General features: G+C 35.7%; 2 protein-coding genes and 1 long non-coding RNA gene across 3 annotated transcripts; 1 reads left to right on the top strand and 2 right to left on the bottom strand.

The window, feature by feature from the left end:
- Window positions 1-33789: 33789 nt before the first annotated feature.
- LOC141712769 (uncharacterized) lies at window positions 33790-37433 on the top strand. Its single transcript, XR_012571704.1, has 2 exons — window positions 33790-35504; window positions 36572-37433. It is a non-coding gene; the product is annotated as an uncharacterized LOC141712769 (long non-coding RNA).
- A 10804-nt stretch (window positions 37434-48237) lies between these two features.
- LOC141712768 (FCS-Like Zinc finger 7) lies at window positions 48238-49559 on the bottom strand. Its single transcript, XM_074515840.1, has 2 exons — window positions 49153-49559; window positions 48238-48584 (listed from the first exon to the last, which is right to left on the bottom strand). The coding sequence occupies exons 1-2, from the start codon at window positions 49443-49445 to the stop codon at window positions 48371-48373; spliced, it is 507 nt and encodes a 168-aa protein (XP_074371941.1). The 5' UTR covers window positions 49446-49559; the 3' UTR covers window positions 48238-48370.
- A 17037-nt stretch (window positions 49560-66596) lies between these two features.
- On the bottom strand, window positions 66597-67298 carry LOC141714592 (uncharacterized). Its single transcript, XM_074518105.1, has one exon. The coding sequence runs from the start codon at window positions 67296-67298 to the stop codon at window positions 66597-66599; it is 702 nt and encodes a 233-aa protein (XP_074374206.1).
- Between the last annotated feature and the right edge of the window lie 4791 nt (window positions 67299-72089).

The raw sequence follows: 72089 nt of genomic DNA, 5'->3' as shown, positions 1-72089 counted from the left end.
TCAAAAGATGCCAGTTGTAAAATCCACCAAACCAAAAGAGGGGAGTGTGAAGGTGGGTAAGAAAGGTGAGGGACAGGTGAACATCAAAGAAACCCTAAGGATAAGGTTGGAGAGGTGAGTGTTTCCCAGCCTAGGCACGCTGCAGTTTCCCAACAAACTGCAGTGCTTAATAAGGATATAAGCTCATTGCTAGTTGCATCCTCCCAAAAGGATGTGACTATTGAACAAAGCTCTCAACCAAGATCACATGCCAAAAGGGTAAGGGACACAAGCTCACCCCAAGCCTATACTAGTGTTAGGTCCCAATTTGTTTGTAGAAGGGGGGGTTGAATGCAAACAATACCGTTTAAGCGAATAAAATGCGGAATAAAAAAAGTGAAACAAAATTCAAGTTAAATAAAACTTTTATTAAACTTGAAAGGTGTTACAACTACGGTATCGGTTACAAGGGATTAATCTCAAATCAATTATTACAAATCTAGAATAAATTTGACATGAACTTTTTCTATTTTTGCAATTAAAAGATCAAATGCTAAATACGATTTGAGATTAAGTTCTAGGGATTTTAATTCGCTAGATTGATACACAAGAACAAGATAAAGATTTCTAGTTGATTGGATTTAACTTTACAATCTAGAAATTTAATCTTGAAGAAAAGCAGATGAAAAATAAAATGTTTTGCCTTTGTTTTCTGCTTCTTTTTCTCTTGTGTGTTCTGTTGAATTATTGCATTGTAGTCTTCTGCTGTGTTTTGTTGTTTAAGTAAACAAAACCATCTAGTTTACTCAGCAAGACTTTTGGCAAGACAATCAAATGAACTGGTATGACAATCCATTTGAACTGGTAGGACTTTCGGTGAGACTATCCTTTTGAACTAGCAAGACAATCCCAATAGCTAGCAAGACAATCAGAATGAACTAGCAAGACTTTCGGTATGACTATCAATTGTCATACCGATTGTCATAGTAGTTCAAATCAAATTGTCTTACTGAATTATTAATAGATTTTAATCTAATAATAATTCTGAAAATCCTTAATATTAATTCTGAATTAATTAATCAATCAATTCAATTAATCAATAAATTAATCTTTGCAGATATAATTTATTTTCTTAATTAAATTATATGACTTAATTAATTAATAGAGAATTAATATTAATCTTGAGCAGCAACCATTCTTCTGAAAATCTTCTGAAAATTACTGTCAAGTATGAATCAATTCCACCACTTCAATGTTGACACTCGATGTACTGTCTGGTTCATGAGTGACTAACTTCCGTGACGTTTCTTCAAGTCTTGACCTTGATACTCTTGATTTTCTTCAGACTAAATCCTTGTAATTAATTGATACCCTGACGAGATCTCTGTCACTTGATTAAATCCACAATCCTGATTTATATCACTGAGGCTTGATCAATTTCTTGAGCTTCTTCCAGTGAATTAAGTCTTCAAGTCTGTAGATGAATAATATTTCTTAACCCTTTGACAGATGTTACTATATGAGATCTCTCTGACGATAGATCCACTATTTACTTATTACATTCTTATTTGAGTTGAGTTAAATCCTCGAATATACAAATAGGCTATGACATATGCCTTACAATCTCCCCCTATTTGTTTGTTAGACAGTAACACACAAATACCTAGAGGATAACTCAACTAACAAATAAGAAAAAGATATAAACAAAAATGCAAAGTAAATAGCAGAAAAGTTCTGAACTAGATTTAACATTTTCCAGATTCCAAATAGATGTTCCTCTAGACTGAACATATCTTCAAGTAGTTTCATCTTCTTTTGTACAACCACATTTCCTGTTGAGAAGCCCATATCTCTCTTGCTTCTCCCCCTATGAGAATCAACTGATTAAAGAAAATCACCTTTGTTTACCACCTCTCCCGTACAATAGGATCCGCAGATAAAAACCAATGGTACTCCCCTTTTGAAAACAGCTTCTTCCCTTACTAGAAAATCACCTTGTGTTTACCACCTCTCCCGTACAATAGGATCCGCAGTTACGAACAACAATGGTGTGGTGTAGTGTACATGTTCTTTACCTTTTTCTTCGTCCCTGCAATTTCTCCCCCTTAGTTGAGGAATCCTCCAAACTATTACTTAAGCTTTTATCTCCCCCTTAGTGAAAGAATGTATGCCGTCGTCTGAAGGAGTTCTCATATTCCACTTGGTTGGAAAATAAATAACAAGTAGTTTCTCTTTCTTCCTCACTGTGAGTGTGTGATTCTGTTTAGTGTACCTCACATGTGTTTCACTCTTCTCTCCACTCGTGTTTACACTTATTCTCACAAGTGTATCACTCCTCTCATAGCTCCAAAAATCAGCTGTACCTGCAAGGAAAATCACCTTAGCCATCCTTAAGGAGGTCACAGGTGGTGCAATGGGAGTTCACAAATCCCCATCCTTGTTAAACTCGTCAGATAAATCTGAGTCATAATCTACAAGTTGCTAGTTTCCCTTTTAGGGTTCCAGATTTGAATTCTGGGAAGGTAAACAATGATCCAAAGAATTTATCATAAAGATCAAAGTTCCCTTCTAATGTCTTTGAAGACATTTCCTTGTGACTCATCAGGTAATATCTGAATCATTGTTAACAAGTTGCCGATCTGTACCTATGTCAGATCCACTATCCGCAGATGCATCCAGGGGATTTAAGCCTGGGGAGGTAGACACTGACCACTGACATATGGCTTTTGGATCAGTATCCTCTCCTAACACCTGTAAAGGCAATTGGTCCATTAACGAACCTTGAACAATCGAATCTGACCTTAAAATGGTCGAAACTCTTGTTTCCGTCAACTCATCCTTTGTGTGTGTAACCTTTCCTTGTGCATCAAGAATTGTTTATGTTTGAAGTGGTGTACATTGGATACCTTGGCCGACAGGCAAATTTCAATAGAAATCTAGTAACTGTTTTTGTGCCTTTTCAGCCATTACATCTTTTTGAGAAGATGTATGGGGGCTAGCAGTTGTCTCGGTTTAAATACTACTCATCTATGTAGGAGACAGAGCTACTGGGTTGACTTCAGAACCTTCCTTATGTGGTGCACTAAGGCACTATCTCCCTCACGCTCATTCATACTACATTTAGTGGTAAGAGAGTGTTGGTTGGTTCTGTTTTTGTGTTTGTCTTTACAGTCTGGGATAGATGTTGTGGGTTTTCAACCTCATGATTGTCAATGAAAGAAAGTCATTGGAGACTGAACCTGTAACACAGAACATATGGTAATAGAGAGAAAATGATTTACAATAGTGATTTCAAAAGATTTTACATGACATAAGAAATCACTAATGTAGAAAGAAGTTTGAGTTCAATGTTAGCATTATCAATATATCACTGCACATATAAAACAATATGTTTGTGCCTAGTTATAAGAGAGTTATTAATATGACGACTCTACTTATTTATATAAAATCGTAACTGCAGTTAGAGTGCCATACCATGTCCTTGACAATTGCTTGAGCAGTATACTAGTTCATACCAACCTGAAGTGAGATTGTGAAGAAGAGATTGCATAGTCCAATAGATCTGCAACTGCAAAGTCCATGAACTGTGGTGCACTGACTTCCTCTTTTAACTCACCAACCAGGAGTACACTTGTACACATCTTACTAGAGTACAATTCCAAGTGTAATGTGCAGCAGGTGCCTGATATGTCGTAATATTCTCAAGTCTCGTCACTGGTGCTATATGTTAGATACTGCTTCCTGATAATAACCTAGCACAATATACAAAATTTCACTGATAACATATCCAGCTTGCAAACAGCCATATCCCTCAGATAAACCTTTGCTGTTATCTCCAAAGGTAACCATGGGGCCAGCTTTCTCAACCATATTTGATAGCAGGGCTCTATCTCCGGTCATATGTCTTGATGATCCACTGTCAAGAATCCACACTACCGGTTATACCTGTTTAATGCCCTGCACTACAAATGGATTAGACCTTCTTCGGAACCCAAACTTGGTTGGGCCCGGCATACTTGTAGAATTGTCCTTTGTCAGGCAAAACAACATTTTTAATTTTAATTGTCTCAACTTTCTCAATGACTGAACATTTGACCTTGTAAACAGCCTTAACAAATTTCTGTTTAAGCTTAGGCACAAATGTCTCCTTTCTAGCCTTAGAAGGACTGGCAGTCTTAGACCTATCATGCTTCTTGTTATTCACATGCTGACGATGAGTAGTCTTATCATTAGAAACATGCTTACCATTAAAATAAGCATACATCATATTAAAGGCACAAGACATACAATTAGAAACACCACATGCTTTATGAGAGTGATTAACAGCAGGCAATTTATGCATGGTAGACATGGCATTTTTGTTATCCAACTCATGTGTGTCTAAGTTAGTCTCAGTTGCTTTCACAACTTTGACTGGAACTTTCGACACACTTGACTTGGAAACAACCTTCTCATTAGAAAGATCTTCAGCACGTATTTCTTCTTGAATAACAGAAGAGGTCGCATCAAATGGTTCAGCAATTGATGGTTTATAGAGGGGTTCGTCAACACCCTTAAGCACATGTGGTACTTCCCTCCCTTTAGCACAGACACGAGGATGGGAGTTTATGCCTAATTCTCCAATAGCAACATTGTAATCATAACCTGTTCCAGATGTTTGCTTAACAGATTACTTACTGTAGAACTCTTTAGCCTTCGAACAAGAATTGAAGTAGGCTCTAACCTTAGTCTCAAGACCAGTGATCTTGTCTTTGAGAATAGTTTTGAGTTTTCTATAACAGTCAACTCTATTCTCTAGAAAAGATACTTGTTCTTTTAATTTGTCTTGATTAATGTGCACAAATTTTAATTCATTGACCTCTTTCTCAAGGTCTGTGATCTGTAAACTTAACAGTTCATTATCACGACGTGCACAATCTAAGTTACCTCTTAGATGATAAACCATTTCAGCATCAGAAATTTTTACCTCTATTCTTGACGATGAAGCTTTTCCATCAATAGCCATAAGAGCAAGATTTCCTTCATCTTTATCTTCACTGTCAGTATCATCCCAACTTCTTCCCTTTGCCAGATAAGCCCTTTCAGAGTTCTTTCTTACTTGCTTTGGCTTCCTACATTCTGTGGCAAAGTGTCCCAACTCATTGCAGTTATAGCATCTAATGGTGCTCCGATCAACCATCCCTGTTTTGTATCCACCACTGCTGGTGTTAGAGGATGAAGATCCACCTTTCTGGAATTTGTTGTAGTTGGACTTGTACTTAAGCTTGGGATTCCTCTTGAATCTGACATGGGAGAATCTCTTAACAATTTGGGCCATTGACTCGTCTTCCAATTGCTCCAGCTCTTCCCAGGAATAAAAATCATCACTTGATTGATTTGTAGTAGGAGGATCATATTCTGCTACTAACATATTTTCCTCAGCCTTGGAACACTGTAATATTCTCTCCAATTGTTGAGATTGTTGTTGTTGTTGACCTTCAGCTACAAGTGCAGTAGATGTGCTGACCATTCTATCTTTCCCGTAGACTTTCTTTTGCTGAATCTGCTCCAACTCATAGGTTTTCAACACACCATAGAGTCTATCCAAAGAAATCTCACTCAGATCTCTAGCTTCTCTAATGGCAGTGATTCTATGTTCAAGATGAGTTGGCAGTGTTAAAAGAAACTTTTTGTTGACTTCCCTGATTGAATAATATTTCCCATTTATGTTCAGGTTGTTGATCAACGCATTGTACCTCTTAAACACTTCAGTAATTCCTTCTCCTGGATTTGATTTAAAATATTCATACTCAGAGGTTAGGATCTCCAACTTGTTCTCCCTAACTTCCTTTGTGCCTTCATTAATCACCTCAATAGTTTCCCACATGTGTTTGGAATTTTTACAGTTCATCACATGTCTGTTCATCAAGGGATCAAGGGAATCAATTAATATTAATTGAAGGCTGGCATCCAAGGAGGCTTCATCTTTTTCAGCAGGAGAAAAATCCTCAGGATCTTTAGGATAGGTTCTGGCTATGGTGATCACAACATCATCTACTATCACCTTCGGTTCAATAACCATCGGAGTTCTTATCCCCTTCTATAACAAGTTTGAATATTTGGGATTTGCCACTTGTAAAAATAAGAGCATCTTCTTCTTCCACATAATATAATTCTCTTTATCAAATTGTGGAATTTTAACGGTTCCAACTTTTTGTGAAGTCATTATGAATTTTTGAATGAATAAAAATTCAAGGAGTTGAAAAATCACAAAAGTCTAGGATCTTGATTTGTTCGTTAATCAGAAGGCTCTGCTACCAATTGTTAGGTCCCAATTTGTTTGTAGAAGGGGGGGTTGAATGCAAACAATACCGTTTAAGCGAATAAAATGCGGAATAAAAAAAGTAAAACAAAATTCAAGTTAAATAAAACTTTTATTAAACTTGAAAGGTGTTACAACTACGGTATCGGTTACAAGGGATTAATCTCAAATCAATTATTACAAATCTAGAATAAATTCGACATGAACTTTTTCTATTTTTGCAATTAAAAGATCAAATGCTAAATGCGATTTGAGATTAAGTTCTAGGGATTTTAATCCGCTAGATTGATACACAAGAACAAGATAAAGATTTCTAGTTGATTGGATTTAACTTTACAATCTAGAAATTTAATCTTGAAGAAAAGCAGATGAAAAATAAAATATTGTGCCTTTATTTTCTGCTTCTTTTTCTCTTGTGTGTTCTGTTGAATTATTGCATTGTAGTCTTCTGCTGTGTTTTGTTGTTTAAGTAAACAAAACCATCTAGTTTACTCAGCTAGACTTTCGGCAAGACAATCAAATGAACTGGTATGACAATCCATTTGAACTGGTAGGACTTTCGGTGAGACTATCCTTTTGAACTAGCAAGACAATCCCAATAGCTAGCAAGACAATCAGAATGAACTAGCAAGACTTTCGGTATGACTATCAATTGTCATACCGATTGTCATAGTAGTTCAAATCAAATTGTCTTACTGAATTATTAATAGATTTTAATCTAATAATAATTCTGAAAATCCTTAATATTAATTCTGAATTAATTAATCAATTAATTCAATTAATCAATAAATTAATCTTTGCAGATATAATTTATTTTCTTAATTAAATTATATGACTTAATTAATTAATAGAGAATTAATATTAATCTTGAGCAGCAACCATTCTTCTGAAAATTACTGTCAAGTATGAATCAATTCCACCACTTCAATGTTGACACTCGATGTACTGTCTGGTTCATGAGTGACTAACTTCCGTGACGTTTCTTCAAGTCTTGACCTTGATACTCTTGATTTTCTTCAGACTAAATCCTTGTAATTAATTGATACCCTGACGAGATCTCTGTCACTTGATTAAATCCACAATCCTGATTTATATCACTGAGGCTTGATCAATTTTTTGAGCTTCTTCCAGTGAATTAAGTCTTCAAGTCTGTAGATGAATAATGTTTCTTAACCCTTTGACAGATGTTACTATATGAGATCTCTCTGACGATAGATCCACTATTTACTTATTACATTCTTATTTGAGTTGAGTTAAATCCTCGAATATACAAATAGGCTATGACATATGCCTTACAACTAGAAAGAAGAAACCAAATATTCTTGGGGATACACAGGGTTCACACACTGTGCAAACTGGTGCTAAAGACACAGTCACTGCACCTTCTCAAAGTCAGTTTGATGTGGCTCCAACAAATGTGGAGTCACAGCCAAAATCTCTAACAATTGAAGCCCCTAAAACACCAAACTATCCCACACACTCCTTGGATGTTGACATGATAAATACATCACTTCCGAATTCTCCATCTTTAACTCTCTTGGAGAAGCCAAAAATCCAAGCAAGTGAGCATTATCTTTTAGATGATTTGTTGGCTCACTTGCCATTTCTTTCTGAGAGTGTTGAGACATCTGTGCCAAAATTTTCATCGGTCTACACAGAGTCTACAATAGTCTCCACTCCAAACTTATTTATTTCTACTCTCTCGATGGATATTGTTCATCCGTCGAGTAGTGATTGTATCCCGATGGATAAGCTTAACAGCAGTCATCCGTCGGATAGTCAAACTGCTAACCCGACGGATATCCCTTATCCGTCGAGTGTCTCTGCACAACTTCAAATTTCATCAATTATCACAATTGTAGAAGACTTAGTGGTAGTGCAATCACTCCTAGGATTGAGGGAAGGGAGTGAAATGAGTAAGAGTCTGGGTTGCTCCCAGGAAAAAGGAGAGGAAAAGAGTGAGCAAATGCAATCCATTTCTTCAGGATTGGAAAAAGTGAGTGTGAGGAGTCCCGCCTTAGATGGTGAAGGCGAGGGTGTGAGGGTGGGGAGCCAAGGTGAGACCTTGATGCAACAAAAGAGAGATCAAGAGAGAAATGCAGGTACAGGAGTGATACGGATAGTCAAACTACTAACCCGACGGATATCCCTATCCGTCGAGTGTCTCTGCACAGCTTCAAATTTCATCAATTATCACAAGTGCAGAAGACTTAGTGGTAGTGCAATCACTCCTAGGATTGAGGGAAGGGAGTGAAATGAGTGAGAGTTTGGGTTGCTCCCTGGAAAAAGGAGAGGAAAAGAGTGAACAAATGCAATCCATTTCTTCAGGATTGGAAAAAGTGAGTGTGAGGAGTCCCACCTTAGATGGTGAAGGTGAGGGTGTGAGGGTGGGGAGCCAAGGTGAGACCTTGATGCAACAGAAGAGAGATCAAGAGAGAAATGCAGGTACAGGAGTGATAAGGATGGAAACCATTGCAAGTGAGTCAATGAGTGTCAATGATGCAGAAAGGGAAAAGCTATTTCGGCAAGAATATCAAGCTGTTATAGATTTCATTTCCCTGGATCCTGAGGCATTTACTCACATTGTGACAGCTTACCAAACTCTAGCTGAACGGGGCAATAAGGAGGCTGAAAGATTTCTAAACTTGGTGCATACAACACAATCTTTACAAAGAGCAAAGGATGCAATCACTGCTATGCCTTCCAACTTTGGCAGTGATTTGGAACTGGATGAGACTTTTTCTGGGGATGATGGTGGTGATGGTGAGGAAGATAGCATGGACATAGGGGGAGATGCAGATATTCCTTCTTGGATGCTCACAAAAGAATGCTCCTACTCACATCTCCAATCAACACTTTTCAAGCTGATTCATGACACCCAAGCAGCCATTCAGGCATCTTCCAATGCTAGCACAAAGCAACTACTCAAAGCACATCTTGAAGCACTCCAGCTGCATAAGATTCATGCCCTCCAACACAGTTAGAGTGTGGATGCCATCAAGCAGGAAATTTTTGAAGTCAAGCAGGATGTTATAGAAAGGATGGATGCTAGACTCCCTGCAACCACCATGACTGAAATTGCTAACAAACTAAGGAATGAGGCTAATCTAAACAGGAAAGTTGAGGCCATGGACTCAAGACTATCTGCTGTAGAGAAGTCAATGGCCAAGATACTAAACAATCAAGAAGCTCAGACTGCATTACTCCAATAATTGGTGGCAGCTCAACTCCCTCCCACACAACTTGATGATAACAAAAAGGGGGAGAAAGGATCAAGTGAGGGGGAGAAATAGCTTAACATTTAAGTCAGTAAAGTAATTGTGCCTACAATTACTTTCACCAAGCCACCAATAACAAACAATATTGATCTAATAAATAAAGCAGCAACCATATTGAGAGCATCTGAGAAGAAGCAGTTTAGTCCAATCAACTAGGAGAAAATTGATGAGGATATGCAAAAGAGATTTGGGTTAGTAAAGAAGCCAGAAAAATCAACCATTCATCACTCCCAAGTTAGGCAAATATCTTTGAATGAAATGAGAATGAAGAATCTGGAAAGAGGACAACCATCCTGCATCAAATCTCCAAAGGTTAAGCTAATTTTGAAGCCAAGGGTGAACTATCCAAAATCTTCACTAAAGAACCCCTTGGACACAGTGTATGAGACACCAAAGCCTGATGAAAAGAAGCTGTTGGCCAAGTCTATAGCATTCTACAAGGATCCAGCTGATTCAGCATAGAAAAGAAGAATTGTTAAAGTTTTCAGGAACGGTAAGGAAATTTGTGTGGTGGTTGGACACCCTCAATTTGCTGAAGCAAAGAGAGAAGAAAAGGCAAGATTGAAGCAAGAAAAGAAGCAAGCTGCTCTAGATGCTAAAATGGTCAAACAAAAGAAGGAGCAAGCTGCTATCTTGGCCAAGCTACAAGCTATGAAACCTAAACAACAAGTTTCTGCACAACCATCTGAAACAGTTGAATCTCAAGATCAAGAAATGCAAAATGCACCTCCACAGACAAAGAAACCAAGTTACAAGCAAAGAATCAAGAGAAAATTGGACTTCAGTGATGAGGAGATGGAAGGGTACTTTCCCAAAGAGTCTACATCTGCAACAACTCAAATATCCATGCCCTCTGTGGCACATGGAGAATTCAAGATAGATCCATCCAAGAACTTTCATGGTGAACCTATCATTCCAAAGGATGAGCCAATAGACTGGGATAATCTACCAATACCTGAACTCAATCTACCTCAATTCATGAAGCCAAAGAAGACAAAGACCAGAGCAGTCAAGAAAGTGAAGCCCTCAACTCTTAGATCCAAATCCCTAACCAAAGCCCAAACCAAAGTCAACAAGGGAGACATAATGTACATATGGGACATCAAGGAATTCTTAGATTTAAACCTCTATCTAGATGAACTGGAAGAAGTTAGAGGGATTGATGCTTACAAGAATCTACCTGAAAGGTTAGTATTCAAGTACAAGGGAGGAAAAGAGATACAGTGGCCACTTCACAGGATCCTTCAAGAAAGCCAATATGTGTTGATAAAGGTTTATTCATCCTTCAAGAAGAACTTTGGATTCAATGTGACAGCTAGAAGACTTGTTCTAAAGAAGATTGAAGAACTGAGGAGTATTAGAGCCAAAGATGCACTCCCAAAGACTCTAACTATTCCTTACACAGGGAGTAGAGTGCATCTAAGGCCCTACTGGCTGATGGAATTCATGGATGATAAAGGAGTTAGAAGATTCTTCAGATTAGAAGACCAATTGAGCATCTCTAGCAATGAGACTCTTTTGGAAATGCAAGAAATGCTAAATCTCTCAGAATCTGATGAACTGGACTTCCACAGACAGCTCCAAAATTAGATAGAAGAAAACAACAGAAAGCTTGGAAAGAGATCCAGATCTTCAAGGAAATAGGTTAATCTGCTCAGGCTAGAGGAGCACCTTGAAAATGACTGTGAGCAAATCTTTACACATTTTGATAATTGAAGCACTTTACAGTTTTATCTTCTTCCATTTAAATTAGTATTCTTAGGGTGTTTTGTTATCATCAAGTTTCTTCTAATTTATGGCTACAATTCTAGTAGACATAAATTGGGGGAGATTGTTGTGAATATGTTGTGGACTTGATGATTTCATTAACAAAACACCTTAGTAGATTTAACTTAGTGAAAAATGTAGCACTCGACGGATAAGGAATATAGTCCCAATAGATGACTCAATATAGTCCCGACAGATAATGATTTATTATCCATCGAGTGGGTAGCTTATGTAACAATAAGTCATGTAGCACATTTCTGCAAACACCTTTGCTTAGATTCTGTAGTAGCATATAAGTCATGTTGACTTTAATTAGATATGCAGAATAGGTTGATTAATTTTACATAGATGATGTCTTGTAATTCTGCATAAATGAAATGAAGTCAAGTGCCAGATAGCTACTCGACGGATGATCAACAAGGCTACTCGACGGATGATCAACAAGGTAACCCGACGGATGATCATGTACCCGACGGATAATCAATTCAAACATCTGTTGACAGTGACAACACAGTCACATGCGTCGAGTATATTCAAAAGGAATGTGAAAGCCTATTCAACTGGGGTTTTGAGAACAAAGAAGCATTACCATTTCCATGCTATTTTGAAGATATTCAAAGATGCTGGAATAGAGTAATGAAGCAGCATAGTATTAGACTTGATAGGTTTTGTTTTATTATCTTGTCTTATTACTGTGTAATCTTAGTGATATATAAACCAAGGGTAGCAATTAGAACAACAAGAAGACTAAGCGAGAAAATTCTCAGAGAAACATTTGTAAGCTGTATCCTTAGCATTTCTCTGTAAGTTTAGTTGTTCTCATTTGTAAGCAGCTGTGGGCTATTCAAGCTTCACAGGGTTCTCTCGATATATTTATATATCTCTGGTGGATACTTTCTAATCCACCAGAAAGTTTTAAAGACTTGTGTTTTTATTACTTTGTGTTTAGATTCATATTTAACTTGTCATTCCGCACTTTGCCAATCAAAACACTGTTATAAATATATATCATAAGTTAGAACATTTTATAATTCAGAAAAAGTTTCAAGAATTCCATTTAACCCCCCTTCTGTAATTCTTGTTGCATTGTTAGGGACTAACAATAGGGGCCCGAAAAAGTCATTTTTCACGAAACAAGAACTTTTTTAAATGAACTGGATGTTCAGAATATCGATATGGTATACGTCATATTAGGAAAAATAAGGCCAATTATTTTATATGAAATAACAGCTATTAAAACAAAGTCTGGGCCGTATAACTTTTGATATAAAAGCATTTAACCAGCAATAAAATACCCGAAAAATACCCTGAACCACACGGAACACATACAACACATAACAACTAATATTTTATGACTATCATACTTAATGATATTATAAAATACATAATATACCTTTATTATGATATTAAACAGTCGTAATTTCTCAGTCGTTACAGGTTGAGATTGGTTGAGTTTCAACATTTATTTCTCCAACTTGAGTAATATCAATGGTTGTAGTGATCTCAAGTTTTTCAGCCCAATCGGATCCTGAAATTACCTTTCTTTTCTTGTGAACTTGATAGGCTTCTTCTTCAAGTACATTTTCTTCATCAGCATCATCATGAACTTGGCTTACTGAATAGAATGGATCTATCAATGTTTGAGTTTTAGTAGATACTGATTTTGGCTTTGACTTTGGCTTTGACTTTTCACCAACCTTTTCTTTCCCCTTATAACTCCAATCATCTTTTAAAATGGCTTGGGACCTTAGAACAGGTCTTTCAGCTTCATTTGGATTTCTTTCTTTGATCAACACTCCTTTAGTTGGTCTTTGTCCAGGAACAACATATGGTGAGACAGTATCAATATTTACAGGTCTCAATGATTTGAATTCTTCCTCCATTAACCTCAATTGTTCAAGATCAACTTCAAGATTTTCTTTTTCAAAAATCCTTCTGCTCACCTCAGAATTAAGAGTTGTAATTTTGGGATCCTTGTAGAATAGAGTAATCTTTATTTATTTTACCTTCAATGTTTGTATAAATTGACAAGCTTCAACACAAGCTTCCAAAACCCTTTCAGCCTGGTCATCATCAGCATTTGTGACTATCGGTATTTGTCTTTCAGTTGTTGTCACAGTAGTTAATTCATAATTGAAGATTTAATGTTGACCGAAATGTTCTTTAGTTTTTTGGCTTGTTTAGCTTGTATTGATGATCGTTCGTTGATTGGAATCGTATTTGTTGATTATGAGATGAGGGACATGTTCTGGATGGATTGCAAACTGAAATATACTTAAATTCGTGCCTTTTTGATCCCCGAAGCCTTGCAAAAACTTGACTAGAACGGTTGAAAGTCACCGGTTGGTTCTAGGTTTTTCCTATAAATGAGATATAACTTATTTGCCCCTCTGCAAAAGTAACAACATTAGGAGGATTTTACGGAATTACATGATTTGCAAAAAAAGAAGAAGAGTAGAAGTACACAAAGTAAAAGTTTTTAAATTTTAGTATCCCAAATAATCTGACACACATAGTTTACGTACACAAAATGCACTTTATTCTTATTTTTGGACAAGAATTCAGTTATTTCAAAGAAACAGTTCTAGAAGAGTCCATATTGAGTTCAAGATGTCAAAAATAATTTTTTACATGGAATAAAAGTGAATTACAACCGTTGTTATTCAGTATTACGTATTCTATCTTAGTTATCATTATATTTCATATTTTACATATATGCAGACATGAGTTAGGAGTCTTTCAGAAAACAAAATCTTGATTCTCTTGGACGAGGATACGGCTGTGTAACATAAGACCATGCACAAACCCTCCATTATATGGAATACAATAGATGGTTTGATTTGAATTTTTATTAATTTAGTTATACATATATAAGAGAATATTGTTTGTAGGAGGGACTGCCCTTTTTACCCACTGAATATGCATTACCATCATGCGTATTCTGTTTTTTAAAAAATTTACAAAGAATACGCATGTCTGACATGCGTATTGACTGTTTTTTGTAGAAGTGAATACGCATGTCAGACATGCGTATTCTTTGTAAATTTTTTAAAAAACAGAATACGCATCTGTAAAATGCGCATTTCGTCGGTATTTTGGGCAGTTTTCCAACCGGTGGGTATTCTGGGAACTTAAAGCTGGAAAATGGTATATTTTGGACATTCTTTCATCTTTATTCTTCATATATAATTATATAATTATCGTATGATAAAATATATTTTAAAATGAAGCAAGTGTCTCATCACACGTTTTGACGCTAGTTATTGCATTAAAATGACAAATATTATTATCAATGATCGAACAATAAAATTTTTTAGACATAAATTAAAGGATAAAAACTATTATTGCTCTGCAGTACCAAACGTATTGCATTAGATCATTGGGCTCGTCCCGGTCCAATTAACCACGGGCCAAACTGGTTTGGTTACTGTACCCGGCCCGGGTAAAATTCAACTGGGAAACTCTGATTGTAAATTCAAATGCATATACAAGAATCTATCTATTATATATCTAATACAGCAACAGGGGGGTTCGCTGAGCAAATTTAATCATAAATACAATAATTTATATCCATACAATATTTGTTTTAACCATTAATGTTCATTCATTACTTAATCATAAATACAGTAATTAATGAGCAAATTTAATCATAAATACAATAGTTAATATCCATAAAATATTTGTTTTAACCATTAATACTCGTTCATTATTTAATCATAAATACAGTAATTAATATCCATACATTATTTGTTTTAATCATTAATGCTCATTCATTATTATATAATTAATACATATTCATTCATGTAATTTTTATTACCTCAATTAAAACATCATTAATATGCAAGTCATTAAAAATAATTTCTTCATAAAATTTACATACTCTATTAAAAAAAATTGTATCAAAAATTTAAATGATAACCATTGCATAAGAATTCATATAATACATAAGTTATCACATCATTAACTTATTAATATCGATTAGTTGTTGCATACTTAATATATATATTTATTTATAACTAATTATTATAAAGATACATGCATGCATCATATAATACATAAGCTATCCCATAATTGACTTACTAATATAGATTAATAATTGCATACTTAATATATATATTCATTTATAACTAATTATTATAGAAATACATGCATGCATGTATACATACATACATCCAAACATATGTACGTATGTACTGTTAGATATATTTGATAATGTCGTGACTAATATGATTTGTGTTTAGTTTTCAGATCTTACTTAACAGGACAAATCAGTACTTAACTGGAAATCAGCATTTATACTGAAGTCAGAACTTAAGTTGTCAGAACTTAAGTTATCAGGAGATATTTATCAGAAGATAATATCAGGACTTAAGGAGACTTTCAGTTAAGAAAGGCGGCTGATTGAAAGGAAAGAAGATCAAGACAAATGCAAGAAAAGATATGCATGAAGAAGGAATTCTATGAAGAATAGAATACTTGGAAGAAAAGATAACTAGTTGATATATTTTAGGATACAGAATCATATTCAATATCAATTAGCGATTATCTTGTAACTGTGTAGTATATAAACACAGACATAGGGTTTACACTATATGTGTTATCATAATCAAAGTAATTTGTTCATCACTGAGAGAGGACAGTTCCATATTGTAACAGAGTTTAATAAAGCTTGTTTTCTGTTACTTGTGTTCTTTAATTCGAATTAATTGTGATAAACACTGTATTCAACCCCCTTCTACAGTGTGTGTGACCTAACAAGTGGTATCATAGAAAATCTGTTAACACACAAACAGTTTAAGATCCGAAAACAATCATGTCTGAAGAAGAACACTCCAACCAAGCCCACCAAAACTGAAAAACCTCCAAAGACTCAAATCCATAGTCGAGATGAGACTATTAGAGTTCCCATACTGAAACCATCTGAATATTCCATATGAAAGGTGAGGATGTCTATGTTTCTGGAAGCTACTGATCCAGAATACCTTGACAGAATCAATGAATAACCACACAAGCCAACCAAACTCTCTGTTGTACTTGTAGGTGAACCAGCAAAGTTTGTACCAAAGGAGAAGAGTGATTACACTGCTGAAGATATCTCATCAATTGCTAAGGATGCTAAGGTACGACATTTGCTGCATAATGCCATTGATAATGTAATGTCAAACAGGGTAATCAACTGCAAGACTGCAAAGGAGATATAGGATGCTTTGGAGACAAGATGCCAGGGAACTGATTCAATTAAGAAGAACAGCAAGACTATACTCACTCAAGAGTATGAGCACTTTGACTCAAAGCCTGATGAGTCATTAACTGGTTTATATGACAGATTTGTCAAACTCTTGAATGATTTATCACTAGTTGACAAGGAATATGATCTTGAGGATTCAAATCTTAAATTCCTATTAGCTCATCCTGAAAGTTGGGATTTGAAGGCCACCACTATAAGAGACAACTATAATCTTGAAGCAACAACTCTTGATGAAATTTAAGGGATGCTCAAGACTCATGAACTTGAGATGGAACAAAGAAACAAGAGAAAAGGAAGAAAGTCAAGGACAGTCGCTCTTAAGGCTGAGGAGGAATTCCCCAAAGCAGCTGCCTCAAGGAAAAGCAAGGGAAAAGCTCTCATCACAAAGTCTGATACTGAATCATCAAGTTCTGATACTGATGATGACTCTGAAACTGAAAGCTTACTTGAGATGGATCCTGATGAAGAGATGATGAAGCTGTGTGCTCTTATGGTGAAAGGAATCACAAGGATCGCATACAGGAAATTCAGAAAGGGAAAGAAGTTTTCTAGGAAAGGTGCAAGTTCTGATAAGAAGAGTTTCAGAAAATCTGAAGGCAAAGGAGGAAAGTCTGACAGAGGAGATTACACAAATGTCAAATTTTACAATTGTGGTGAGAAAGGCCACATATCTCCTGATTGCAAGAAAGTGAAGAGTGACAAAGGCAAGGCTCTTGTCACAAAGAAGAAAAGCTGGACAGACACTTCAAATACTGAGAGTGAAGTGAACTATGCCTTGATGGCAAATGCTGATAGCAGTTCTGATGCTGCTGAGTTAAAGGTATCTCAAACTACTTATGCCTTTCATACTGATGATATTAATGAGTTAAGAAGATATCTTAAAACCATGTTCATTAGTTATAGAGATCAAACTTTAACATTTGAAAGATTAACTTCTGAAAATCTTGCTTATAAGAAGAGGAATGATTATTTAGAAAAAGAGTTGGTCATGTTCCATCAAACTCAGAAAGATAGAGATGATGCCTTTTATGTTAGGGATGAAATACTTAAAATAAATGAATCTCTAAAAACTGAGTTAGAAAAGGAAAAAGAGATTATCAGGACTTGGACTAACTCTGGCAGAACAACTCAGAATTTGTTAAGTAGTGGAAACTGGAAAGAAGGCTTAGGTTATGAAGATGATAAGAATGATAAGGGAACTTTAGAAATTGAGTGTAATATCCGGGATATATCGTGTAATTATTTTTGCTAATAAATAATTATTATATATGTTCAGTATCTATTCTGTGAATTATTTGTTAAGTATTAAATGTGTTTGGATGTTTAAAAATAATGTTAATTGAGTATTTTAATTTTTATATGTCCAAAATAAAATATAGATAATTGTCATATCTTCCTAATTATTTTTATGATGATTTATGATTTTATAGGAATTATATGGATTTTATAAAATCTTTTTTCGAGTATTTAAAAACTATTTTATACAAACGGGAACCAACCGACTTCATCCGTTGTTACGTTTTTATAACCCGAAACTCTTTCGAGAACTCCTTCCTAACCTAATTGCAATATTCCGAGCATTTCCCATGTTTTGACTTTTTCGATCTGGCGTACGGTTTGTCCTGCGCGGGTCCCGTCGCAACATTTTCGATACATTATTTGTTTCGGTAAATCGATAAAACTCATATTTTCGATAAACGAGATCTTTTTATTAAACTATCACAATTATCACCTCGTAGTACGTGTAACCAGGCGCTGAGACCAAGACCGCAGTACAAATTGTACTGATTTGGATAATTATCCCGAAAACCGGTACCGTTTGGATCAGTTTTTATAAATAAACGTACCATTTTATACCCGGAATGATCCAACGGGATACTAATTTTCCGTAATTATAAATAGCCTTTTACCGTATTTTATTCCGTATCAAAATCATTTGCAGTCAGTTAAATATATAATTTTCCAGAGAAAAAACCTAAATTTATAAAACCTTCTGAGAATCAAACTACAATTTCAAGGTGTTATTGAAATCAGTTGGGAAAGTTGGAGTAACCAAATCGAAGGTCTCGAGGAGTACTATTAGATTCTGTGTTCCATATCACTGCAGAAATCAAGGTTTATTTTCTGAAAATTTATTTATTTTTGAATTATTTTTATTAAAAATATGAATTTTGTTCGGATGATTGTTTGAATGATTTGATGATTGCATGTTGTAGAGCTTATTTTCCTGATGATTTTCATATGTCATACGTCTGATTTGGAGTTCAATAACATGTTCAAAATTGAGTTTAATATTCGAATTTTGAAATTAGGGTTTATAACCCGTATGAATGTTTTCAATTGAAATTTGGGGCTTTTTGATTTAGGGGTTATTAGTTGTTGATTTATAGTGGGTTGTGTTCCTTATGAAATTTGCAATCGATTGGTATATAGCTCATTAACAGAGGATGTCTGAATCGAAGGGAGTTGTGTTTTGAAGTTTTCGATGTTTCGCCGGAAACCAGCGATGTTCTTGGCCATTTTCCGGCCAGGACAGGGATGATTGATGTGTTTTGATTGCATGTACAAGTTGATGGTAGCCTCTAGTTTAATTATGGATAGTTTGGTGGCCTGAGGTGGCCGGAATCGTGTTCTCTGGCCACACTCCGGCGAGTCGACGATGAGGGTTTGCAAAATTGCAAATAGGCCCCTGGACTTTTGGGGAAGAAACAGTTTAGTCCCCCAGATTTCCAGAGTTTGCATATTTTGGATTCCTGTTTATAAATTATTTAAAAATCATATTTTCTATTTATTTTAATTATAAAAATTCATTTTTAATTTCTGAAAATTCCAAAAATTATTATTTTAATTTCAAAAATTATTTTTAAATCAAAAATAAATCTGAATTAATTAGTGAATTAATTTCAGTTAATATCTAATTGATTAATTGGACAATTAATTTGAAAATTAATTGATTAATTGATTTAATTAATTATTAATTGATTTTAATTAATTATTTAATTAGATTTAATTGTTTAAAAATGATTTAAAAATTCCGAAAAATAGTTTCAAGCTTTAAAATATTATTTTAAATTGTTTTCAAGGCTCAATAATTATTATAAAATTGTTTTGAAGCCATATTTGGCCAACCGAACCCTGTTTATTACTCCGAAATTGATCCAACGACCCGTTTTAATTCCGAAAAATGTTTTAAAAATCATTTTAAATACTCGAAAGCCTGTTTATGACCCGAGACTTCTTTATAAATGATATATCATTGATTATTTGACGTGTTATGTGCTATGTGTGACTTGTTGGTTAACTGTCGGTCTATATATTCGATGTTTACTTGTTTATAGTATAACTTTCAATCCGTTAATCAGATTTGGGTGAAACGAAGGGTAGATAGAAGTATATGTCGAATAGAATCGTATGAGTTGAATATTGATAGATGCTTATGATATGTGAGCAGAAGAGGAAAGGCGTAGGAAAGGGAAACAGATAGTCGAGGAGTAGACGGTTGTGGTTGAAAGTTAGAAAAGTATAGCAAGCTAATACCAGGCAAGTGTTCTGAACTTTCTCAAGATGTATTATAGTGGATTGATAGTCCTGTTTTATATTGCAAGTGCTTTGAAGCACTGAACCCAAAACCCTGATTCCAGTTATTGATCTTGAGCAGTAAACCTTATTCTTTCTAAACCATTGATTGTTGTACAGCCAAATACGAACCACAGATATACGATACTACTACACAAATACATACAAACTAAATACCAAACACTGAATCGAATTACTGATATACTCAAACCATTGTTCCTTATGATTTGAAAGACCAATTCCTGGTAACCCTGAAATATTGATTCCTTTGTTATCCAATTCTTTCATTACCTAACATCCAAGCTTTGAAAATGCCATATTGATCCTTATACAGATTGAAACCATTCCATTTTGAACGTCCAATATTGTTAATGATTCTGTTTATTGCTTATTACTGTTTATTCTGTTGTTATGTTAGAATTAGATTGTTTTTATAAAATTGTAGACCAGATTCGTGGTCAGACCATATAATGGTCAAGTTAGGCCAATGTGTGCCTTGGATCCAGTAGTTAGAGCAGTGTTGTGTGCTTTGCTCGGGGTTAGTGCGTGACTGATCAGCAGCCTAACCTTGGTTTTTAAAATAAAAATATAATATCCAATTCTAAATCATAAATTATTGTTCACTTGATATCATAACCCTTTTCACTTGATGATCATTATTCTCAGTTTTGTCATTGTGACTTGCTGAGCTAGTTAGCTCATTTATGTGATGTTGTTTATGTTCTTTTCCAGTTAAGAAGGAACCAGTTGGTAGCGCAGATCCCCAGTCCAGCGCGAGAGCTAGGGATTCAGGTTGATCGAGTTAAGCTAGTAGGTTTCTTTTGGGATAATTTGAGTTTGTAAAAGTTTGTAATAATGTTTAATACTCAGTTTTGAGATTGAATAGTTGGGATTTGAATGGTTTGTAATATAAGTGTGTGTTTGGCTTGTGTGCATACTTTAACCTGTTGTGGTCCGTGGTAGTTGGTAAGTAGGGTCGCTGCAAATTATTATTATCTTTATTATTGTTATAAGCAGGTTAAAAATAAGGTGTGTGTGTGTGGACCCCAAACTTCTGACCCGGGTTTGGAGGGCGCCACATTGAGCCTGTAGTTGTTAAACAAAAGCCTAAGGTAAATCTTGTTAAGTTTGTAGCTGTAAAGTCTGATATTGATAAATCAGAAGTTAAAGAGAAATTAACTTCTGACAAACCAAAACAGGATAAGCTAACTGAAGTTAACATAGGCTTAATGACAAAGAAGCAGCTTAAGCATAAGCTGAAAGATATAAGAATGTAAACAAGGTTAAGCCACCTAGGAAAAATAGGAATGGAAAGGAAGGTCTGAATAAAAGTAATGATTATAAGCCTGTTCCTAATGCTCCTAGAAAGAAATGTTATAACTGTGGAATTTCTAACCATCTGGCTTCTTTTTGCAGGAAAAATATGAACATAAATTCCTTACCTTCAAAGTCAGGAGTTAAGAGTCAGTCTGTTAGATATAGACCACAAAATCCCTTTTTTTCATTGTGGTAGTTTATGGCATTCCATTTATACTTGTAAGGAATATCATAGTTTGTACTATGATTATTATCAAATAAAACCTTCTTTAAAGAAAGTTAGCATTGTTCCTTCTAGTGTAAGTTCTGATGCAAAGTCTGATAGTGTAAATGCTAATAAGAAAAAAGTTAACATAAACTCTGATGCTAAATCCGCTGTAAATGTTAACAAACTTAATAAGACCAAAGGATCCAAGCAAGTCTGGGTCCTTAAAACTAATCATTAGTGGTCTTTGTGATTGCAGGGCAACAGGAAAAACATCCTAGTTCTGGACAGTGGATGTTCGTGACATATGACTGGAAATAAAGCCCTGCTATCAGACTTTGTGGAGAAAGCTGGCCCAAGTGTTTTTTATGGAGATGGCAACGTGGGAAAAACTTCGGGATATGGCAATATCAATCTGGGGAATATCATCATTGAAAAAGTAGCACTGGTCTCAAGACTTAAACACAATCTGCTCAGTATTAGTCAAATCTGTGATAAAGGTTATCATGTGGATTTCTTTGAAGAACACTGTGAAGTTGTAAGCAAATCTACAGACAAAGTTGTTCACGGGCATGGTAACATTTATGAAGCCAAACTTTTAACAAGTACTGATGGTTCTGCAATTTGTCTGTTAAATAGAGTATCAATTGAAGAAAGCTGGAATTAGCACAAGAAACTCTCTCATTTAAATTTCAACAATATAAATGAACTTGTCAAGAAAGATCTTGTGAGAGGTTTGCCAAAATCAGTATTTGCTCCTGATGGTCTTTGTGATTCCTGTCAAAAGGCAAAACAAAGAAAATCTTCATTCAAGAGCAAGACCGAATCTTCAATTCTTGAGCCTTATCACCTACTACATGTCGATCTATTTGGTCCAGTGAATGTCATGTCTATTGCAAAGAAGAAATATGCTATGGTCATAGTGGATGAGTTCACCAGATACACATGGGTGTATTTCTTACACACAAAAAGTGAAACTGCATCTATTTTGATTGATCATGTCAAACAACTGGATAAATTGGTCAAAGATTCTATGAAGATCATAAGAAGTGATAATGGCACTGAGTTCAAGAATTTGATCATGGAAGAGTTCTGCAAAGACCATGGAATAAAGCAGGAATTTTCTGCTCCTGGAACTCTACAGCAAAATGGAGTTGTTGAAAGAAAGAATAGAACTCTTATTGAAGCTGCACGAACTATGCTTGATGAAGCAAAGTTGCCAACCTACTTTTGGGCTGAAGCTGTGCAGACTGCTTGTTTTACTCAGAATACAACACTCGTTAACAAGCATGGCAAAACACCATATGAGATGGTGAAGAAAAAGAAGCCAAATCTGAAGTATTTTCATGTATTTGGATGCAAGTGTTTTGTTCTTAAGACTCGTCCTGAATAGCTATCCAAATTTGATCTAAAAGCTGATGAAGGAATTTTTTTGGATATCCACTTTCCACAAAAGCATTCAGAGTCTACAATTTAAGAACAAGGGTTGTCATGGAATCTATCAATGTCTCTTTTGATGATAAGAAGATTACAGGACTTGAAGATTTCAATGATCATGATCAGCTGAGATTTGAGAATGAAGTTTTAAATTCTGATACTGTAAATCTTGACAGTCTAAATCCTGATACTGCAAACTATGATGAATTAAACTCTGATGTTATTGAAACTGTGGTGACTACGCCAAAGGAAGATGCACATGTGCAGGGGGAGCATACTGAAGATACAACCATATTTCAAGAAGCATCAGAACCTACAACAGGCTCTTCAAGTTCTGATTCATCAAGTTTTGATGGGCCAAGTTCTGATAATTCTGGAAACTCAAGTGCTGATATTTCTGGAAACTCAAATTCTGAAGGATTCAACACAGAGAGCATAATTTCAGGGGGAGAATCAGAAAATGTTGATGAAGACAGCATGGATCATGGGGGAGCATCCAGTTCTAGAGAAAATCTTCCATCTGCAAGGAAGTGGACTAAAGCACATACACCTGACTTAATTATTGGAAATCCTGATGCAGGTGTCAGAACTAGAATAGCTACATCAAATGAATGTCTTTATCACTCTTTTATATCTCAGACTGAACCAAAGAAAGTGGAAGAAGCTCTTCAAGATGTTGATTGGGTGCAAGCAATGCTGGAAGAGTTAAATGAATTTGAAAGAAACAAAGTCTGGACCCTAGTGCCAAGACCAAAGAATAGATTTGTTGTTGGTACAAAGTGGGTGTTCAGAAACAAAACTGATAGTGATGGCATAATTACAAGGAATAAAGTAAGGCTGGTTGCAAAAGGATATTCTCAACAGGAGGGAATTGATTATGATGAAACATTTACACCCGTTGCTAGATTGGAAGTCATAAGGATATTTTTGGCTTATGCTGCTCACAAAAAGTTACAATCTTTCAAATGGATGTGAAAAGTGCTTTTCTCAATGGAGAATTGGAAGAGGAAGTATATGTTGAACAACCTCCAGGTTTTGTAGATTCAAAATTTCCTAATCATGTCTACAGACTTAACAAAGCACTTTATGGCCTTAAGCAAGCTCCGAGAGCATGATATGAGACACTAGCTCAGTTTCTTCTGGAAAGTGGATTTAACAGAGGGACTATTGACAAAACATTGTTTTATCTCAACCATGGAAAGGACTTACTTTTGGTGCAGATATATGTTGATGATATCATTTTTGGTTCTATAAATGATAGACTTTGTAAAAAGTTTGCCAAGCTGATGCAGTCAAGATATCAAATGAGTATGATGGGGGAACTTAGCTATTTTCTGGGCCTTCAAGTCAAGCAGAATGAAGAAGGCACTTTTATTTGTCAATCCAAGTACACCAGAAATTTGCTGAAGAAATTTGGAATGCAAGATTGTTCAAGTGCATCCACTCCCATGGCCACTGCAACAAAATTGGATAAGGATACTGGTACATCAGTAGATATTACTGATTATAGAGGTATGATTGGCTCATTACTCTATCTAACTGCAAGTAGACCTAATATCATGTATGCTACCTGTCTTTGTGCAAGATTTCAAGCAGATCCAAGAGAACCTCACTTAACAGCTGTGAAAAGAATTTTCAAGTACCTTAAGGGTACAGCTGATCTGGGATTGTGGTATCCTAGAGAATCAGACTTTAAGCTAATAGGTTACTCAGATGCAGATTTTGCAGGATGGAAAATTGACAGGAAAAGCACAAGTGGAAGCTGCCAATTTCTAGGAGGCAGATTAGTTTCTTGGTTTAGCAAGAAACAGAAGTCAATTTCCACATCAACTGCAGAAGCAAAATACATTGCTGCAGGAAGCTGTTGTGCACAGATTCTTTGGATGAAGAATCAGTTACTGGATTATGGGTTAGAATTTTCTAAAATTCTTATTTACTGTGATAATCAAAGTGCTATTGCTATGACAGGTAATCCAGTTCAACACTCAATGACAAAGCACATCAGCATTAGGTACCACTTCATAAGGGAACATGTGGATGAAGGTACAGTGGAATTGCATTTTGTTCCAACAGACCAATAACTAGCAAATATCTTCACAAAACCACTGTGTGAAGCTACTTTTACAAGATTGGTAAATGAACTTGGAATGGTTTCAGGTTCTTTCTCTAAATCGGCTTAGTTTACGTTCTGATACATCAGATTTTATGATCAGTATTTACAGATATTACTATCTTTGTGTATTTTGTGCTTAAATTGAAAAATTGCTAAAGTGCTGATTGTTGTCTGATGTAAATTTCTAAACTCTGATAGTGATATGAATGTTTCTGTGACTATTCAATCCAATGAGGATAACTGTGCTAGATACTGACCTAGTAATCTTTAATATACTAAAGATCCCATGTATGAAGTAATTGTTTGTGTGGAAATCTTTTAACACAAGCAAATTCTGATATTGGGCTTAGTTAAAGTTTACTTTGTGTATCTTGTTACTAAGTCAAAAAAACTAGAATAATGCTTCTTATCTGTTAAGTTCTGATGTTGGTAAATCTGATGGATGTACTAAGTGTTGATAAGCCTCACTTATCAAAAGAAAAAAAAGAAAAAAAAATCAGGCACTCCTTTGAGATCTAGAGTAAAAATATGGAAGAGATGACCCAAGTGCATTGTTGGTATTAAGTTATATGCATTAGAAAAGCAAAATAAATATTTTCTTGGTGACTTTTCATACTCTATGATTACTGGAGAAATACTCTGATAATAGCATAAATTCTGATAAGCAGTCGTGACTCACTTACACTGAGAAGCCACTGATGGAATTTCAAAAGATGCATAAAATAAGCACAAAACAGTTGAGGTGGACTCATGCATGAACTCATTCTATAGTAGACTTCAGAATAATGACAGATTTTGAGCAAAATTCTTAGTTATGCCTTATTTCTAAGATGTACTGAAGTGAATCAGACTTTAATCTTTATTTGATATTTAGCTTACTGCAAACACATACACTCCATATGAATGATGAAAATTACTGTGGTGATAAATGTTATTTTAGATGAACAGGTTAAGTGTCAGTTGCATAAATTCTGAGGACAAGTTATGATGGAAATTCTGATGATTAAGTTCTGAAGAAACGAAATCAGTATTTGTGTGAAGAATTACAGAAATAGACATTCACTTTTCGAGTTAAGGAGCCATGTTCTGATGACTGTTAAGTTCTTAAAGTCTAAGTTCTAATATTAAATCCTGATTCTTTACTTGACTTATTTGTGGTTAAATCTGAAACAGTCATATTTAAAATCAGAATATGTTTGGGTGAGATATAAACAGTCAACATAATTTGGGTTAGTGGTACTCGTGAATGCATAGTAATTTTTACTTGTTTTGTGTGCTCATTAACTCCTGTTTTAAGCTTCCAATGACTGTCATTATTACTCATCGGTCTAGGGAGACGAGGCTTTACTTCTTTTCGTTTCACATTCCATGCATCCCTTGGTCTTCCCTTGTCTATATAACTGACCAATAATCCTTCAGTAAAAATCAATTCTTTCTTCTCTCAAACAATGACTCAGTTTGGTTGGTTTTACTGCTATGGCTCAGACAAGGTGACTATCTGGAACAATGGAGTTCAAACTCGTTATCCTATAAACAACATTCCTTCTAATCTCTGGATTCAATTTCCAGAAATCATTAAAAATGATTTGTTGACTGTCCAAAGAAATCTTCATCTCCGTTCTCTTCGTCAGCAGGAGAGAATCATTCGTCTTGCTATTCTTTTTATTGAAGATAGGAAGAAGAATTAATTGCAAGCATCATGTTTCTCTTCACTGTCAGCTTTGTCAGTCTTTTAGACTAGGACTAAGGTTGTTGATGTTAGAGATTTTAGACTAGGGCAATCTTGTAATTTTCTGCATATAATTTAAGTTTCATGAAATGTATTCATTTGATATATTAATGAAATTTTACTTTATTTCAAGATTTTGTCGCTGAGTCGTTTCATATTCTGATGACCTTTTAAATTCTGATAATAATCAAGTTCTGATGCTGACGTGGCAGTATTTATTTACTTGGTTTATTTTTGGTCATTACCTCAACAGTCATATTTTTCAGAATATTGGTTTATGAGAGATAAAGCAGTAATATTCATTTATTTAATGGGATTACTTGGTTAGTGGGACAGTTTTTCTCCTTGAAAAACTGCATGTGATAAGTAATAATTGCTTATTTACCGTGCCCATTAATTTTTGCCTTAACTACTGCATGTCTGACAGGTGTAAAGGTCTGTTCCACTACATATTAACTGATGTCACGTGGGGTGTCTAAGTAAAAGAGATAAAAGACTTTTAAATCTGTTATTTTCATTCTTATTCTACTCTTTCTCTTTTCTTATTCTCTCTCACATTTTCTGACGGTTTCTTTACAGACATTTTATCAAACACCTTACAGGAAATTTTATTTCTCACTTATTTCTCATGGCACCCAAGGATTTAATTATTGATGGAGCCAAGTTTGTACCAAACAACTATGCTGCAATCTTGAACAAGGCTAAAGCTCCATCAGATTTGCACTTTGTGCAAGATTTCTTAGAAAATAGTGAGATTGGGCATGTTTTGACCCAACCTCAAGCCATTTCAAGCCAACAAGTACTGACGTTTTGGCGAATTGGGATTTTTGATGATGGTGGTGCTACTGGTACTCCAAGCATCGTATTTGAAGTCAATGATGTTGAATATGTGGTCACTGCTGGAGCCGTTCGTAAAGCTCTTCACTTACTAGAAGGCTGTATATTCTCAACAGTGGAGAACCCTGTTCTTCAGCAGCTCATGGCTAGTTTGAGCTATGAGAGCAGTTTAGGAGAGCTTGGACAATTGAAAAGAGCAAATAAGCTTTTTCTTCGATTGTATCACTAAGGCATTCGCCAATAAGTGCTCCAACTTTGATGCCATTCCAATCATGAGTCAACAAATCGGGTATGCTCTTATTCATCAAACTCACTTTGATTTTGCAAGTGTTGTGTTAGGTTTCATAGGGGATAGGATGACAGAGGATAGGAATGTAGTATACTTTGCTAGATTCTGTCAGCTTATATATTCTTTTTGTTGTGCTGACGAGCCCCAATCTACCACTGATTTAATTCCACCCTTTAAGCTTGCAAAAAGGGCTTTTAATGACTTGCTAAATGCTGATATAAAGAAACAAGTTGTTAGACAATTACAGATACCTCGTTTAGTAAAACAGATACTGGTAAATGCTGATCCTCAAACCTACATATCTGTTTACCCTGATGTTCAACCCACCAACACATCCCAGCCATCACAACAACCATCAGACCATACCACATTTACCCAAACACCTCAACCTTCTCAACCTCAACCTACTCAACCCTCAATCAGGACATATTTCAAACCATCACATTCATTTCAACCTCAATCTTCAGCACATCCTGTGCAGCCTTCTTCTACTAGAGCAACAACATCAAGATCTAAGAAAGTTTCACAGCAGAAAAGAAGGAGGATCATCTTGAGAGATGAATCAGATGATGAGGCACAGGTTCAACCTACAGAACCTGTTATTTCTGCAGCTGAGAAAGTCTCTTCTCAGAAAGATACAGAGACTGGGAGTTCTAAGTCCCTGAAAAGGCCTAGAACAATTAATTCTGATGATGCAGCTCCTACAGTCTCGTCAAAAGCTAAAAGATTTAAAACATTAGCAAAAAGGCCTGCAGATTCTGGTAAAGGAATGGAAGCAGCAGCTAAGGAAGGGGGTCAGGAATCTCTAATCTCACAAGACCCTGTTGAAGCTCACAATTCTCCAAGTGTTGATCTAGACCTTCATGTAACTCATCACTCTCCACTTTATGAGCCAGAAACAACTCATATTCCCACACCTCCAGTATCTCCAGTACATGCTGATAACCAGGGGCCAAGTGATGAAATTGACATTCATAACTTGGAAGTACCTCAGGTTTTGTATCTAAAAGCTCCACCAACTCAAATTACTCCACCAACAACACCAATTCTAGATGCTGATTTTAATGAAGATATTCCTTCTACACCAATTCTGAATCTGGATGATGAAAATCAGAATTTAGGTGGGCATCAAGGTTTGGATGTTGATCAGAACTTAGTTGGAGATCAGCACTTAGAGGATGATGTTGAAGTCTCAATAGCCTCTCATACTATTCTTTTATCAAAGGATGGTGATGATGCTGATTTTATAAGTTCCGATGCTGCTAATATTGAACTTACTGGTGAAGCTGCTGTCAATGTAGATGCTAATGCAGCTGGTCCATCAGGACATGCACCTCCACAAGCTCCTTCAAAAGCTGATCTTGTTAAAAAGTTTGTTAGAGGAGATGCACCAGTACCTTAGAGTGAAATTCCTAGAGGAAGGGAGTGGACCAAGGAATGCAATAAAGTTGATTTCATTCCTACTTCAAACATACTTGCTGAGCACTTGGCAAAGGCTGATGAGATGCTAGTCAATGATGATTTCAAGACACAGCTTAGGGTTACTACACTCAGTACAAGACACCTTCAAAGTCAACAATCTGTAACTCAGGTCAAGGTAGACAAGATTCAAGAATCCTTAAATCAACAAGATATGGTTTCCAAGCTGAACAAGAAAAGGTTTTTCAAACCTACCTTTGACAGAATTGAGTACATTGAGAAAACTCAGGAGAAGCAACAGGCTCAGATTGATGACATTTTGAAGAATCAAGCTTCTCATCAAAATCAACTCAATGAGATTCAATCCTCAGTGGAATTGTTTCTCTCTCTTCTTTTACCTGCGGATGCCAAAAAGGGGGAGAAAGTAATTAAGTCCAAATGCAAAATTGTTAAGTCACTGAAGGGAAAGGATGATGAAAAAGATGACCTGGGAAACTCTGGAATGGGTGGAGGTCAGTGGAGGTCATGGTCAAAGTAAAGGTTTTTCATCAAGCAAAGCTGGAACTACAAGTCAAAGAATAAGTTCTGATACTGGTAAAAGGATAAGCTCTGATGAACATTTGGAATTTGATGAGGAAATTTCAAGACAGTTATTCCTGAAAGAAAATCCAGGAATGGACTTTGAGAGTCTAAAGGAAGAAGAAGCTAGACTTAAGTTAGAAAAAGTCAACTCCAAATCTAAAGCTTTTGTTGGTGAAAAGAAACTTCCTAAGGTTAAAGGCATTGTGATAAAAGAAAGGACAAATCCTGAGGCAACGAAGGCCTAATCACAAATGGAGATAGATCCAAGGTCCAAGGGCAAGGAAAAAGTTGATGAACCTGTAAAGGTTTATGTACCATTTATGGATGAAGAAATATCTAATGAAGATGATAGTCTTACTCTGATACAAAGGAAGATTTCTCAAACAACCTCTGACATGACTCAAGTTGTTCAGAGTCAAGATATAGTAAGTTCTGATATGACAATGAAGCAAGCAACCTCTGACATAGCTCAAGTTTGCTTGATATCAGAAGATAAGGAAAAGGAAACCTCTAACATTGCTCATGTTAAACCTTCAAAGTTACTCCTACCAGGATTCACCAAAACTAAACAGGCTCAACCTTTGAAGACTACAACAAGTGGTTTTGAAGCAAGAGTGGTCACAGGAAAAAGAAGCAAGAGATAAATCTGGATTGGGTAGTGATGATGAAAGAAGAATACAGAACACAACCAATGATCCAACTTCTTTAAGTGAACCAGGTGTTGGAGCAACTCCTGAAAGATTGAATCGGCTTGAATCTGTACAGATGGTTTACCATACCTTCTTGAAAGAACACATCTTATTATATTTTATGACAGATGGAAGGGTATACCATATTAGGCAGAATACTATACCACTGAAGTATTATGAGGAACTAGAACATGTTCTATTCTTACTTCAAGTGAAGAACAGATTAACAGATGATGCTGCAAATAATTTGAAGACTCAAATTCAGAGACAGAAGAAGCTTTATTCTGTAAAGTCTGACAGCACATACTGTCCCAAGTACAGAGATCACAAGGGTGATATTGTCGAGATGAAGCCTAACTCTGCTAAGATGATAACTACCTTTTGGGTTATAAAGCTGTGGAATTCAATCTTGAGTCTGACAAGGCATATTTGATCAGACTAGATCAGGACATAAGAAAAGCTAGAATAAATGATCTCAGGGCTGCTATCTTTCAAATTGGTGAAGATACAGTTGAATTGAAGAATGCTAAAAGGAGGATGGTTAATGAACTTGAATATGCTGAGAGATGTTTGTTAAAGAATTATCTCAGAACAACTCCTGATATCAAAGAGATCAGTAATTGAAGCCAAGTCAAAGATCTACAACTGATTAAATTCTGATGTGTATACAGACTGAAGCTGTTATCAGAAGTTAAAGATGGTAAAGCTACAAGGACTGTAAGTTGTAGTTATCTAGTCAAATTCTCATGCATTTGTACTTAATATTTTTGACATCATCAAATATCTGTTAAACTTGTATATTATGCTAATTTACAAGTTGGGGGAGATTGTTAGATATATTTGATAATGTCATGACTAATATGATTTGTGTTTAGTTTTCAGATCTTACTTAACAGGACAAATCAGTACTTAACTGGAAATCAGCATTTATACTGAAGTCAGAACTTAAGTTGTCGGAACTTAAGTTATCAGGAGATATTTATCAGAAGATAATATCCGGACTAAAGGAGACTTTCAGTTAAGGAAGACGGCTGATTGACAGGAAAGAAGATCAAGACAAACGCAAGAAGAGATATGCATGAAGAAGGAATTCTATGAAGAATAGAATACTTGGAAGAAAAGATAACTAGTTGATATATTTTAGGATACAAAATCATATTCAATATCAATTAGCGATTATCTTGTAACTGTGTAGTATATAAACACAAACATAGGGTTTACACTATATGTGTTATCATAATCGAAGTTATTATTTAATATAACCCTAGCAGCTCTCGTGATAATTTGTTCATCACTGAGAGAGTACAGTTTCATATTGTAACAGAGTTTAATAAAACTTGTTTTCTGTTACTTGTGTTCTTTAATTCGATTTGATTGTGATAAACACTGTATTCAACCCCCTCTACAGTGTGTGTGACCTAACATGTATGTATATATGTATATATATAATAATTTAGTTAGAGATGTTATATTTTCAGAGCAGGTTCTTAATTATCAGAGCAAGACAATAAAAATATTATATTACCCTCAGTTTATTTTTCTATTTGGCATGGCGTAGTATTGTCTTATCCTTTTTATTTGCTCCGAAAATTAAAAACCTGATCTTCGAATGAAATTTCCATTAAATTTCCCTTTTAGTTAATGATTCAAATTTTTTTGTCTACAAAAATTGTCCTTATTTTTAAAGTAAGTTAAATTCTAAAAACGAGAATACATACATTATTAATTATCAAATTAATAATATAAATAAGAGTATTTTAAATATAAAGTAAAAATAAATATTAATATTAATAGTAATAATTTTAAATTTCATTAAAAAGAAAAAATATTTCATTTTAATAGCAGGTCTATAAAACATATATATTAAAAATTCTAATAATAATAATTATTATTATTTATATTATAGTAATAATAATTATAATATTATTATTATTATTATAACAAAATAAACAATATTAATACATGAGAAACTTGAGTACAAAATCATGTTATTTATAAAAAGTGGTAGTACATTTAAATTATAATAAATTTTATTTTTAGAAAATATTATTGTTCGTCATTAATTTTAATGATATTATCACAGCCTACCACTAACCTTTAATAACACAGTTGACTGGCATATACCATATTTATCACATTAACACTAATATTTAGATCTACTATAAACATTTGCGAATTAAATATTACAAACAAATGAACTAGATAAACTTATATATTAAATATGATTATGTGCATCACAACCATTTATACCTCAAACTGAATATATATTTATATCTAACCATGTCATACTTTAAGTATTATATTTTTGTATTTACACAAAAATAAATAAATTAAGGGCTTTCATATATATATATACATATATATATAAATACACACATATATATATGTATATATAATATATATACACACATATATATATGTATATGTATGTGTGAATTTATGTAAAAAAAACCTTTAACTTATGGTCTTCATAATTCATAAAATATATGATAATGTTGATTTATATTGGTATTTTACTGCGTCATTATGACATGAACGGATAATATTAGCTGAAATAAATAATCTTGGTAAAGTTTACATATGAAATACAACCAAGAGATGTGAATTTATTAATATTTTTTGAGAGAGGGAAAAGAGTTACTGAGGTCGGAAATTAAAATTGAAGAATACTAAAATTCAAATAACAATTATAAAACAAAATCTTATGTAAAAAAAAATATATTATGTAAAATTACTAAAAAATCTAAAAAACTTCCGTGGATCGTTCTTAACGGTAAAAAACAAGAAATGTCACTACAAGTCTCTACGTAAATTGTAGATAAACACTATTGCACCAATATCATCACAATAAAAATCTACTCATATACACAAATAAATCCATCATCATTAGGAGGGGGACAACATGAAATATTATCAACAAGAATAAGTAAAATAATATCGATTCGCCCAATTTAGAGCGGGGGCTATAAAGCCAGTTAGAATTAGTGAAGCAACACTGACTATGTGATTCTTGTTGATTTCATGAATGATTGAAATTATACATATTAGATATTCGGATTTGTGTTTGTGTTTAATTGAATGTGCGATTGGTAGTGTTAATTATAATTTATGAGTGATGATATATGCATAATCAAGTTGTCTGATTGAGTTGATGTTCTAGTTACATTTTCTACGAAACTAGCTGCTTAATTGGTTGTGATGGGAAGGGCTTATAACTAGCTTATCTGCTGAAAAATGTATGTAATTAGGCTTAATGACCTTTTGACCAAGTATGGAGTGTTGAACCCATAACCCCCTTGAATTCCAAAAGCTTTCCTTTTCGACCCGGTGTATGTGATCGTGTACCTATCAACCCTTTTTCGTATTTATCTTCCAATAATATCCTTGCCCGATATATACCTTTTTGCCCTTGAAACATTAAGTTGTATAACTTATGTCGTTTTCCAGATGAATTAAAGCTGAGGGTTCTGGTTTTCGACATTGATCATCCCGAGCCAGAATTTCGCAAGGCAGCCTCTCTTAATGCTCATAAGGAGACCCCTTGCGTGTTCTCTGCTGGCAATCTCGCATTTACGCGCTTGGATCCCTGGAGTGAGTGTGCAACTGTTGTCAAGGATAGGTGCGTTTACTTGGAAAATAATTATCAGGGATTGTGTCTTGTTTTCGACCCAATTGGATAATGGATATGGTAACCTTAATTAATTTGATGATAATGAGGTCAGGCTTGTAAGAAGAAGTCCTCTTTTTCATCTAGACGATGATCCCTCTGGGTTGCTTAAGAACAATTGTTTGAAGCCCGGAAATGAACAGGTCATGTCTACATTTACGGAACTGGAACACGACACCTGGTTCAGTAGAAGGAATTTCAGTCAGTGGAGAGATATTTTCCACTTGGGCAACCGCTTCTTCTGCAATGTCTCCACTGACCACTGAGCAACCTCATTTCCGGATTTTAGCTTCTTTCGCCTACAGAGTTCGCACCCTTCCGCAATACTACCTCTTGCATATGCTGCTCTGCCTTGGCTCCGTTCCTGAATGTATGGCCTCAGTCTCACCCATTTCCCTCTTTTGTTCTCCTTAATTTTCTGTTTGTCTGGATGTGTTGTTTCCGGTTTTAATTTGCTTGTCGATGCTTACTCGGTTACCTGATAATGGTTGCATTGTTCTCATTTATTCAGATAACAGCAACCTTTTAGGATAAGTATGACCAGACCTTCTCGTGACTTGTTACTGCAGTAAAGTTATTGTAACTTGGTCTACAACTATTTAACAATAGCCACTGTACACACTTAGAATTTGGCTAGGATTTGGTCCAAGGCCCAGCTAGTAGCTACAGGAGCTCCTAAATTGCATAACGTATAGGTGACTATGCCTAAACCCGCATCATCAGTTACAAAGTACAGACGTCGTTGTTTTGTTACTAGTTTTTCACTTGTTAAAGTTTGAGCTATCAAAGCACTGAGCAAACTTCTGGATCAGTTGAACTTTGCTGATATAAAATGGCCATTCCTGTCAACCTTAGAGAGCTTTTATATACAGCTATATCTTCTGTCATTTGCAAATTTTGGGTGAATTGGATATAAAGAATGACTGTGGAGCTGATCACTAAAGCCAGGTCTTTTATAAGCAACAAAAGGCATTGTTTCGTCACAGCATTAAGTGTTCTCTTCATATCCATTGTAGCTACAATTATCTTTCAGATGCGATGGAGTGGTGTTGGATTAGATGATTCATGGAGGTATGAATATAAATTATACAACTTAAAACTTCAAGGGCTAGGAGGTATATATCGGGCAAGGGTATTATTGGAAGAAAAATATTAAAAAGGGTTGATAGGTACGCAATGACATACAATAGGGTCGAAAAGGAATGTTTTTTGAATTTAAGGGTTTATGGGTTTAACGCTCCATACTTTAGGACTCAAAAGGTCATTAAGCTGTAAATTTAAGTTTATAAGCAACTTACAAGTTTAGCCAAACACCAATAATTTCTGTGTATTTATGATTATTAACCAAGCTTTGTGGTATTTGAACAAAATCTGAATACAAAATATTGTTTGTAGTGAATAGGACGTGCAAAGTTCTACCCATGCTTATTACACTAGTGGAATTCCAAGATGGTATATTAATCCGGTGTTGGCTGCAACCAGATGGCTCCCGACGGTGCTTATGTAAAAATTTTCATCATTAGTGTAGTAGTGTGTGCGTGTTGTAAAATTACCATGATTACAAATGAAATCTTAAACAATATACCCAAGAAGCTATTTAATAAACAAAACCAGACCTAGGTTCCCTAGTGTATCGTGCTTTTGGAGTAGGGTCTTAAAAGGTACTTCCTCCGTCCCGTTATACGTTTCCTATTTTGACTTCTTACACTATTCATGGTAAGCGATTGACTATTAATTTACATCTAATCTATAAGATCAAATATAGTCATGAGTGATCTTGTTGAATTCGTATTTATGAATATTTTAATACAATAAAGTTTTTATATTTAATGCTAATACGAAATTAAAGATATTAACAGTAAAAAGTATGTATTCGCAAACGTGTCCAACACAAAGAGGAAACATTGTTAGGAACGGAGGGAGTATAATTTATGCGGGCCTTACCTCTACTATTTTACATGTCGTATATTTTATGTGTTATTAAAGTCATGATGCTACTGTCCGTAAATTTAGATTCATAATTTAGGCCTGTAGTAGTTAGTCTCCGGTTGTTTTGTATCATCCTGATTATTATGAATCTGTCACAAACTTCAATATTCCTTGTTATGTATTGTTGGTTGATTAGTCGCGCTTCACAGGTACTACTAGTCAGACAGAAGACGCGCACACAAACCTTATTCAAACCAAACCCTTGCTCAAACCAAAAAGGAACAGCGCTGGTTGTACGTCCCACCGTTAAGTACAAAGCACTTAGACGATGTGCTGTCCCTAGATATGCCTATTATGATGCCACTGACTGGTCAGACTCCTGTGCCTCTGCCCCCGACTCTGAAATTGAAACTGAAACCATGGCAGAAGATGAGGCTCAAAATGAGAACCTAGTCATTGCTGGAGTGGAAGAGAACAACTATTCAACATTGAATCCTACATCAGTTAAGGAATACCCAAAGAACTTGCCTACTCTTACATCATGTATAGAATACCCAAAGAACTTGCCTACTCAGAAATCTTCCCACCCGAAGGCGAGACCCAAGCCGAAACCGAAAGTGAAACCGACACCGAAACAGAAATCATGACAGAAACTCAAACTCGTAGAGAAAAAATCCAAGCTGGAATCGGAGATGATGAGCTCTTTTGCTACAACCCCAACATTGAGTACGAACCAATCAAACAATATGCTCTCCCCAATTTTGCCTTTTGTGACTCTTCATCCACCGACTGGTCTGGCTCATCTGATTACTCGGAATCTGAATCCGAAACAGGAACCAAAAGCATGGCAAAGGAAGAAGCGAATTTGGAAGACTAAATCCGTAATGGAACAAAAGAAAAACAGCTCTTTTGCGACAAATTTGCTAATTCTATGTTAGCAAATATTCGATCTAAACCAGCTGTTCCAGATCCATATTACCACCCCCTTTCTAATATGTAATCTCCATCTTTAATTATGGGTTTTAGTTTCTTCTGTTTGACCATTGCTATTCTCTTTGATGCATTAATTTATACTGTGCCTCTATATGTAATCCTTCAGGCAAATAATCTGTGTGTATTTAGTCTGTATGTCTGTCTAAGCACCTATGTTTTAAGTTCAAACTCAGTTAAAATATTAACCTGATTTTTATTTTGGTGCCCATAATTTTTTAATTTATCAAAACTGGTAAGTACTTTAAAGGTGAAACATGGAGCAAAAAGCTCAGCAGTGTGCTATGATAGGGGATGCTAATTTATCAAAACTAGACGTATGATATTAAACATTGCTGAAGCAAAGGAGACCATACAGCTGCGATTTCTAAAAGCCGGATGAGGTTTTATCTGTCAGATATTATCTGCCATTTCATCTATCGGATTTTTCATTCTGCAACCCTTCACTTGACCTAATTCAACCCAAGAGAATGGATGGTTCAGCTGGACAGAGTGGTAGTAGTGTGGATAGTTTCCAAGGAATTACGAGTTTGGGAAAACTCTTGGGATTGGTTCATTTGGTAAGGTCAAAATTGCAGAACATGCATAGACAGGGCACAAAGCTACTATCAAGATCATTAACAGGCTCCTTCACTGTTGTGGTGTTCAAAATTTTCCAAAAATCAGCCCCTGTTGAATTGGCGTTTGATAATACATGTAGCTCATGCAAGTCTAGACCTGAACTCCTAACTCAGTCCAGTTCCGTACATTACTAGTCCTGACTGACCCAGTCCCGCAAGCCCAATCTTGAGAGAACCCCGCACGTGAGGCACTTGCCTAAACACATGATAGGGATAACTGTCACCCATCAATCATGAGAATAATCAGGGCACATGTTAGAGAATCCTCAGAACATTCATCATCTCGTCCCGTGCTGACACGTGTAAAACATCCGCTCCAGTCAGATGTCCTCCGCTCCTAAAACCAATGGCTACGATTCAAATGTACCAACCCCAAAACCCTATCCTTGGCCTATAAATAGCCCAAGAAGGTAAGGTTTTGGGGTTAATCACTCTCTCACACTCATATACACACACAACCACCTTACATTCATATCTATCTTCATCTTCCCCAAAAGCGAATTCTTACTCTCACACCGGAGGCGCCGCGAGACCCAACCCCCCTTCGGTGTTATTTTGTAGGAACCCCACAACAGCTACACCCCCACGGCAGCGAAAGATCCAGGCACGGCGTCGAAGGAGCAGCCCCGCCACCAGGAGTTATCATTTGGTGCTAGAAGGAGGGGCTCTCCGTCCTTGGGTCTCGGTGCCCCTGGATTCACCTTCATCAGCAAGCTCTTGAAAGAGTCCATTTCTTTAACTTGTAAGAACTCAAGCAACCAAACTCTCTCATAAATATGAATATTGTTTATTTAAGCCACGTTTGTGTGTGCTCATTATTTAAATCACTTTTTTATCTATCGGCATGACATTTGGCACTAAAAATTGAATATAAATATTCACTAAATATATTCAATATATTTGAGAGTAAAACAAATAGGTATGCCACACTTTTAAATAATTTGACAGTTTATGCCTCGTAAAAGCGGTGTTTGAAAATTATCGGGTAACCTAATATAGATAATATTCTTAGGTCGATATATTTATCCCAAGTCATGTCTAAATAAAATGATGGGAAATATTCCTTAAACGGTTTGTTCGGAATATCTCAGCTCGACTTGATTCCGGAAAGTGTCGCACAACAAAAAATCTTAAGGAAGGAATCTAAGTGTATAATTTGATTTTCAATTTTAGTTTGACAAATCACCTAAATCTAAAGGTAGAATAATTGACCTCTTAAAAGCTCGGGTTACCCTTAGACAAGACTTGACAATGTTGATGGATTCGAGACTCATGAGTCATGAGATATCTTATTCTATGATTATAATCTGTATTATAATTAGTATTAGAATTATTGGAGTAATATAAATGTGTTAGAAAAATTAGAATTTAGATCATAGTTTTATTATGTTCTTGATGATAATCCTAATATCTAATGATTGGAAGTTGTTCCATGATATGTGGACTTAAACTTTCATGTATTGTTTTAAGAATTTTTCTTAATGAAATCCATAAAGAATTAGAGTTAAACTTAGTGGCTTCAAAGAGCTTGAAAAGAAAAGAATATGTTTTGTCCCACATTGAAAATAAATCAAGGGGTATTGGCTTTATATAGTATCACACACATGGGTAGTGTACAACTACTAAGGTGTGTGATGATGCATTGTGTTCTTGTGTGCTTCACGCGCGCACACATACACGCGCGCGCCACTGCCCTGCCCTGCCCCGCCACGCACCGCACCGGACCGGGCCGGGTCGAAGGGTGATTTGGGCGAATGTCTCGGCGTCTCGCATACGCGAGCCGATCTGGGCGAGGATTTTATTTATTTGTGTGATTTAATATTTTAATTAGAATTTATTTATCAGTTTGGGCTGGGTTCGGTTTTCGAATTGGGTTAAGTCACTTTGTAAGTGGGCTTAGTCAGATTCATTGAACCTGGACATTTGACAAATAACTCTGTAACTGATATATATATTCGAATTAAAATTAAATCGAAATAGTGAGGAATAATGAATAAGCCGTTACAATTTTATTAATTGTACAGTTTAATTCTGATATTAAATGGGGTGGTAGTTTCACTTAGTCTCTACTATAAATAGAGGACTAAGGTTCTGAGTTTTTTTGCACCACACCCTACATTCTTCTTCTCCACTCTATACTCTCTGCTCTCCCATATTCAGATAGTGGTTTTCCGGCGAAGTGAGGTTCCAGTCGAAGTTAAGCTTTCGAGGTGCTGTCAACTCAAAACTCGGAACTGTTTTATCCTGGGGGAGTTGTTGCATAGCATCCCAACGCAGCCAGGTGGGGGCAACTATCTCTTCAAGAGCAGTCAGGGCTTCGAGTAAGGTCTGGCGACTCAACTGTGTTTTTTTTTGTGTTTTTTTTTGTATCTGCTGGCTACCATCTTTACCAGTCACTCTTTCGATCTGTTAAAGTTATGGTTACGGGTACAATTTCTGTTCTCTCTTCGGTATTTCAGTTACTAATTTGTTTATTATTTACCTGCATGTTTTGCTTTATTAACTGTTATCCTGTTCTTACCTTACTAAATTCAATATATAACTGCCTCTATGTTGGTCTAACCGTTAGTATTATTTTCAACAAAATGTACATTCTTCGGGGCTGTTACATGATTCATGTCATAGTCTTAGTTAGTTCTAGTGACAACCGACAAGGACTCTTGAACAACTAAAAGATACTAAAAATGTCAAAGATTATACGCAGCAATTCTTCAGGTATAAATTAATTATATTAGTGACTCTCTCATCAAAATATGAGTAAATGACTAATTGTTAGTATTTATTATGCTTTATGAATGATGAACCGAAATAAATTACGGGATCTGTTGTATTAAATGGTGAACAACCGAGGGATGGCTAGGATAACGTTGGCCAGCTGCAATCAGATGTGAGACAATGAGAGGTGGTACAGAGGCTCTCAGGCGGTATTAAGGGCAAAGTAGCCCTACGAGAATCCAGGGGCATCTCTATCAGAATGAAATTATGTGTTCGTAGTAACTGAATTGATTTTAGTTTATAAGTTCTTCGCAAGAAACAGAGACGGAAAGGTCATTTCGGACTGTTACTCTTCCAAAACCTACTTCAAAACCGACGGCCTTCCCATTTCAGTCGCTGAACTACACATCTTGGCACTGTTAATGAAACTAAACCTTGTTAATTAACTATTGGATTGGCTAATACTAACTTATGTTTTAATGCACATCTATGGATTGTCAGACTGATCTTGTTAAAGACAATCGAACATATAATTAATCTAGTATTGTGTTTGATTATATAAAAAGATTTCTTTTATTTTTTTTGTATGTCCTGTAATTAAATTGCATCCAAACATATTATTTATCCAAATTAGAAATCGAAGGCTCTGGATTTGAATTAAATCCAAACATTTTACTTTTCCAAATCCAATCGAAGAAATTGAGAATTATCAAACAAGCCATGATTGAAGTTTTACAGCATTACATGCATTTGGCTTTTATGAACTGATAATAACAGATTAACAGTTGCGTTACCATTCATCACGGCTAAGGCCACTGTTACATTTCGTCTTCCATAACTGATGAACAGTCGTTATTAGCATAAGTCTATAGAATATACACGTCGGATTTTTAATCCAAACATTTTTCCTTTTATTGGAAATAATTAGCTGGGGAATTTTAGGTCTCGTTTATTTCGATATAACCCAACTACACAACTTGAAATTCCTTGATATTAAAAAGAGTTAAGGCTTTGTGTTTGGTTTGCTGAATTTTAGATTAGGAAAGGGAACTTCAAGTTATAAGGTTTTTGTAGTTACCAAAAAATATTAGAACTTAGTTATATCACGGTCTACCATGGTCACCATAATACATTGCTATCCAATATAAAAACATTAATTAATTACCAAATTTAACTACGGGTTTTTTAATTACCTAGAAATTTGTAATTGTAACTGTGAAAACAATCTGCGATTAATACAAATAATCAAACAAGTGTGTGCGTGAGTAAACGAAATCAAACGGAGGAAGAAAAGATATAAACAGAAGAGAGATCCTCGAGTCCAGTTGAAACTGTCTCCTTAAAGCTATTTCGCCTCTCACCGTATGTGCGAGTCGATAGCCTCCCAGGATAAAACGAGGTAGCGGCGGCGTTACGGATAACGAGCACCTTCAGCGAGCTTGAACGGGCACGAAACTATCACCGAGAGAGAGAGATTTGTGTTTAGAGGCGAATATGTTTTTTGGTGTGTCTAACCCTAACGCCTTAGAGGTGTTTATATAGGTGTAGATAGACTTGTGCGCTACTCTTTTCCATAATTAAATATCATTAATTATGGAATCGGTGTAATACTTGCAAGCTACTCTATTCCATAAATAATCTGAAACATAATCAGATTAAATATATCAAGACATACACCATATCAATTAATCTGAAACAAAATCAAATTAATTTATGCCATAATATTTGAGCCAAATTCTAATGGAAAATAATAATTTCCATTATTAAGAGAATATCATCATATCTCACACATCTTTTAGTCATAATGCTCAAAAATATGACTTACCAATATGGGACTTATACCCATATTTTCCAACAATCCCCCACATGGGTGAGATTGGTGATCTTAGTAGCACACACCAGACAGACAGACAGACACGGAGTTTGACTTGGTGATAGTTTCTTCGATCAGATATAGCATACGATAGGTAGAGAATGCTCCTTGAACCTTCGCTCGAGTAAGCATACCGACTTTACTGGTAGACAGTAGACGTGCTTGTCCTTGAACTGTTCGACCGTTTATGTAAACGATGATATACTTATCACTATATCATTTCTGACTCGTTCAGCTCTCATGAGTATGTCCATTTTGGCCATGGATCATCGTCCTGGTTCTGCAGAAGTTTCTAAAGAATTGTGCCTCGCAATTCTCCTTTGAAGCGGCCCACTTCTCTCCCACATAGGTGACCTTTATCTTATAGAGTAACCCGCGTTTACTCAACTGAATTCCATGCGTTCACTCCTGAGCTCCATGTATTCATCAAAGATCATTAAAGGCTCAAAGCTTAACCTCGTACCTTACGGGTCTCACTGTTTCCTCATCATAGGAACAGGCCAGGGGTTACCCCCACAGTGATTTGGTCATCATGATTTAGTTGTCCCATTGAACCAAGTTCTTGGGATCTCCAGTCAGCAATGGTTGGGTGTCCACCATGATGCCGTTAAGCAATAGGCTTAAGGCCCATCCCTCTCGATGATTTCTCAACCACTTCTCTTGATAACCCTTTGGTTAGTGGATCCGCGATATTATTCTTTGACGGTATATAGTCAATAGTGATAATTCCGGTTGAGATCAATTGTCTAACGGAACTGTGTCGTCGTCGTATATGACGAGACTTTCCATTATACATCGTGCTCTGTGCTCTGCCAATAGCGGATTGACTATCACAGTGAATCCCTATTGCAGTTACAGGCTTTGGCCATCTTGGAATATCCTCCAGAAACTGACGTCTATATTCAGCCTCTTCGGCACATTTATCTAGTGCCACAAATTCAGCTTCCATCGTGGAATGAGTTATCACCGTTTGTTTTGAGGATTTCCATGATATTGCCGCTCCAGCTAATGTAAACACATAGCCACTCGTAGACTTAAGTGCTTTCTTGCTAGATATCCAATTTGCGTCAGTATATCCTTCTAATACTGCTGGGTATCTGCCATAGTGCAGTCCATAGTCTCGAGTTCCCCTCAAGTACCTTAGTACCCTTATAATCGCTTTCCAGTGATCAGCTCCCGGATTACTCGTAAACCTACTCAACTTGCTAATTGAGTATGCAATGTCTGGTCTTGTACAACTCATGAGGTACATCAGACTACCAATTATCCTCGAGTATTCCAATTGGGAAACAGCTACACCTTTGTTCTTGGATAGGTGCAAAGTCATATCCACAGGTGTCCTAGCTTTCTCAAAGTCATCCTTAAGAAACTTCTCAAGGATCTTGTCAACATAATGTGGTTGACTTAATGCGAGACCCTCTGATGTTCTAGAAATTTGAATTCCCAGAATTACATTTGCTAGTCCCATATCTTTCATGTCGAACCTTGATTTCAACATGTCCTTTATAGATTTGATAACTTTATCATTGCTTCCAGCAATAAGTAGATCATCTACATATAGTGTCATCATGACATAGCCATTGTCATTCTCCTTGACATAGCTGTTCTCGTTATCCTTGTAATAGGCACAGCTATCACATTCATTGATTTTGAAACCATTGGCCCGCACGACCTCATCAAATTTTTCATGCCATTTCATAGGCGCTTATTTCAAACCATACAATGATTTCACCAATCTACAAACTTTCCTTTCTTGTCCTGGGACAACAAACCCTTCAGGTTGTTCCATATAGATTTCTTCATCTATGTCTCCATTTAGGAAAGCTGTTTTCACATCCATTTGATGTACAGTTAGATTACGCATTGCAGCAATAGCAAACATCATCCTTATGGACGTTATTCTCGTTACAGGAGAATATGTATCAAAGTAATCAAGGCCTTTTTGTTGCTTGTATCCTTTAATTACAAGTCTGGCCTTATACTTATCAATAGTGCCATCAGTTTTCAACTTCTTCTTGAAAACCCACTTGCTACCTAATGGTTTACAACCAGTTGGCAAGTCCACTAATTCCCAAGTATGATTTTGCATAATTGAATCAACTTCATTCTTGATGGCCTCTTTCCACATAGGCCCATCAGGTGAGGTAACCGCCTCCTTATAAGTTTTTGGGTCACCTTCTTCGAGCAAATAGGTCATAAAATCAGACCCATAGGATTTCTCCGTTCGTTGTCTTTTGCTCCTTCTCACTACCCCCACATTTTTGTCTTCACTTTCGTCACTCTCATTATCGTCATCTACAGACTCATGAGATCGTTTAGACGTCGTAGGTTGTTGGTTTCCTGGATTACAGGGAAACATCGTCTCAAAAAATGAGGCATTCCTTGATTCCATAATGGTATTCTTTTGAATATCAGGAATCTTGGATTCATGAACAAGAAACCGATATGCAGTGCTGTGTGGAGGATATCCGATGAAGACACAATCCACAGTCTTAGGACCTATCTTCACCTTCTTCGGTGTAGGGATCAGTACCTTTGCAAGGCACCCCCACACTTTCAGGTGTTGGTAACTTGGTTTCTTTTTCTTCCACATTTCATAAGGACTTACATCCTTATTCTTGCGCATCGTAATATTTAAAATATTATTTGCGCTTAAGATGGCTTCTCCCCACATCGATTGTGGGAGCCCAGAGCTTAACAACATCGCATTCATCATCTCTTTCAGAGTGCGATTCTTCCTTTCAGCCACACCATTTGACTGAGGGGAGTATGGTGCAGTGACCTCATGGATTATACCATGTTGTGAACAGAATTCCCCAAACGGTTCAACATATTCACCTCCACGATCACTTCGTATCGTTTTGATTTTCTCAGTTTGTTGTGTCTCAACTTCTTCCTTATAGATTTTAAATTTATCTATAGCTTCGTCTTTGCTTTTCAACAAATATACATAGCAGTATTTTGTACAATCATCAATGAATGTAATAAAATACTTGTTTCCTCCTCTTGTTGGAGCGAATTTTAAATCACATATGTCGCTATGTATTAGGTCTAGCACTTTGGTGTTCCTTTCCACACGTTTAAATGATGATCTCGTTAATTTTGCCTCAACACAAGTCTCACACTTATGTTTTGGATCGATAGTAAGTTTAGGTATGTATTCTTTTGCACTTAAACGTCGTAAAGTGTCATAATTTACATGTCCTAATCTAGCATGCCATAAATGAGGAGACTCAAGCAAGTAAGCAGAAGAATTCTTCATTTCATTATCGTCCTTAACGGACATTACATTGAGCTTAAAAAGCCCATCAGTTAAATAACCCTTGCCTACAAACATACCACTCTTAGACAAAATAACTTTATCTGACTCTATTACAATGCGAAAGCCATGCTTATTCAACAGAGAACCAGACACAAGGTTCTTGCGAATATCAGGCACATAAAGTACATTCTTCAAAGTCAGATTCTTCCCAGAGGTCATCTTCAGGATCACCGTGCCTTCACCCTCAATGGTAGAAGTTGCTGAATTCCCCATGTAGAGCTTCTCACCAGCATCGGAAGCTTTGAGGCTAGAGAAAACCGCCTTGTCTGAGCAAACATGCCTAGTAGCACCAGTATCAATCCACCATTCACGTGGATTAGAACCGACCAGGTTCACTTCAGAGACCGTAGCACAGAGGTCTATGTCACCCATCTCCTTGGAGATATTCTCTACCATGTTTGCTTCTTTCTTCTTGTTGGGCTTCTTGGGCTTCTTACAGTCAGAAGACCTATGACCAACTTTATCACAGTTGTAGCACTTCCCTTGAAATTTCGACTTCGAAATCCCTCCCTTGGGTGCCAGCTTTGCCCCTTTACCAGAATTAGCCTTCTTGGGCTTGGAGCTTTGAGCATGCTCCACCATGTTTGCCTTCTCAGTGGCAATGTTAACTTTCTTCTCGGACCCTCTGTTGTCTTCTTCAATACGAAGTCTAACAATAAGATCCTCCATAGACATCTCCTTTCGCTTGTGCTTAAGGTAGTTCTTGAAATCTTTCCATCCAGGTGGAAGCTTTTCAATAACAGCAGCAACTTGGAAAGACTCACTTATGACCATTCCCTCAGCATGAATGTCATGAATGATCACCTGCAGTTCCTGCACCTGACTGACCACAGTCTTAGAGTCTGCCATCTTATAATCAAGAAAGCGGCCAACAATCCACTTCTTTGCCCCAGCGTCCTCGGTTTTATACTTATGGTCAAGTGACTCCCATAAGACCTTAGCTGTTGGCTTCGCACTATATACGTTATACAACGAGTCAGACAAACAATTTAACACATAGTTCCGACAGATGTAGTCGGAGTGCTTCCAAGCATCAGCAGCATACACAGTCTGCATGTTACTCTCAGCAGTGAGCAACGGTGGTTCTTCTTTAAGGAAGCGATCCATATGCAACGTGGTCAGATAAAAGTGCATCTTTTGTTGCCAACGTTTGAAGTTCGTTCCGTTGAACTTCTCAGGTTTTTCAGCATGTGCAGCAGGCACAGTTGGCATAACAGGTGCAGCAGGCACCACGGGTGGAACAGATGGTACGTGCGTCTGTACTACAGGTGTATGCACACCAGTAGGCACCGCAGGTATGATCGGAGGAGTGAATCCTGCCGATATCTGTCCAAGAGGAACACTAAACTGTCCAATGACAGTGTGTCCCACAGGCACATGTCCCGAAGGCACATGTCCAACAGGCGTTTGACCCCCATCAGATCCAGTGATCTGTGCGTTGGGATCAGCCGTCATGTTCATCGAATCGTTCACAGTTTGGTTCTCCATCGATCTGTTACTCAACAAAACAAGCAGATACAGATGTATCAGTCACAGATGTATATAAAATAAATAGCTTTAAGATTGTGAAAACAATCTGCGATTAATACAAATAATCAAACAAGTGTGTGCGTGAGTAAACGAAATCAAACGGAGGAAGAAAAGATATAAACAGAAGAGAGATCCTCGAGTCCAGTTGAAACTGTCTCCTTAAAGCTATTTCGCCTCTCACCGTATGTGCGAGTCGATAGCCTCCCAGGATAAAACGAGGTAGCGGCGGCGTTACGGATAACGAGCACCTTCAGCGAGCTTGAACGGGCACGAAACTATCACCGAGAGAGAGAGATTTGTGTTTAGAGGCGAATATGTTTTTTGGTGTGTCTAACCCTAACGCCTTAGAGGTGTTTATATAGGTGTAGATAGACTTGTGCGCTACTCTTTTCCATAATTAAATATCATTAATTATGGAATCGGTGTAATACTTGCAAGCTACTCTATTCCATAAATAATCTGAAACATAATCAGATTAAATATATCAAGACATACACCATATCAATTAATCTGAAACAAAATCAAATTAATTTATGCCATAATATTTGAGCCAAATTCTAATGGAAAATAATAATTTCCATTATTAAGAGAATATCATCATATCTCACACATCTTTTAGTCATAATGCTCAAAAATATGACTTACCAATATGGGACTTATACCCATATTTTCCAACAGTAACTTAGTTACGCAGAAGTTAAAGTTTGTATGTAACTGTAATTGACGAAACAAACGAGGCCTTGAATGATTTAGTCAGAGGAACTAGCGTGAGTTTAGGAAGCTTTGTTTTCTAGTTGCAGTAGTGAAGATTAAAAGAAATTAGTGTGAGTTTAGGATGCAATCAGCTCGTTTTTATGTTTTTCTCAGTTTTACATAAACAGAGTTCATTGATTAAATAAATCCAAGAATACATTCGTACATGCGCATAAACATATACAATGATATATTTACAGATATTTTACGCAACCGCGAAGGTAGCAGGCTTGGGAGCAGCAGGATCAGAAGGGACTGTACAAGCTTCCGGGGAGGGGTCAAGAATGTGTCGCGAAAACTCATGATCTTTAGCAAGTGAATCTGCAGGAGAGTTTATAATTGAACTGCTCTGCTCTTTTCTCTCGTCGTCTTCCATTTGTTCTTCCCTACATTCTACACTACAATATGCTGTGTCCCCCCTGTTGTACGTTAGCAGCCAGCCAACAAGTATATTAATATTTGTCTTTATTATTTTCCATTTCATTTACTTAAATAACTTTTATATGAATACCCCAATAATTCTGTAGAAAAACTGGATAATGCAAAAATATCCAATATTATGTGCTAAGTACTTATTTTCTACTCATCTTATCTGTTTGTTGTCCAACACTATATGTATGTATGGTCCAATGGTGAGTACCTACACTACACATACATATGCATGCTATCCTTATTCATATGCAACCATAAAACAACCTATTATACCAAAATACACCTAAATTATATATCGGCACTTAAATCCTCTCATCCAGTGATGTTCTAGATCTATGACAAATAATAGAAACCAAAATGCTTGAAAGAAATATTTGTTGAATGGATGTACGTGTTTTTTATAACCAGGTGTCCGGACGCACCTCAATTAATCGAGATTGCTAATGGATTAATGTTTCTACTACATTCGTGCAAGCATGGACAAAAAAGTGTTTGAATGCGTGCAGATATGTAAGTGTATAGTTTATAAATAATATAGGAGGGGGAGCTAGCTACCTATACATGAAGATATCACGACCAGGTGGCAAACGGCGTTGACAGAGGCCACAAGTTGTCAAGAAACTGGCAGTGTCATCTGAGTAACTGTTATAATAATTCTGAGGTGTAGGAATGTTGATACTCCTCCTCCTCATCCTCGTATATTCCCGGGGTGACTCAGACGACGACTCGTTAATCTTGAGTGTCAGTGGATAATCTGATGATGCTGCAGGTTGTTTCACCGCACTCGGATTAACGGTGATTTCGGTCAGGCTGGTAATTCTCCTGAATTCCTTTTTTCCGGTCACCATAATGATCTTAAATATATCGTTTGTGTGCAAGTATTCAAGTAAGAGGAGGGCGAGAGTCAAAACGCAATGGTGTGGGTGTGGGTGTGGGTGTGGGAGTGGGGGAATGAAAGGTGGTGAGTGATCGGAGATAAATACAAACTGCAGGGTGCTCTTTTTTCATCTTGGCCGTTCCTTTTATTTCTCGGATCTTTACACTTGTCACCAACAACTTGTTTTTATTGTGCAATTATTTTTCCTTCCCTTTTTTTAATAATTTTTCATTATATTCATTCCTAAACGCTACGATTTTAGCTTTCTTTCTAAATAATTGCGGTATCGGATCACACTCTCCATTAATAGTTATTAAAATCAAGATATATTTACTATAACCATTAATTTTTGTAATATTAAATGGAGTAATACTAAGAGAAAAAAAAGTACAAAAATTGCAGAAATATTTATTTTATTTAGCAAATAAAAATATAATACCTAATATTTTCTATTACGTTACGTTCATACATAATTATAGATACACAAAAAACCTGACCCCGAAAATTTGGCCCGACCCGATCTGGTCAAAATCCGGTCAAACCCGGTCCGGTCAAAACCCGACCCGGGCTTAGTGCCTCAACGGGCCCTATATTTTTAGACAAAACCCGACCCGGTTAAGAGCCCGGGTTTCGGCCCGGCCCGATTACAAGCCCGAAAAAACCCGGTTAAAATCTGATTATTCTAATATATTTTTTATATATTTATGAATTTACATTTATTATAAATATAAATAATACTTTAAATACATATATATATTTATTTACATATTCGTGATTAATAATATTATTTATATACTTTATTGCACTATATATATTTGGATAATATTGATAAAACATATTATTCTCTAAACATGTTTATTTTTTGCCGAACTTAAATGTTTTCAACGAAGTAATATTTTCATAAAATATTTCATGCAAAGTAATACATTTTTACGATAATCTGGTTGTGTCTTCAGAATCTCTTATAAAATTCGATCCAGTTTAAATTAGAAAAAAGTTCAGCCCGTTCAAATCCGGCCCGAAAAAAAGCCCGGTGAGTCCCGCCTCGAGGTCCCAAACGGGCTCTGATATTTTCGAAAAGCCCGGCTCGGCCCGGCCCGGTCAAAATCAAAGTCCGAAAAACCCGACCTGTTCAAAGCCCGATTTTTTTAAGACCCAGACAAAATCCGGCCCGGTGAGCCGTTTTTGTTATCTATACATAACTCGGGTATATGTTTGGATTGGTGGGAAGGACTACTATTGTTACAAACTATTTTTTTTGACGAAATGCTATTTTATTATTCCAACGACTCATTCGAGACACAAGATTTAACATTAACTGGGATAGATCCCCAGTCAAACACACGATCAGGGTACATATGAGACACATGAGCTAATTCATGTGCCGACATATTCACAGATCTTTTAATGAAATACAACCTTACGTTGTTTAACTTGCGGACTAAAGTTCTACACTTCATTATCACCTTTCCAAGTCTGGATCGCAGAGATGTAGCACTTCTGATCAACTAAATAACTACTAAGCAATCTGACTCAATAATGATAGTATTCTCCGTCCATTCCTTAGCCCAACTCAATGCTTCTTTAATTGCCAAAGCTTCAACTAAAGTCGGGTTCATTACCTCCAAAAAGCATGTGGTTTTAGCCGATAATATATGACATGCATGGTTCCGCACCACCAATCCTATTCCTGAAGCTCCCTGGTTCTCAAAGACTGTTGCATCTGCATTGATCTTTACTTCATCTTGATGTGGCTTTGCCCAGTAGATTGTACCATCCCCTGCAATAGGAGGTTGAAGAGGTGCCCCTGTATACCTACCCTGAGCTGCCGTCCATGGTGAAAGATACTCTCATGCCTTAGCAACAATTCTCATCGAGTTCCAGCTTTTATTACTCCACACAAAATCGTTTCTGGCTCTCCAAATAGACCATCACAAGGTGATCATCGTTGCAGTAGCTTGTGTCGGTTGTCCTGATAAGTTCCTCTCCAGCCACTCAGCAAATTCCATTGTCTCATTCGTACTAATATTAGGATTATGGATTTGCCAACACAGAGTTGCAACCTTACATTGCACCAAAATGTGGAAAACTGATTCAGCCTCCTCATGACAAACTGGACAAATATTGTCGATTTGAACATGCTTAGTCTGCAAGAGCATCTTAGTTGGTAAGCAGTACGAGATTGTTAGATATATTTGAGATATCATGTCTAATATGATTCATGTTTAGTTTTCAGATCTTAACAAACAGGACATATCAGGACTTACTGAAATCAGGACTTACTGGAAGTCAGAACTTAATATCAGAACTTAAGTGCGGGAAGACTTTCATATAAGGAAGGAAGCTGATTTACAGTAGAAGATCGAGACTGAAATAAAAGAAGTTATGCATGGAAAGAGTTAGAAGAATGGAAGACTTGTAGAAGATATCTGATTGATATATTTTAGGAGACGGAATTGTATTCCATATCAATTAGAAGTTATCTTCTAATTGTGTACTATATAAACACAGACTTTGGGTTTACACTATATGTGTTATCATTATCGAGAAGATTATACATTGTAACCTAGTAGCTCTTAGTGATATTCGTTCATCACTAAGAGAGAATAGTTCCATTGTAATAGAGTTTATCGTATTGAATATATCTGTTTACTGTTACTTGTATTTAAAATCGATTTGATTGTATTAAATATTGTATTCAACCCCCTTCTACAGTATTGTGTGACCTAACAATTGGTATCAGAGCTTATCTGTTAACACACATACAGTAAATATCCAAACAATCATGTCTGAAGAAGCACAAACTCCAACCAAGCCCACCAAAACTGAAGAAACTCAAAAGACTCAAACCCAAAGTCGATATGAGACTATCAGGGTTCCCATACTGAGATCTTCTGAGTATCCCATATGGAAAGTGAAGATGGCAATGTTTCTGGAAGCTACAGATCCAGAATACCTTGACAGAATTAATGAAGGACCACATAAGCCTACCAAGCTCTCTATTGTAGTTGCTGATCAACCAGCAATGACCATACCAAAGGAGAAAGGTGAGTACACAGCTGAAGACATCTCATCTATTGCCAAGGATGCAAGGGTAAGGCATTTGTTGCATAGTGCCATAGATATTGTCATGTCAAACAGGGTAATTAATTGCAAAACTGCAAAGGAGATATAGGATGCTTTGGAGACAAGATGCCAGGAAACTGATGCAATCAAGAAGAACATGAGGACTATACTCACTCAAGAGTATGAGTACTTTGACTCAAAAGCTGATGAGTCTTTAACTGACTTATATGACAGGTTTGTCAAACTCTTGAATGATCTGTCACTGGTGGACAAGGAATATGATCTTGAAGATTCAAATCTAAAATTCCTTTTAGCTCTTCCTGAAAATTGGGATTTGAAGTCTACTACCATAAGAGACAACTATGACCTTACTGAAACTACTCTTGATAAAATTTATCGTATGCTCAAGAGTTATGAACTTGAGATGGATTAAAGGAGCAAGAGGTATGGAAGAAAGTCAAGGACAGTTGCTTTTAAGGCTGAGGAGGAATCTCCTAATATGGCTGCCTCAAAAAGGGGCAAAGGAAAGGCTCTCATCATAAAGTCTGGTTCAGAGTCATCATATTCTGATGATGATGATTCAGAAACTGAAAGTTTACCTGAGATGGATGCTGATGAAGAGATGATGAAATTGTGTGCTCTTATGGTGAAGGGTATCACAAAGATAGCCTATAGGAAATTCAGAAAAGGCAAGAAGTTTTCCAGTAAAAGTGGAAGTTTTGATAAGAAAGGGTTCAGAAAGTCTGAAGGTAAAGGAAAGTCTGACAGAGGAGACAACTCAAATGTCAAATGCTACAACTGTGGTGAAAGAGGCCACATATCTCCTAACTACAAGAAAGGAAAAAGTGACAAAGGCAGGGCACTTGTCACAAAGAAGAAAAGCTGGACAGACACTTCAGATTCTGAATATGCGGTGAACTATGCCCTGATGGCAAATGCTGATAGCAGTCCTGAGACTGCTGAATTGAAGGTACCTCAAACAACTTATGCCTTTTATACTGATGATATTACTGAGTTGAGATTATATCTTAAAACCATGTTTATTAGTTATAGAGATCAGACTTTAACATGTGAAAGATTGACATCTTAAAATCTTGCTTATAAAAAAAGAAATGATTATTTAAAAAAGGAGTTAGTTTTTCTTCATCAAACTAAGAAAGAAAAAGATTATGCTTTATATGTTAGGGATGAAGTGTTAAAATTGAATAAATCTCTAAAAGCTGAATTAGAAAAGGAAAGAGAGATTATCAGAACCTGGACTAACTCTGGCAGAACAACTCAGAATTTATTAAGTAGTGGAAACTGGAAAGAGGGCTTAGGTTATGGAGATGATAAAAGTGAAAAGGGAACTGAACACATTGAGCCAATTGTTGTTAAACAAACTGCTAAGCCAGAGGTAAATCCTGTTAAGTTTGTAGCAAAAACTGTAAAGTGTGAGTCTGAAAAGATGAAAGAGTGTGTGATAGAAGTCAAAGATTAGTCAACTTTTGACAAATTAAAACAGGATAAACCAGCTGAAGTCAACATAGGCTTAATGACAAAGAAGCAGCTTAAGCATAAGCTGAAAGAGATTAGGAATGTCAACAAGGTAAAGGAAGTTAGGAAAAATAGGAATGGAAAGGAAGGTGTGAATATAAGTAATAATTATATGCCTGTTCCTAATGCTCCTAGAAATAAATGCTATAACTGTGGAAAATCTAACCATATTGCTTCTTTTTGCAGGAAGAATAAGGATATAAACTATTTACCTCCTAGATCAGGAGTTAAGAGTCAGTCTGTTAGGTTTAAACCACAAAATCCTTGTTTTCATTGTGGTATTTTATGGCATTCCATTTATACTTATAAGGAATATCATAGTCTGTACTATGATTATTATCAAATAAAACCTTCTTTGAAGAAAGTTACTTTAATTCCTTCTAGTGTAAAGTCTGATGCAAAGTCAGATATAAGTATAAAAAGCATGTTAGCATAAACTCTGAAATTAAATCTGCTGCAAATGCTAACAAACTTAAAAAGGTCAAAGGATCCAAACAAGTCTGGGTCCTTAAAACTAACCAATAGTGGTCTTTGTGATTGCAGGGCAACAGAAAAAATATCATAGTACTGGACAGTGGATGTTCAGGACATATGACTGGAAATAAAGCCCTGCTATCAGATTTTGTGGAGAAAGCTGGCCTAGGAGTTTCTTATGGAGATGGAAATATGGGAAAAACTCTGGGATATGGCAATATAAATCTTGGGAATGTCATCATTGAAACAATAGCTCTTGTCTCAGGACTTAAACACAATCTACTAAGTGTGAGTCAAATTTGTGACAGAGGTTATCATGTGGATTTATTTGAAGAACACTGTGAAGTTATAAGCAATTCTACAGGCAAAATGGTTCTGAAAGGTTACATGCATGGTAACATTTATGAAGCCAGAATTTCAACAAGTTCTGATGAATCTGCAATCTGTTTGTTGAGTAGAGCATCAATTGAAGAAAGCTGGAATTGGCACAAAAGACTCTCTCATTTAAATTTCAACAACATAAATGAGCTTGTAAAGAAAGATCTTGTGAGAGGACTGCCAAAATCAGTATTTGCTCCTGATGGCCTTTGTGATTCATGTCAAAAGGCAAAACAAAGAAAATCTTCTTTCAAGAGCAAAACTGAATCCTTAATTCTTGAGCCTTATCACCTAATGCATGTTGATCTATTTGGTCTAGTCAATGTCATGTCTATTGCAAAGAAGAAATATGCTATGGTTATAGTGGATGAGTTTATAAGATACACTTGGGTGTATTTTTTACACAAGAAGAATGAAACTGCATCTACTCTAACTGATCATGTCAGACAGTTGGATAAGTTGATCAAAGATTCTGTTAAAATTATAAGAAGTGACAATGACACTGAGTTCAAGAATTCAATCATGGAAGAGTTCTGCAAAGAGCATGGAATCAAACATGAATTTTCTGCACCTGGAACTCCACAGCAAAATGGAGTTGTAGAAAGAAAGAACAGGACTCTCATTGAAGCTGTACGAACTATGCTTGATGAAGCAAAACTACCAACCTATTTTTGGGCTGAAGCTGTGCAGACTGCTTGTTTTACACAGAATGCTACACTCATAAACAAGCATGGAAAAACACCATATGAGATGGTGAAGAAAAAGAAGACAAATCTGAAATACTTTCCTATATTTGGTTATAAGTGTTTTGTTCTTAAGACTCATCCTGAACAGCTGTCAAAATTTGATCTAAAAGCTGATGAAGGAATTTTTGTTGGATATCCACTTTCCACAAAAGCCTTTAGAGTCTACAATTTAAGAACAAGGGTTGTCATGGAATCTATCAATATATCTTTTGATGATAAGAAGATTACTGGACTTGAAGATTTCAATGATCACGATCAGCTGAGATTTGAAAATGAAGATTTAAACTCTGATTCTGTAAATTCTGATAACTTAAACTCTGATCCTGTAAGTTCTGACGGGTTAAGTTCTGATGTCATTGTAACTCTGGTAACTACTCCAAAGGAAAATGCACCTGTTTAGGGGGAGCAAGCTGAAGATCCTACCACAACTCAAGACTCTCAAGAAGCATCAGAACCTGTCACTGGCTCTTCAAGTTCTGATTCATCAAGTTCTGATGAGCCCAATTCTGATAATTCTGGAAACTCTGATTCTTCAAATCCAGAAGGATCTAACTCAAATTCTGAAGTCTCAGAGAGCATAACTACAGGGGGAGCATCAGAAAATGCTGATGGAGATAGCATGGATCATGGGGGAGGATCCAGTTCTAGAGAACAACTTCCATCTGCAAGGAAGTGGACTAAATCACACACACCTGACTTGATAATTGGAGACCCTGAAGCAGGTGTCAGAACTAGAACTGCAACATCAAATGAATGTCTCTATCATTCTTTTCTATCTCAGACTAAACCAAAGAAAGTGGAAGAAGCTCTTCAAGATGCTGATTGGGTGCAAGCAATGCAGGAAGAGTTAAATGAATTTGAAAGAAATAAAGTCTGGAACCTAGTGCCAAGACCAAAGAACAGATCAGTTGTAGGCACAAAATGGGTGTTCAAAAATAAAACTGACAGTGATGGCATTATTACAAGGAATAAAGTAAGGCTGGTTGCTAAAGGCTACTCTCAACAGGAGGGTATTGATTATGATGAAACATTTGCATCAGTTGCTAGATTGGAAGCCATAAGAATCTTTTTGGCTTATGCTGCTCACAAAAAGTTTAAAGTCTTTCAAATGGATGTGAAAAGTGCTTTTCTCAATGGAGAATTGAAAGAAGAGGTGTATGTTGAACAACCTCCAGGCTTTGTAGATTCAAAATTTCCAAATCATGTCTACAGGCTTGACAAAGCACTTTATGGCCCTAAGCAAGCTTCTAGAGCATGGTATGAGACTTTAGCTCAATTCCTTCTGGAAAGTGGATTTCACAGAGGTACAATTGATCAGACACTGTTCTACCTCAACCATGGAAAGGACTTACTTTTGGTACAAATATATGTTGATGATATCATATTTGGTTCTACAAATGCCAAGCTCTATGAAAGATTTGCAAAGCTAATGTAGTCAAGATATCAAATGAGTATAATGGGAGAACTTAGCTATTTTCTGGGACTTCAAGTCAAGCAAAATAAAGAAGGTACTTTTATCTGGCAATCCAAGTACACCAGAAACTTACTCAAGAAATTTGGAATGCAAGACAGTTCAACTACATCCACTCCCAAGGCCACTGTAACCAAGTTAGATAAAGATACTGGTTCATCAGTAGATATTACTAACTACAGAGGTATGATTGGCTCTTTACTCTATTTAACTGCTAATACACCTGATATCATGTATGCTACCTGTCTTTGTGCAAGATTTCAGGCTGATCCAAGAGAACCTCATCTAATAACTGTGAAAAGAATTTTCAAGTACCTCAAGGGTACAGCTGATCTAGGATTTTGGTATCCTAGAGAATCAGATTTTAAACTAATAGGTTACTCATATGCAGATTTTGCAGGATGCAAAATACACAGGAAAAGCACAAATGGAAGTTGCCAATTTCTTGGAGGCAGATTGATTTCTTGGTTTAGCAAGAAACAGAAATCAATTTCCACATTAACTGCAGAGGCAGAATATATTGCTGCAGGAAGCTGTTGTGCACGGATTCTTTGGATGAAGAATCAGTTACTGGATTATGGGTTAAAATTCTCTAAAATACCAATTTACTGTGATAATCAAAGTGCTATTGCTATGACAGGTAATCCAGTTCAACACTCAATGACAAAGCACATCAGCATTAGGTACCATTTCATAAGGGAACATGTGATGGAAGATACATTGGAATTACATTTTGTTCCAACAGATCAACAACTAGCAGATATCTTCACAAAACCACTATGTGAAGCTACTTTTAAAAGACTGGTAAATGAACTTGGAATGGTTTCAGGTTCTTTCTCTAAATCTGCTTAGTTTTTTTGTTCTCATGTATCAGACTTTATGATCAGTGTTTACAGACTGTCTTATCTTCATGTAATTTGTTCTTAAATTATAATACATTAAATGCTAATTGTTATCTGATGGGGATCTATATACTCTGATAGTGATTTGAATGTCCTGTGACTATTCAATCCAATGAGGATTACTGTGCTAGATGTTGACCTAGTAGTCTTTAACATACTAGAAATCCCATGTCTGAATTAGTTGTTTATGTGGAAATTCATTAACACAAGCAAATTCTGATTTTGAGCTTAGTCAAATTTACGTTGTGTATCTTATTACTAAGTCACAAACTAGATTCTTGCTTCTTATCTATCAAATTCTAATATTAGTAAATTTTAAGGATGAACTAAATGCTGATAAGCCTCATTTATCTAAAGAAAAGAAAAGAAAAGAAAATTAAAGTCAGGTACTCCTTTGAGATCTAGAGTAAATATGTGGAAGGGAAGACCCAAGTGCATCGCTGGTATTAAGTAATATGCATTAGAAAAGCAAATAAATTTTTCTTGGTGACTTTTCATATTCTCTGATTACTGGAAAAATACTCTGATAATAGCATAAATTCTGATAGCAGTTGTGACTCATTTACACTGAGAAGCCACTGTGAAAAAGAATTCTAAAAGATGCATAAAATGAGCTCAAACAGTTGAGGTGGACTCATGCACAAATTTATCCTATATTAGACTTCATTATTAATGACAGATTTTAAGCACTTTTCTTAGTTATGTCTTATTTCTAAGATGTACTGAAATTTATCAGACTTTAATCTTTATCTGGTATTTTGCTAATGCACACACTCTCACTCCACATGAATGATGAAAATTACTGTGGTGATTAAGTTGTTTCAGATAAACAGTTAAGTGTCATTTGCATAAATTCCGAGGACAAGTTCTGATGGAAGTTCTGATGATTAAACTCTGAAGAAACAAGTCAGTATTTGTATGAAGAATCACAGAAATAGACAATCACTTTTTGAGTACAGAAGTCTTGTTCTGATGACTATTAAATTTGATAATAGTCAAGTTCTGATATTAAATCCTGATATAATCTCTGATGCTTACGTGGCATTATTCTTTACTCGACTTATTTATGGTAAATACTGTAACGGTCATATTTAATCAGAATATAATTAGGTGAGATAAAAACATCCATAATCATTTGGGTTAGTGGTAAACGTGCTTGTCTTGAAAAACTGCATGTTCACGTTAATTATTGCTTATTTCTCGTGCCCACTAACTCTGCTTTAACTATTTACTGGCTGACAGGTGTACAAGTGTCAGTTTTACTTCTAAAAAGGACTGTTGAGTGGAGAGAGTATATATATGGGAGTTAAAAGATTTTCTCTTTTACCTACTTTTCTATTCTTAATCTCTCTTATTCTCTCTCTCTCTCTCTAATATTCTCTGAAGCTTTTTCATACAGGACTTTTATCAAACTGTGCACAATAAATTTTCTCACTTATTTCTTACAGAAATGGCACCAAAAGACATTATTTTCAATGGAGCGAAGTTTGTCCCCAACAATTACTTGGCTAATCATAGCAAGAGTGAAGCCCCATCAGATCTTCATTTCGTTCAGGACTTTCTCGCTAAATCTGAGATAGATTATGCACTGACCCAAGCAGACACATTCTTAGGAACTCAAGTGCTGGAGTTCTGGAGGTCAGGCGTATATGATGGTGGTGGTGCCAATGGGTCCCCAAGTATTATATTTACAACAGGGGAGGATGCCCATGTGGTGACTTTGGCCACAGTTTGAAAAGCACTCCGTCTGCCAAAAAACTGCACATATTCAACAGTTGAAGAGCCAGTTCTTCAACAATTGAAGAGCCAGTTCTTCAACAGCTAATGGCCAATCTGGGCTATGAGAAAACTCTGGCAAAGTTGGGACAGTTGAAGAGACCCCACATAAAGAGGGAATAGAGTTTCTTCTTCGATTGCATCACCAGGACTTTTGCAAATAAATGTTCAAATTTTGATGCAATCCCAATTCTCAATCAACAAATCGGGTATGCTCTCATAAATCAATCTCATTTTGATTATGCAAATATTGTTTTAGGCTTTATTGGGGATAGGATGCTAGAAGATAGAAACACTATATATTTTGCTAGATTCTGTCGGCTTATATATTTATAGTTCTTGTTGTCCTGATGCACCCGAATTAGCAAGTGAGTTAATTGAACCATTTAAGCCTGCTAAGAGAGCTTTTACTGACTTATTATCTACTAATAATAAGAAAACTGTTTTGCGACCCCTCCAAATTCCACAATCTGTCAAACAGTTTTTGGTAAACTCTGACCCATCCACATACACTGCTCTATATCCTGATGTCCAGCCATCCCAACCTCCATCAGAACCTCCAACCATTACACAACCAACCACTTCTCAACCACACCCACAACCTACCATCAGGACATATTTCAAACCAAAACAATCATCTCACCCTCAACCATCAGCACATACAATCAGACCTTCACCTTCCAGGCCAAAAAGGACAAAGTCTGTTCCCCAGCCTCCACAAAAGAGAAGGAAAATGATTCTAAGGGATGAATCAGATAGTGAAGAGGAAGCACAGGTTCATGCATCAAAACCTGTGACAGTTGAAGCTGAGAATGTCACTTCTCAGAAAGAAACTGCAGCTCAAGATTTTGATTCCTTGAAAAGAAAAAGAACTGTAAGTTCTGATGCTACTAAAGCAACTCCTTCATTTGCAAGGAGATTGAAGAAAATATGGGCAAAGAGGTATAATGCTAAGCCTACATCTGAGGATACAACTGAAGCTGAGGAAGGAGATCGGGAATCTCTGATCTCAAAAGAGCCAATTATCATTGAATCTCTGCCACCTCCAGCCAAAGCACAAGACATTGTTCCTGATACAGTGGTTCCACCTCCAGTCTCTCCTCTTCATGAAGATGTTATAGTTGAAGATTCAGGCTTAAGTCCTGAAATTGACATCAACAAGCTGCACACTCCTACTATTCTATATTTGGAAGCTCCAACAGCAGCTCAGACATCTCCAACTCATTCTCCAATTTTAAATGCTGATGTTGAGATACCAATCTACACCAATTCTGGATCAAGAACCTGAAGATCAGAATTTAGATGACATTGTTCCAAAATCTCCAGTTGCTTCACACACTCTAGTACTGTCAGTAGATAATGAGTTTTCCTCAAGTTGAGAAGATAATGTTTCTGTTGATACTCCTGCTCCCATTCTAGGAAAGGAGGTACTAATTGAGAAGTTTGTTGAGCAAGCTGCTCCTATTCCTTGGGAAGATACTCACAGAGGTGTGGAGTGGACCAAAAAGTGGAATGAAACTGATTTCATTTCAAGCTCTAAAGTTCTGACAGAGCACATTGCTAAAGCTGATGAGCTTGTGATAAATTCTGATATCAAGATACAGCTCAAGATCACTGCTCTATCTACCAAGAACCTTCAAGGTCTACACTTACAAACTCAAGAAAAGGTTGATAAGCTTCTTGAAAATCTGAAAAGCTAGAAATGGAGACCAAGTTTGACAAAAAGAGATTTATCAGACCTATTTCTGAAAAGGTAGAAGCAATTGAGCAAGCTCAAGAGAAGCAACAGGCCCAAATCTCTGAGGTCCTGACTAATCAAGTTTCTCAACAGACTCAATTGGATGAAATCCAATCTTCAGTAGAACTTATTCTCTCACTCCTACTATCAGATGATGCCAAAAAGGGGGAGAAGATAGTTAAGTCCAAATGCTCTAATGATCATATACTGAAGCAGAAAGATGATGAAGCTGATGACCAGGGAAACCCTAGCAAGGGTAGAGGTTAAGTTCAAAGTAAAGGGCAGAGCAACAAGGTTTCTTCAAGGAAACTAATTACTGAAGCAAGCAAATCTTCTACTCAAAAGAAGACAAGTTCTGAAGCCGCTCAAACTCAAAATCTAATAGCAAGTACTGAAACTCAAAATCGGAAATCAAGTTCTGATGAGAAAAGTCTGATGACAAAGCCTGATGTTCTGATACAAGGTGGAAGTCAAGATTCTTAAAAGTTCATGCAAACTCTGAAGCTCAAGGGAAAGTAGACTACTGTCTACTACAAGGATCCCAAGATTCAGACACTTGGTGTGGAAATTGCTAGAAGATTATTTCTGAAGCATAATCCAGGAATGGATTTAGAAAATTTGAAGGAGGAAGAAGCTAGATTTAAATATGAAAATATAAATCTAAATCCAAAAGCTTCTATTGCAAAGAAACCTCCAAGGCCTAAGGAAAAAGGCATTGTGATCAAGGAGAAGTCACATACTGAGGCATCAAATCCCAAAACAAGATCACAATCTCAGATTGATCCCAAAGACAAAGGGAAAGGAAAAGTTGATGAACCAACCAAGCCACTGGAGATGAAAATTCCTCAAATTCTGATAAATCCAGTGTGCAAAATGGTTCAAAGTACTGATGATATTCTTGCTGAAGATAAAGATGTTCAAACTATGAAAAGAAAGAAGATTTCTGAAGAATCAAATACAACCTCTAACAAGGCTCAAGTTGTTCAGAGTGAAGAACATCAAGCTATAACATAAACAACAAGTTCTGATAAAGTCATCAAGTCAACCTCTGACAGTGCTCAAGTTGATTTAGACAAAATGGAAGTAGCTGACAAAAAAAAACTTCTGTGGAAAAATGTCAAACCATCAGATCCAAAGCAAAGCCAACTGCTGTCTACTTTCATGACTATTGGATTAAATGCTAGAGAACCAAGAGACAGGGCTGGACTAGGTTCTGATGAAGCAAAGATCAAAACAGGAGTTGAAGTTGCTACTAAAGATCCATTTCTATTGACTAACAGACCTCTTGAAGATGTTACATGGAAACATCTTGATAAAGTTATCTCTGTTCAAGTGGTACTGGATGCTCATGACAAGCACAATGTCAAGGAAAATCGGATTTTATTTCTTGAAGATGGAAGGACATATCGAATGTCAGAATCAGATGTGCTGAACAAATCATTGAAAGAACTTCAATTCTTTCATTACCTTTTAGAGGTAAAGTCTGATATTACCAGGAGATGGTCAAGCTTCATATTGAAGACCATCAGAGATAAAGCAAGAATTTCTGGTTCAAGAGTTAAAGAATTCATTCCTAATATTGTTGAAAATGATGGAAGTGAAACTCCAATGAAGAAGAATTCTGCTAAGCTTGAAGTGTTACTGAATGAGAAATGTCTATGCTACAATGAAGATTCTTCTCAGCTTAGGGTAATAAGACTGAATGATGGTTTAGAAAGAAACCATATCTCTGCTTTAAGGACTGCAATCTACCAGATTGGAAGTCAGAATGAAGAGATGAAGCAAGTCAAGACTACACTCTCTCAAGTCCTGAGGATTAAAGAAGAAAAGCTGATATCAAACTTTGTCAAGAATCATTATAGATTCAGATTGACTCAGTGAGATAGGTAAAAGCTACAAAGACTGTAAGTTGTAGTTAGTTATCTTGTTAAACTCTTATTTGTATTTGTACTTAAATGTTTTTGACATCATCAAATCTATTAACTTGTATATTTTGCATAATTTACAGTTTGGGGGAGATTGTTAGATATATTTGAGATGTCATGTCTAATATGATTCATGTTTAGTTTTCAGATCTTAACAAACAGGACATATCAGGACTTACTGAAATCAGGACTTACTGGAAGTCAGAACTTAATATCAGAACTTAAGGTCATATCAGAACTTAAGTGCGGGAAGACTTTCATATAAGGAAGGAAGCTGATTTACAGTAGAAGATCAAGACTGAAATAAAAGAAGATATGCATGGAAAGAGTTAGAAGACTGGAAGACTTGTAGAAGATATATGATTGATATATTTTAGGAGACAGAATTGTATTCCATATCAATTAGAAGTTATCTTATAACTGTGTACTATATAAACACAGACTTTGGGTTTACACTATATATGTTATCATTATCGAGAAAATTATACATTGTAACCTAGCAACTCTTAGTGATATTCGTTCATCACTGAGAGAGAACAGTTCTATTGTAATAAAGTTTATCTTATTGAATATATCTGTCAACTGTTACTTGTGTTTAAAATCGATTTGATTATATTAAACACTGTATTCAACCTCCTTCTACAGTGTTGTATGACCTAACAGAGATCGCTCACCAAACTAAATTTAGATCCTTTGGAGGAGCCTTAATCTTCCACAAACTCTTCCAAATGAAATTATTATTAGCTGCATTCTACAAACCTTTATGTTCCTGTAGAAGCTTGTACGCACTTCTTACTGAATACTGCCCAGATTTTTCCAGCTTCCAGTACAAAGTATCTTTATTCAGATCTTGTTCCACCCTCATGTTTGCAATATAGTGCTGATCTCTTGTGTCAAAAATATCTTTAATGATCTCCATATCCCATTCTTTAGTCCCAGTACAAAACAGAGAGCCCACTTTTTGATTTAACAACGATGGTGAATTAGTAGAAATATAAGGATTATCAAAATTATTCAGCCAAGGTTTTCCAGTGATTTATATCTCCACACCTGTGTCAATCCTCTAACACGAACCTGAGATTCGCCAGATAAAACTAGGACTGCTCCCCAGCTTTGTTTTCATAAATTTTATGTTGGCAAAGTATTTAGCTTTATAAGTTCAGGTCACCAGACTTTCTGGATTAGTAATAAAATGCCAGCATTGTTTCCCCAACATCGAAAGGTTTACATCTCGTAAGATTTTAAAACCTAACCCATCAGCATGCTTGTGACTGGACATTCTTTCCCAGGCCATCCATGTGATTTTAGAGTTATTTTTATATGAAGTATTCCAAAAGAACTTTGACATTGCTTTTTCCATGTCACGTACAAGCTCTAATGGGAGAAAGAAGACATTCATGGCATAAGAAGGCAAGGTTTGAGCCACCGTTTTAATAAGGATTTCTTTTGCTAGTTTAGACACTTTCTTTTCATTCCAGCTATGGATACTGGCATTGACTTTGTCCTTCAAGTAGCCAAAGATTGCAGTCTTGTTCCTGACTAACAGATTTGGTAAACCCAGGTACTTTGAAGAATTATCTACTTTAGGAATTTGAAGCACATGACAGAGCTCCTCCTTGTTATATGGAATAACATTTGCATTAAAGAAAACAGTGGATTTACCTCTATTAACTTGCTGGCGTGAAGCTTTTTCATATGTCGACAATAACTCCAACACCTTCCTCACTTCTTCTGACTCTGCCTTGTAGTAAACATAGCTATCATCAGCAAATAGCATGTGACTGATGGACGGGGCTTTCTAGTAAATTTTTATCCCATGCAACCATTTTGTAGTTTCATACTACCTAATCAACCGAGTCAGACCTTCAGCACAGATAATGAAGAGGTAAGGAGATAGCGGATCTTCTTGTCGTAGGCCACGACTTGGCTTAATTGAACCTATTTCGTGCTCGTCATGAATAATGGTATAGTCAACTGTTGACACACATTGTAAAACAAGATGAGTCCACCAACTATCGAAACCCATTCGAAGAAGCATTTTTTGCAGGAACTTCCATTCGATGCGATCGTACGCCTTGGACATATCCAACTTAAGATCCATAAAAACCCTCTTTTCCAAATTTCTTCCTTTTCAGATAATGCATGACCTCAAAGGAGATCATGATATTGTCAGTAATTAATCTGCCCAGCAAGAAAGCACTCTGAGTGTCTGAGATCACCGAATCCAGTACACACTTGAGACGATTTGTGATTACTTTAGTAATTATTTTCATCACCACATTGCACAAAGCAATAGGTCTCAACTCTAACTGCATAGACGGGTTTCTCTTTTTAGGGATAAGATCAATATTAGTAATATTAATACCTTCCATGAGAACCCCTGTCGCAAAAAAATCCCTTACCATTTGCACTACTGCCTCACCTACTGTATTCCAATTTTTCTGGAAAAAAGCCGGGGTCATGTCATCTGGTCCCAGTGCTTTATCTGGGTGCATATGAAACACAACATCTTTCACTTCCTTATCAGTCACAACACTTAGCAACTCTGAATTCTGTTGCTCCGATATATTTTTTGAGATACAGTTTAACACCATCTCACTATGAGTCTGCTCCTCAGTAAATAAGTGCTGAAAATACTCCTTAATCAAATCTTGCAAACCACAGTCCCAGTCAACCCAAGCTCCATCTGCATTCTTGAGTTTTTGAATATGATTATTGTGTTTCCTCTTTTTATAAGAAGCATGAAAATACCTGGTGTTCTTCTCCCCTACTTGTAACTAGAGTTGTTTAGATCTTTACCTCTAGAAGATTTCTGTTTGATCGAGCACTAAGAACAGCTGTTGTCTAGTGTTATCAAACTCTGCAACGGACCATGCATCACGTTTACCTTGCAGCAACTTTAGCTTGGCTTTGCAATCCTTGATACGGCTAGTAAAAGAACCTGTAATTTCTTTTCCCCATACATTCAAACTCTATGCACACTTACTCAGTTTTTGAAGAATAGTACTTTCTTCCTCCTCTTCCCAACAATCTTTAATGATTTGAGAGCATATTGGTTCGGTAAGCCAAGCGTTCTCAAACCGAAATGGCCTTCTCTTATTTCTTCTCAACTACATTTCCGGACATAACAACAATGGGCTATGGTCTGATGGGAAGCCCTGTAAATTGTAGATGTTAGCCATATCAAAAACATTCAACCACTGCGTTTTTGCTAACACCCGATCTAGTCTGATCTCCACCCAATGATCCGTGTTTCGTCCTTTTTCCCACGTAAACTGGTAACATATTATATCAAGGTCATGAAGATTAGCTTCGTGAAGACAGTCATTAAATCCCTCAATAAGATGATTTGGGTACGGAGGACCACCCTTCTTATCTGTTTGAGATGTAAGATTGTTAAGATCTCCCATTACACACCAAGGTAGATTCGCATCACGAGATAAGTTCTTTAAAAGCTCCCACATTTTAAACCTCTGTGTCCTCGCAGGCTCTCCATAGATACCTGTCAAACACCAGCTTTTTGATCCCGCCCCGTATACAGAAATATCAATATGGGAATGAGAAAAACTTAACAAGTTCACAGCATCTACATTTTTCCATAATAGAGCAATTCCTCCACTTTTCCCTTGAGGCTCAACAACAATAAAACCTTCAAAACCTAACTTACTACATAGTTTTTCCATTTTCTCATAATGACTTATAGTTTCACAAAGAAAGACAAACGATGGCTTCTCATTGTGGGCTACTTCTTGAAGGAACTGAATCTTTCCAGGTGAACCCAGACCCTGGCAGGTCCAAGCTAGTACATTCATGATGACTGGCGGGTCTGCGAAGCAGCACCCGCCAATAATCCGTTTTTTGGTTCAGTGGAATCTGTCATCAGTATCTCCATACTCGTGTCGTGGGCCTGATTTGTAAGTGTAACAGTATTGTGGATAGGGTCCATTCTATCCTCTTGAGTCTGAAACATTTAACTCAGCAGTATCCGTTCCATTAGTGTTTCCATCCAAGCTTAAACTTGAATTCTGAATAAATATCTGACTAGGGATATTATGATTTATCTTCCCTGACATTTCAGTGATTTCATCTTCCATTTCTCCCCGAGTTTTCATGTTTCCTTGTGAACCATATCCTGAACTGATGTTAGTTTATTGAACCAACGCATTTTTTACGGGATTGTGCATAACAGTTACATCGTCGCTCCCCCAAAATTATTCGCCTGAGAAGCACCACCACTACGAAGCCACTTTGATCCCATCGTATGAGTTTTCTTCCTTGAATCTGCACGAAGCCAGGCTCCATATGGTTTCTCGATTTTCTCCATTGGAGTATCAAAAACTCTGTCACAAAACCTTTTACCATGACCGATCATTCCGCAAATGAAACAAAAGCTGGGAATAGCTTCATACTGGAAATTAACCTAACACCATTTATTTTACGATTTCCTGAGCTTCATTCTCCGTTTAATAAGGTTATCTAGTGACAAAGTTACTCGAATTCTTAGGTACTCTCTCCATATTCCCACAAAATTATTGGGATCTCCATCAACATATGTACCAATATAGTTACCAATATGAGTAGCCACTCGTTGTGACATGAATCCTGCAGACATACCGTGTAGCTGAACCCATAAATCAATCTTATTAATCTCCAATGTTCTAGGGTTTTCTCCATCTTTTAATCGTTCCATTACCAGATGAAAACGGCCACACGACCAGGGGCTCCCTTCCATGACTCTCCTGATATCCATTTCATGAAAGAACTGTTAAAGAAACTTGTTATAATCCATTTGTTTAACATACAATCCTCTTCCCAAACGCCATAGAGATACCATCTTGTGTTGTATGGCTTGGAAATCTATATGATAGTCAGTAAGAAAATGTCCAACCAGACACCACCTTGTATCGATCTCGTTTAATCCATCGTTTATATTTTCATAGCAGAGTCCACCCTGTTCCTTCTCCTCTATTTGGACCACTGCAAAAGCCTCCTCCATTTCTTGCATGTATGTTTGTTGTTTATCCATTGAGAAGACAAAGAGTACAACGAATGAACAATGTAATCAAAACAATAACTTGCACCAAAATAAACGAAGAGATTATAATCTCACACAGTCTAACATGTCAAATGACAAGACTTTTCTTACTTGATTTTAATTTTGATAGAGAGGAATCACATACATAACCAAATTAAATAGAGAAAATACACAATTATGCTAAAAAAAGTGAAGAAATTGGAAACTTACAGCACTATAAACAGAGAAACTGAGACCAAAAAGGCAAATCAACACTCAATTATATTCGAAAATCTCGCTAATTAGATCAATATAGTGGTTGAGTTTGTTTAAAAAAGAGTGTTTAAGGTGTTTCTGAATTAGGGTTTTAGGGTTTAATAGAGGAAAATTAAGAGAAGGGGCTCCGGGTGAGTTTAATTGATGGAGAGTTTATCAACTGGAATTCTTCGATTAGATCGGTGTGAGATCTGAGAGTCCAAAAGTTGAGTTGATTTCGACTTGACGTGTTTTTGTAGTTTAGTAGAGGATGGTTTGTTATGAACTATTGTTATGATGATGTATGTCAAATACAAGCACACTAATTTTTTCGATTACTGAGTGGTTAAATCCGACTACATAAATTAATAAGGTTGCTGGGAATACATGAACATCTATATTATTATTATATTAATAATACTAGCCTAAAACTCGTACGGATTATTTTTAATATTACATAATTTTATTTTTCTTGAATTTAATTTAAAGTAAAAATTTAAATTATGAAACCTATTTATTTAAAATTTTAATAAAATAATATAATAATACTTATTAATATACACATAGGTGTATAAGTTAGTTATATTACAGTTTTAAAAAATAATGTAATGATTGAAATTTATATTTTTATTGATATTTATAGGTGTGTTTGCTGAAGATTATTATTTTTAATTAAAGGGAAAATTTGAACTGAGATCAATAGTATACGAATGGTCATTAGTCTGTTAACCGACCAAATCCAACTAACTATATTTAGATTTATGTTAGTTTAATATGTTTAAATCCGAATCAATAGTAAAATTTTATGTGTCGATTGACAAAAAAATGATTTTAGCTTGAGGCCTGTTATATCAACCAAATACAACTAATTATACTTATTATTTTGTTTAATTTTATTGTAGCTCGGGGTGATTATTATTTTATTTTAGACCGAATGGATAATATATATTATTTTATTTTAGTTTGATGACATTATATCGACCCCACGAATTTTCTTTCAAATTTTTATTTTGTTATAGTCCGGTCCAATAATATAATGTTTTAGGGGGATCAATAATATTTATTATTTTATTTTGGCCCGATTATTCAAATCCAACTAACTATATGTAGTTTTTTTATTTTTTATTTAAAATTGGATTAATATTATAATTTTGTTTAGTCCGGCCGGTAGTTTGATGACATTATATCGACCCCAGGAATTTCCTTTCAAAATTATATTTTTTAAAGTCCGGTACAATAATATAATATTTTTTGCGAGATCAATAATATTTATTATTTTATTTTAACCCGGTTCTTCAAATTCAACTAACTATATATAGTTTTTAAAATTTTTCATTTAAAATTGGATCAATAGTATAATTTTGTTTAGTCCGACCGAGAGAATTTTATATATTATTTTGTTTTAACAAAAATTATTAGACATATTATAATTTTTTATAAATATTTATCTATTTGTGAGAGTGTTTTATTTTAAATATAACTATAATTACGATGACCATACCAACTACCAACTACCAACTAAACTTTCAATGTTTCGTCTTTCATATAATAGTACTAGTTTAAAACCTTTGGATGCACAGATTGTTTTAATCATTTATAGTTTTTTTTAATTTAATTTCATTTGAAATTCTTAAGATATAACTTTTTTATTTGTATAAGTTAGTGATATTTTTTAAATATGTGATATTGAAAACAACAATATTAATGATTGAAATATATAATTTTATTAATATTTATAATGGTGTTTTAAAAAAGATAATTATGTTTTAATTAAGTTTTACTTGGTCTAATTATTTTCTGATTTTAATTTTGGTTTATTATGTATCAGTTGTATAACTTTTGTTAGCCCGAATAAGTAGTATATATTAATTTATTTTAATCCGATACTATTATCCTGCCTAAGAAATTATCTCTAGTTTTGTTCAAATAACATAGTATAATTCTATACAAACTGAAAAAAGCCCATAAATATATAAGCCCAAACATTATACAGATAAACCGACTATCAAATTTTTAATATTTATGTTATTAGGGAAACCTTGTTATCCTACTCATCTTTTAGTTACATCATATTTGACAACCAATTTAGATAGACTTGAATTTAATTTTAGCCCGAAACAATGGTATAAGAATTATCTTTAGTTTAATTTTTAATTTTGATTTCAACGCATATTAATACTATACATTATTTTGTGTTAAACTCATGCCCGTTACATTAACCACATTCAACTAATTATATTTAGGTTACTTTTAGTTTTATTTTAGCCCAGATGAATATTATTTTATTTTTGACCAAATGAATAATATATTTTATTTTATTTTAACTTGATGACATTATATCGACCAACAAATTACATCTACCAACAAAATTACTTTTCAAGTTTTATTTTATTTTAGCCCAGTTTAAAAGTATTTATTTTAGCCGGATCATTATTATTTATTATTTTATTTTAGCCCGAAGCAGCAAATACAAATAACTATATTGAGTTTACTTTTATTTTTATATAAGATTGGGTTAATTGTATAATATTGTTTAGCCCGGGTAAATCGTATATTTTATTTTATTTAAATCTAAAACCATTAAACATATTATAATTCAATTTGTATTATTATAGTTATATTGTGAATAGTAATCTATTTATGATAATATTTTATTTTAAATATTATTATAATTACATGTGACCAGACCGACTACCAACCAAATTTTCATTGTTTCATCTTTAATATAATAGTATATATAGATTAGCAATCTCATCGTTATATAAAATTTCGAAACCATTTTAAATTCTTTTTTTTATCGTAGGTAACCCGCGGCCGCTACCCTTTGGGTGCACACCTGGTAAACCGTACGGGCTCACGCAATAGCCTGCAAACCACGTGAACCAAGGTAAACCGCATTTAAGCGACAGACTCTGACTCAGAAGGCAAAATCATAAATTCTCCTCCCGTGGGATTCGAACATGTGACCAAGAGGATAGTTATCCCCTCTTTAACCAACTGAGCCAACCCTTACAGACCCATTTTAAATTCTTATTTTCCTTTTTTTTAAATAATTTATTTATTTTCTAATTTATGTTTATAATAAATTATTAAGAACAACCACGTTTTCTCTTATTTGTATGCTTTTTTTAGAGATAAAATTATATTTTAATAATTAAATATTATATAGAAAATAAATATAAAAATATTATTATAGATACTTATTCATATTTGTGAAGAATTTAGCGCACATAAACGCAACGAAAAAGATCTAAAATTAAATTAAAATCAGAATAAGATCGAAACCTTACGCAGGATCCATGCAAAAAAAATTATTTAATTTGTAGTAAGAATC

This window comes from Apium graveolens, chromosome 3 (genome assembly GCF_009905375.1).
Source record: "Apium graveolens cultivar Ventura chromosome 3, ASM990537v1, whole genome shotgun sequence".
Classification (NCBI taxonomy): Eukaryota; Viridiplantae; Streptophyta; class Magnoliopsida; order Apiales; family Apiaceae; genus Apium; species Apium graveolens.
This window is presented reverse-complemented; position numbering and strand designations above follow the sequence as displayed.

Bases quoted from the DNA above. Each gene is read 5' to 3' on its own strand.
- LOC141712768 (XM_074515840.1), bottom strand. From the start codon at position 49,445: ATGGTGACCGGAAAAAAGGAATTCAGGAGAATTACCAGCCTGACCGAA. The intron at 48,585-49,152 runs GTAGCTAGCTCC...AACGTACAACAG, and splicing joins CGTGATATCTTCATGTATAG to GGGGGACACAGCATATTGTA.
- LOC141714592 (XM_074518105.1), bottom strand. From the start codon at position 67,298: ATGAATGTACTAGCTTGGACCTGCCAGGGTCTGGGTTCACCTGGAAAG.